At 36.8% G+C, this 72,089-nt stretch overlaps 1 protein-coding gene across 1 annotated transcript; it reads left to right on the plus strand.

The window, feature by feature from the left end:
- Positions 1 to 797: 797 nt before the first annotated feature.
- On the plus strand, positions 798 to 54,372 carry HFM1 (helicase for meiosis 1). Its single transcript, XM_087720751.1, is given in 39 exon segments — positions 798 to 859; positions 1,459 to 1,571; positions 1,809 to 1,818; positions 3,242 to 3,334; positions 5,085 to 5,332; positions 7,267 to 7,314; positions 7,814 to 7,884; positions 9,804 to 9,936; positions 10,710 to 10,861; positions 11,347 to 11,424; positions 11,502 to 11,663; positions 15,254 to 15,454; positions 15,543 to 15,631; positions 17,678 to 17,721; positions 17,809 to 17,910; positions 19,788 to 19,933; positions 20,999 to 21,093; positions 22,051 to 22,184; positions 26,209 to 26,256; positions 27,018 to 27,098; positions 28,613 to 28,704; positions 31,980 to 32,086; positions 34,289 to 34,336; positions 34,764 to 34,861; positions 35,414 to 35,545; positions 35,922 to 36,007; positions 37,949 to 38,032; positions 39,663 to 39,820; positions 39,910 to 40,013; positions 42,597 to 42,725; positions 45,087 to 45,182; positions 45,946 to 46,064; positions 47,617 to 47,699; positions 48,954 to 49,057; positions 49,542 to 49,763; positions 51,120 to 51,225; positions 51,718 to 51,829; positions 53,238 to 53,389; positions 54,027 to 54,372. Coding segments are annotated over 39 exon segments (4,206 nt in total). The 3' UTR covers positions 54,091 to 54,372.
- Positions 54,373 to 72,089: the final 17,717 nt, after the last annotated feature.

A 72,089-nucleotide genomic window follows, 5' to 3' on the forward strand; every position in this document is an offset into this window, starting at 1 on the left:
TGCTTTCCTTTGAAAAACAGAAAAATTGAGAACTACTGATTTGAGATACTATTACTTTGCCTACATGCAAATGCTTAAGTGACTGATTCATTTAGTTTTAAATGCCAGTAGAGAATCTGAAAACAACTTGAGGTGTGGCATTAAATTTATCTTTTCCCAAATGGATGAGAGGGAACTGTATTCTCCAAAATTACGTAGCTCATAAAATCAACTATCTGAGACAGCATTACTGGACAAAATTGTCTACACATTCTGATAAAGATAAATTCCCTCAAGATGGGCTCTAATGTGAATCCAAAAGCTCGGAAGACTAAATCTCTAGTCCCAGTAATCGACCCAAATTAGATCCTGCAACATTATTCTGGGACACATATATTTGCTTTCATTCCTGAAATTTGGACTGTTCTATTTGGAATTAAAGTGATCTCTTATCAAGAACAAGCATTGCCTCCTTAAATTTACTCAAAGGCCTCCCAGTTTTTCTAAAAGGAAATGAATCCTGATTTACTGTGCTTAGTTAAATCATTAGGGTAAATATTTTAAATGGTACTTTTTTAATAATAGATTATAACATGTATATTTTTGGTGAATATGTCTATATGGTACAGAGTATTTGAAGTTAAAACATACCCAGATTAAAATATTCTGAGCAATGAAGCTGTTTAGTCCAATCTTCCCCACAAAGTGGCTATGAAAATAAAATGGTGGGGGAAGTCTATGAGCATAAACTGACATGAAATACATAAATATTATTTATTGCATGTTTTTACAGCTAACAGAAAAATCAGATTTCAACAATGACAGAACCTGCCTTTTCTTTAGATAATTTATTTTTTGAAGGACCGGGCCCAAAGCAAATGTAAGTTGGCTCAGTGATTGGTGAAAAATACTGATAATTTAAATTATGGTGTCAATGAAGGCAGATAGGTAATGCAGTATTGGCTGAATACAGAGCTAATCATATATGCTTTCTGTACAATGAAATGCCAATCTCCATTACATTAATTGAATATCTCTGTTTAAAAATGGTTGTTTTAGAAATAATTTAAAGCTGTTACTTTCATCCTTTAGATTCTATAGGCTATACTGATACAGCTTTGAACATTTATTCCACAATAAATAATTTGTTTTATTATATATTTAATACTTTTTGGAGTGTCAATCATCTTACTAATTCATTCTGCATCTAAACTGTTTTCCACATGTAATATAGGTTAGTTGTACAAGCAGAAAACCTGTGGGCTTTGGAATTATGGTTGGCCACAACATAGCAAATTCATATTTAACTGAAGTGGGTTAATATTAACATAAACCTTAAATGTTAAATATAATACTTTTTACTCAAGTGTAATATTAAAAGAGCAAATTTAGAAGTCAATATGTTTGGTTGTTTCTTAGCAATTTGGATGGAACATCTTAAAGGTATTTTTTTTTTTTTGTGTATGCATATTTTGAAAGGTATCTAGAAAATGAAGAGCCAACAAACTGGGATCTTGCACCTGTTCCATCTGTTTTCGAAATTCCACCCACTCATGAGCTACAAATGGATTTTGCAAAAATTAACCAAAAAGGTAGAATCTGTGATTAGGATTAATATGACAACTCATAAAAGTTAAAATAGAAAATAAAATTTAGTATTTTTGTTTTAGACAGCTTCTCCTGATAATCATAGGAAATTAAATCAGGATGAATGTAGATAATATACAATGATGCTTCTATAACTCTATTTAATAATCCTATTTGCTACTTATTCCAGGAGAAAACTCGTTTTTGGCATCAATGGTAATACTCTTCCTTAGACAAAACAGCCTCTGAGCTGCAGCACAAAGGTGTAACTGTTCCAGGAAGCCTCAGCCTAGAGTGCCACATGAAGTCACAGCTGACGCAGCAGTAGGGTGCAAAGCTGCAGCTGCCCCAGGAAGCTCTAGTTCAGTGTTTCTCAACCTTGGTGACTTTAAGTCCTGTGGACTTCAACTTCCAGAATCCCCTAGCCAGCTGGCTGGGGAATTCTGGGAGTTGAAGTCCACAGGACTTAATGTCACCAAGATTGAGAAACACTGCTCTAGTTGCACCAACTAGGCAGTGCCGTGTGAATCCATAGCCATCCCCAAACATTGAAATTACCCTACTCTGGCCCAGCAATGCAGCACAAAGCCCTACTGCCTTAGCCCAGTCCCAGTCCCAGTCCCAGTCCCATTTGCCCTCAGTGACCTGCTCTCTCAGGCCTTTCCCAGCCACCCTCCACTCTATTGCCCCAGCCACTCTCATCATCTTCTTGCTCCTGCTGCTGACTAACCATACCCTGCCTGGTTCTTTGTTGGGTAGCTGCTGGTCACATGCAAGCCTATTTTATCATTCTTGTGGTAATTCATACATTTAAATGAATAAAATAAATATTTTTAAATCACACTATGTGATATTTGCTTTGGGGTTGAAATCAGCTCAAAATTATTTATTTTGAATAGAAGGTTCGCATGCTTCAATGTATGAATTTCTTCTGAAATGTCAGTTCTATAAAAAGAGGAGGAATCCCTTTCTTTTAGATTTTCTTCATTTTACCGTGGTGTTCTGAATGTATATTTTAAAGTGAAACCAAGTTTGAATTTATAATTTGCTATGTACATTTTGCAAGAATATTATGCATGACAGATGCATATAAGACATAAAAATGTGTTATCCATGTAAGGTAAAGATAAAGGTATCCCTCGCACATATGTGCTAGTCGTTCCTGATGAGGGGGTGATGCTCATCTCTGTTTCAAAGCCAAAGAGCCAGTGCTGTTCTAAGACATCTCCGTGGTCATGTGGCCGACATGACTAAAAAGCGCACAGAACGCTGTTACCTTCCCACCATAGATGGTTCCTATTTTTTTTAACTTGCATTTTTACATGCTTTCTAACTGCTAGGTTGGCAGAAGCTGGGACAAGTAACGACAGCTCTATTATGTGGCGCTAGGGATTCGAATTGCCAAACTGCCGTCCTTTCTGATTGACAAGCTCAGCGTCTTAGCCACTGAGCCACCATGTCCCTTATCCATGTAAATTTTTTAAAAAATGAATACCATATAATCATTATTGAACTGATAGATTAATAACAAGCATGATATTGTGTATTTTAGAAGACTTTTTACAAAGAGAATTATAGTAACTACAGGCTAAATTTGGGGCAGATATAACATTTTGGGGGCAACAGCTTGGAATGAGATCCATTGTTCTCCATGTCTTGATTAGAACATAAGCAGAACTTGTTTTATAGAGTCCTTTGGAAAATAAATATCAATTAATTTTCCAGAAGATGATGGTGATGAAAGTGCTTACTCAACATTCAGGAAAAGGTATGATTCTATGCCAATTTTAATAATTATCAGAACTATATTACTATTCTTTTAAATGTAAAATATCTGGGAACACTTTTTTTTAGTATAGTAGTTGGATTTGCCTTAGGCAAAACACCTTTTATAAGAGTTTAAACACATAATTTAGTTTATTATTTAGTTAAAAACCAGCTGATTTGCCAAAAAGTCTATGGAGATTCTTAATCATCTAGGTCATGGTTGTCCCAAAGATGCTTTTTCTAAAAGGCAATTTGACTTTCTTGTTTTTTTTCTTTGAAATCATCCCAAGAAAGTTCCACACCTGTTTACACTCTGATTCAGATACTTCTGAAAATACAAATCAATCACCAAGTAACCTCAATGACTCTCAGAGAATTAAGTACTGAATCTCAGAGTGCTAACAACCAGATGACTGCAAATAATATAAATCCTTCCATTCCCACCAGTCAATTAGAACTGAAGAAGCTTCTTGGAAGAGAAGTGAAACATTTCACTTTTGGGACAACTGATTTGCCATCACACTTCAGTTTGCTCACAAAGACATAATCCTGTGGCATTTTACAGGATATAGATTTTGTAACCCAATCTTCATAGAAGTTAGTCATAAAAATTTTACTACATGAATGGGAATGTAACATCCCATTACTGTGGTATTAGAAAGTGGTCTTTGGTGATTTAGGATACTAGATTGTCCTTTTTCAGGAATTTGTTCTGAAAGTCTAAGTAACTTTTAGCTAGGAAGAGTTCATTTTAATGTGAACTTGATGAATCCTGATTCTCAGGAATACATATTTTTAATGTTTAGCAATCATTGAGTTTTTCCTTCATTAAGTATCCAGATATAAACAATGTAATGAAATGAAAACAAAAAAAGGAGTATGTTAGAATGAAATATTTTGTTACCTTCTGTTTTCTTCTTCAGTTCTTTGAAAACTTTGGAATACTTATTCTTGCAATATCCAAATATTATTTTTCAGAAGCTCAGTAGAAATGGATGTTATGGTGGGCTGAAAAAGCAAGATATATATGAGAGATGATCTGAGTAATACCTGTCAACAAGAGAACATACAATACTTACATGTACTGCTAATGGACCAGTCAATTAAATAATCAAAGTTATATACCGTATTTTTCAGAGTATAAGACGCACCGGAGTATACGACGCACCAAGATTTTGAAGAAGCAAATTTTTTTAAAAAGGTTTTGCACTCTGCAAACCTCCCAAAAATGGCCCATTTTTCGCGAAAATGGTCCTTTTTTTTAAAAGGGCATGAATAGCCTTTAGGCAGCTTGTAGAGTGCTCCTCGGGGGTGCCCCCCCAAAAGAGCAAAAAACACCCCCATTTTTTGTCAAAAAAAATGGCTGTGCAGAACCTTTAGAAGGCTTATAGAGTGCACCTGGGTGTGGGCAAAATTGAGCAAAAAAACGGCCTGTTTTTCTCTCATTTCTGCTCTCCCCAGCCCCCAGGAGCATTCTGAAAGCCTCCTAACAGCTTTACACAGTCATTTTGGTGAAGGGGTGGGGTTTCAGGAGGCAAAAAATGCTGTATTCAGTGTATAAGATGCACCCCGATTTTCAGCCTCTTTTTTGAGGGAAAAAGTTGTGTCTTAAACTCTGAAAAATTCAGCAAGTTGTTTATAAGGTTTTAAAATTAATTATTAGAAACAATGCAACACAGCAAATATATATAATTGTCATATAAAAAGTGTGGTTATGTATATTATAAAAAAATCCTTTACATTCCTTACAGATTATTTAAACCAACTTCTTATACATATGCAAATAATGCCAGTACAAAGATAGAAATGGATACATACTGCAATATTATTAACAACAAAGAGATGAAAAAAGACTTATGGAAAAATGATATGCAGATAGCCCAAAATTCAGATTTTAATTATCTTTCTATAAATAATACTTTTTCTGCTTCTGCAAATACAAAAGAAATTAAAAAAGCACCATCATTTCCACGTATTTCAGACATCTCTAGTACAGAAGGTAAATTATATTTTTTTCTACACTTTTTCCGGCAAAAGGTACTTAAATTACAGTTCTCCTGAAACAACTATGAATAATGTATGTTCATGAACAGAATCAGATTCAGAAACAGGTTAATATATTAGAATTATGTAAAACAAAAGTTAGGATTAGGGCTACACTACTTATGTAAAAGATAAATTGGATAAATTAAGTAAATTAGATAAACACAAATCAGAAAAAAAATGAATCGCAAAAAAATATACATAAGCTAGATAGTTGTTGTAATAGGGTACAAGAAAATGCCAGTCATGCAGACTTGAATATTCCTCTATTTTAAGACAAATTGATTATGATTATTTATACCTTCACATATTCTTTTCTCTTTTGCTTCCATTCTTATAGTTTGATCTAGTTATATAGCCATGAAGAAATATTAAAGTATAAGTGGTCCTTGTTTAACAGCCACTCATACAGCGACCATTCAAACTTACAACAATGTTGAATGAGTGATACTTACAGTAGGACCAATGCACAGTTATGATACTGCAGTATCCTGTGGTCATGTGATCACCATTTGTGACCTTATTGACAAGCAAAGTCAATGGGGAAACTGACAGGAGGTTACAAATGGCAGTCACCTAACATGCTTAGCAATAGCATGGGATTCACTTAATGATAGCAACCTGAAGTGCCAGAACTTGTGATCTCATGTGATTTCAGTACCAGTTACCATCATTTACTCAAGACTACTTGAATGACATTTTAAAAAACCTAACTGTGCAGGGATTTGGGGTACAGTGTAGGGGTGGGTTCTGGCTGCTGCTACTGCCGGTTTGCTCAGGGAAGTGCTTCATGCATGCTACGCGCGCATGTGCAGTACTAAAAAAAATGCTTCTGCACATGGGCAGAAGCAAAAAATAAGATGGTGGTGCCTATGGTGCCGCCGAGAGAACCTGTTTGGAGGCATGGCAGGCCAAGCTACTACTACAAACAGTCCTAACTGGTAGGAACCCACCTCTGGTATAGTACTATCAATTCAAAGATATATGTCTTTTCTGTCTTAGAGGTTTACTTGATAACAAGAAAGTATGGAAGGAATAGTGTGAAAGCACAGATGATTACTTACAAAATCCTGTAAATCAAGAAGGTTTGATTATATCAGAAAAGCAACAATTATAAAGATTAAGTTAGGGTTAGAAATTATTTACATTGGAATAGGAATATATTTTATTTATGCCTTCAAATAAGCTTTTTACAAACATTATCTTCTTGTAAATTACATTTTGTGAATATGTTTGTTGTACTGTATAAACCATGGAATCATAATTTGCAGATTTCAAATTAATACAAAATACTTGTCTCACCAGATAACCCTTTGGAAAATTTTAGATTCAAGAAAAATTGGTCCAAAGTATTTTGTTTTAATTTGATAGTCCTTTCCAGTTCCTGTACAAAAGCTGACTGGACTAGATGTTAAAAGTTTCTCTGACATCAGAAATGGCATATTTGTTTATCATACCAGGAAACAGCTGACAAGTAACTTTCTCCTTCACCACTTCATTGCTATTCCCAGTATTGGTTTCCTCTGTCACTTACTTTATTGATGGGGCTGACTTCAACAATCACACCAACCAACAGCAATGTTACATCATTACCAATGGGATTACAGCTTGTCCTCAGCATGTCTATTAACCTAGCAAGCTGTAATATTGGCAATTTTTATTGGAAATTTTTCATGTTGTAAACATATCAAGATTTGTACAGGTTATCAATATTTAATCTACCCTCTCCCAGTGATTAATTTGCACAACCAAGTACAACTAGGTCAGAATCTAACCTATTATGTTTTATTTGTGCTGTTTAAATAAATATTGGCTAAGATCAAGTATAATATGTATGTGAATAAGAAAGAAAGAAAATTAAATCTAGTATTTGTTTTGTTTTGTTACTAGTAATATCTAAAAATGACTCCGTGGTTTTGAGGCCTGTGACTGAAATCCGTATCCTTTTATAAGTTATTGCTATAACTATATAACATTTCTTGGATGTAAATAATAGCACTTTTAAAATCCAAAAATTCATCATGTGGGAAAGGGATTCCTATATATGGCTGCATAATATCAGGAAAGCTAATTGAGCAAACTCATCATTATGGCAAGGGTCATTATCCACAGTAAACATCTCTATGTTATTCATAGATTGTGTACTATTATATGGCTTTAGCGGTCCACTAGCATGGCAGGGTCATTGGATTAGTTTACCCATATAAATGAATAATGTTTATGTTTGGTAACTTAATCAGTAATTTTATAAATATTTACTATAGAGTTTCGTCAAGACATCTGTTTTCTTCTTTCAGTTTTTTCTTGCATTTTCTCCTTTGTTTTAAGACCTACTTTTTGAAATGAAATGATTGTGGAAAATTAGAAGGTTTTATTCTTATGTTTAGATAAAATTGTACCATGCTTCACTAAATGTCTCCTTAATACAAGTTTTAAGCCACTCAATTTAGAAATATTTTCAAAGAGTTCCCTTATTTTAATTTTATTCAGTCTAAGGCTTTGGATGATGTAAGTATGACCTAATTATTATAATACTGATATTAAATTATTCTTACATTCTCAGGAAGTAATTATAACAGAAACTAAAACAAAAAAATAATCAGACGTAGCCATCCATCCTTAACACCCAAATGCTCTGCAAAATAGTAGGATCTTAAGCACCTTCTTCAAGACCAGGAAGTTAGGGTGGAAATGCAGCATCGCACTATATTATGTTCCAGAAATTTGCACATTGTTGTCTTCTATCAAAATATATCTCCGCTAGTACTTATAGCAGCATGCTAAAATCTCAATAAACCTCCTTTTCTTGCTGTAGCCCTTGCTAAAGCAGCAAAGAAATAAATATTTTTAGAATATAATGAGTAAATTTATAAGATATCTTTTCCAAAATCTCTTTAGATGTCATAATTGCCCAAAACTACAATCGAATGAAGTTTTTAATTTAACGGGATTTACCTTTTAATAAACATTATAAGATCATACCATAAGCAATTTATAAAGGACAATAACGTATTTCAAACTCCTATATTGATAGGAATGTATATGATTAACAAGTTTTATTGTATATTTGTAAAGACAGATTAAAAATTAAAGATATTTATCTGTTGAAAGACTCAAATCCAGGAAGCCCCCACTGCGCAAAATCTGCACAACAATTTTAACATTGATTCCCAATGGAAAGTAAAGTGGGCCGCTGAATGCTCAGACATAGGTAGACATATAAAGGTGCCATACTTTGACCTAACATGCCAACAATGGACAATCCTGAGTAGGATTTGTACCTCACACTGCATCTGCCAGCATTCTTTATATAGAAGGGCATAGTATATTCCCCTCAGTGTGATTACAGGGTCCCACATCAACTGTAGATCACATTGTGACCTGTTATAAGCTGAGGACATATACCTGTCCAGTATCTGATTTTTTAAATATAAGTGATGCTGTGCTTCAATGGTTAGATAGCCTAGACCAGTGATGGCAAACCTTTTTGTAAAGGTATGCCAAAATTGTGTGTCTGTGTGCTATCGTGCACGCGTGCCCAGACCCACAATGGAATGCACCCCACCCACTTGCGCATGCGTGTGCAACCCCCCTGGAGCCTCTGAAGCCTGTGGAAAGTGAAAAATGGACCCAACAGCCAACTAGAAGTTTCGAAACAATCCATTTCTGCCTTCTGGAGAGCGCTTCAGGGGGGCTGGAGGGGGGCGTTTTCACCCTCCCCAGGCTTCAGGAAAGCCTCCGGAGCCCAGGAGGGTGAAAAACAGGACCAACAAGTCAACCAGAAGTTCGGAAACAAACTTCCGGTTGGCCCGTTGGGCTTGTTTTTCTACCTCCCCAGGCTCCAGAGGCTTTCCTGAAACTCGGGGAGGGCAAAAATGGCCTCCCCTGCCCCCCCCCCCGAAGGCTAAAAATCAGCTGGACAGCACACACATGCACATCGAGGTGACGACTGGCGTGCCAGCAAATATGGCTCTGTTTACCACCTGTGGCACGCGTGCCATAGGTTCACCATCACAGACCTAGACATTTATACTTAAACATAGTTCTTTTTAATATTTGCGTTTTATTGTGCTTTACTAATATAGGTGAAATGTTAATATATATTGCTAGTCCATGTGTGATATGTCATGTGCTAAATAAATAAATAAATAAATTGCATATAATTTTTTCTCCTATGTGCACTATTTCCTCCTTGGACTTGAGAAGTGGTTTTATGTTAGCAATGCTGTTTCAGACCATGCCACATAATCATTTTAAATAGCTTATATTCTTCACAATTGTTCAGTGCCAAATGCAAAGAAAGAAAGAAAATATTCTGGTTTAGGCTCCTTTGCTTCTCATGTTTCTTAAAAAGTGAGTTTTTAAAAAGTCAAAATGGATGTTGTTGGCTGTTGTGCTATATTTTACTATTTGTTACTATTTTGTAGATTCTTTACACAGACAGAAATTTTGTAATCTGTGCACCAACTGGTTCTGGGAAAACTGTGATGTTTGAGCTTGCAGTTACCAGATTATTAATCAAAGTGCCAATACCTTGGTTAAATATTAAAATTGTATATAGTAAGTATACTACTTGTTAAAATTATTATTACTGGTCATAAAACTATTTTGTTTTTGCTTGTTTTGATTATTCCATGTAACCTTATGGCAGCAAAAAAAACCTATGTTTATGTATTTTAATGATGATTTATTTATTTGTTTGTTTTAGAGTTGTACATAATGTGGTTTTGATTTATCTTTTCATAGGTCTTGCTTTGGAAGGCCCCTTTGGCCAGTAGTTAGAAACTTATGCCCCTTTGTCATATGATTAAGTTAGTAAGGTTGCAGATATAGGAAGATCTTCCTCCAAAGCTTAGTCTTCTGGTCTAAATTTTGCTTCTCTCACTTTATACTGGAAATTCTTCCTACACAGAGAAAAGTGGCCCTTGTTTTAAGCAGGCAGTGATATGTAACGATTGGACTGCACTCTTTCTGCACTGCACAGAGAGGCAGAAATAGTTCTGCTCAGAAAGTGGGATTTTCTTTGCTTTCATTGCCCTTTTCTATTAAAACACTTATTTTGTAAATGTATAGAAACTACTAAACCAAAAAAGTATGCTCTTTAAAAAACTTTAGAGAAAAGTTTTAAAGAGTATACAGTTAAGGCTCGGTGAAAAAAGTAGAAGACATAGTATATGAAAAATCATTGTAGTATATCCCTAAAAGGAATTGGGACATTCAAAGAAATTTGAAGTTGTGAGGGGGGTGGGGGGAGTAGAAAAGTATTGGAGATATTGTACTGGATTTATTTTGTGAGTGTCTTGTTCTCTCACAAAACTTGGTATTGTTTTTAGTGGCTCCAATAAAAGCTCTCTGCAGTCAGCGCTTTGATGATTGGAAAGAAAAATTTGGACCCATTGGACTCATCTGTAAGGAGCTAACAGGAGATACAGCAGTGGATGATTTATTTGAGATACAGCATGCTCACATTATTTTGACTACACCAGTAAGTTTCAAAAATTAGTTAATGTTGCTTTGTTGACTAGAAATATTCAGTACCATTCAAGTTATATTTTTGTTTAGAAATAAGTCAGATCAATCTCCAGTTGATTTATCTATAGTTTCACTATGATTTGGTCACAAGGCATGCATGAAAGGCTTCTTTGCTGCTGCATATAGTAGCATCAGCTACACAATGATTATATCTGAAAAGTGAAAATGCAGCATTACTTCATACAATGCATTAGATTACTCTGAAATGCTGTTTGAATTTCATCTGCGGTACTTTAAAAAAAATAAAAATGCTGCTAGCTTTTAGAAAACAAAACAAAACAAAAACATATTGAAAGAATTGTTAATATTTATAATGCTAAAGCTGATTGCTAGGCGTAGTAATAATAGTGATTGACAGTTCCAACAGTATTTTAATCCTATAAAACAGATGAATTTAGATTGTACTACAATATTATTATTTTTTCTATTATCCTTTAGGAAAAGTGGGATAGCATGACTAGAAAGTGGAGAGATAACTCTTTAGTTCAGCTAGTGAGACTTATCCTCATTGATGAGGTAAAGTAGTAACTGATGAGTTAAAATATAATGATGGAAAGCAGTAGATGTTTTAGATGTTGTATTTAATTCCGTAGGTACATGTTGTAAAAGATGAGAGCCGTGGTGCTACTCTTGAAGTTGTGGTCAGCCGGATGAAAACTATTCAGTCTTCTTTTCTACAAAGTTCTGACAATCCTAGCACAGTATTTCCCATGAGATTTGTGGCAGTTTCTGCAACGATTCCAAATGCAGAAGACGTAAGAAACATGAATTAACTTTTTTTAATATGTTATACTTTATACTTAAGATTTCAAAAAGATTTTTCTCTCTCTTTTCAGCTGCTTGCTATCCAAAATCAAATATCCCAAAAAGAAAGGAAAGGAAAGGACAATTATAGTACTTTGAATTTAAAAAGCTATGCTGATTGGGCAAACTCTGTAGTTCTCTCATATTTGTTGAATATAGATACAGGTTACAGTACTGGCAATCTAATTATGACAATCTAATTGTGTTCCAAAATGCATTGATGTGTCATAAGTTTGTAATGTACAGTATGTGCTTAGCACAGTGAATGTTTCTGTTTCACACTGTCATCTCTATTCAATTGCACAAGTCAGTGTCTACTCTTAGCATAAGCTAGCATAAGCATAGCTAGACTAGTGCCTTCAACTCTTCCAGTAGTAGATTTTTGCATAATATGTTCAATATATTACAATTTCAATGTCATTTTTACCTGAATTGAGAATTCTGGATGACTATTCTATGAACCATTTGTTTGTTTTATGGGCTATTCATGATATGATCAAGAGTTTTCTCCAACACCAAAGCTCAAAAATGGCCAAAACGTTTTCTGTCCAGCATATTCAAAGTCCAACCTTTGCTTCCATAGCCTGTCCTGGGGGGAACTATTGCTAACATGGTTCTGGTCTTCGTAGGTAGGACTCTTCACAGCACCTTGCCAAATAGTTGATTCATTTCATCTTTCACTGTGTTGAGCTTTCCTATGTTTATGCTTCTGACAGTCCATATTCCCACAGTAGCTCTCTTTTTGCAACTTTGGTTTTTTTTGTCCCTGTGTAGCAACATTAGCATAATGTACCATTTGTACTGCAAAAAATCTCAAGCTTTTGCTCAATAGAATATTTAAGTGCTATCCAATCTGAAAGAGCCAGCACTGTATCATCAATTACTTCATTTTGTCTATCCACATGATTTTCTTAGTAAAATGTGTGTTTATCTTTACTTTCTTTCACATTGTATAAAATTATCCATTTGCTATTGTCACTAAAATGATCTTCCACCACCAGCATGTTCCTACACTGTTGCTGCTTGTTTAACCTTGGATGACCCTTTTGGGACTTAGTACAATCCCTACATTGTTCACTCCTCCCTTTTTTTTATTTACTTACTTACCTCCCTTGCAGGAACACTCCCCATCATAATGAGGCAGAACAGGAAGACTTGAAGGGAGAATTATATATTCACAGCTTCGTTTTCTTCCTAAAACCTCAGTCAGCAAGGTTTTTGCATCAATTTTAGTCCAATAGTATACTGCTTGGTAATTCACATCCTGATCCTTTCTCCTGCTTTGAGGGAATACATTTGAGTGTTTCTGCTGCCAGCATCTATTTTCCAGGGGACACTTCATCTGATGTTCATACCATGAATTATTGTATTTGCAACTTGTTCCACTGGTAAAGGGCTCATTCAATCAATTTTGTCCCTCATGATGTCTAGCCTGAATCTGTTTCACTGTAGTTATACCAATACAATACAATAGCAGAGCTGGAAGGGACCTTGGAGGTCTTCTAGTACAATCCCCTGCCTAGGCAGGAAACCTTATACCGTTTCAGGCAAATGGCTATCCAACATCTTCTTAAAGACTTCCAGTGTTGGGGCATTCACAACTTCGGGAGGCAAGTTGTTCCACTGATTAATAGTTCTAACTGTCAGGAAATTTCTCCTCAGCTCTAAGTTGCTTCTCTCCTTGATTAGTTTTCACCCATTGCTTCTTGTTCTACACTTAGGTTCCTTGGAGAATAGTTTGACTTCCTCTTCTTTGTGGCAACCCCTGAGATATTGGAACACTGCTCCCCTAGTCCTTCTTTTCATTAAACCAGACATACTCAGTTCCTGCAACCGTTCTTCATATGTTTTAGTCTCCAGTTCCCTAATCATCTTTGTTACTCTTCTCTGCACTCTTTCTAGAGTCTCCACATCTTTTCTACATCGTGGCGACCAAAACTGAATGCAGTATTCCAAGTGTGGCCTTACCAAGGCATTATAAAGTTGTATTAACACTTCACGTGATCTTGATTCTATCTCTCTGTTTATGTAGCCTAGAACCGTGTTGGCTTTTTTGGCAGCTGCTGCACACTGCTGGCTCATATTTAAATGGTTGTCCACTAGGACGCCAAGATCCTTCTCACAGTTATAGTTTTAACCATTAATAAAGAGTAAGTTCATCTCTCTTCTGTGACAGCTCTTCAGATATGACTTGCAGTCATTGTTATATCTCTCCTGATCCTATAATGCATCAGACTACTATATTTTAAAATGAAAGAATCTAAAAGTGAAATTTAACCTTAATCTTACTTAAGATAGAAGTGATTTCTCTCACTATTATCCAGCTAGCTTGTCCTAAGTAATCTCGACTCCCATACCTTGCAACCTTCAATCAGAGTTGTAGAAGCACTTCCTCTTAGCTCCTCTTGGCTCCCTACAGATTTTTGGTTTATGCCTCAATTCATTATCTTACCTCAAATGCCAAAATACTTTGGCCTGCTTTTACCATGGGTTCCACCCTGATCATGTAGAAACTTTTATTGTTCCTGCAAATAGTGCTTTTATGTTCTCAAAAGATTTTCGTGGCTCAGATGTGCTGCCCTTCCATAGTTGCAGTTCAGAAATGATTATCTTTGCTATTACTACAATCCCTCCTGCTCAAGCATCTCTTGGTTGTGTGTTTTCCCTAGAAACTAGTCTATTGAACCCGTGTTGTTATTTTTCCAGTCTTCATTTTGCTTACATTTTTCTGCAATAGAAAGAAAATCTTCTATGTTTTCTTTCCATTGGTCTTTTCTGAGTAATCTGCTTCTTTTCACGACTAGCTACCTCCCTGCTATTTGTCTCAAAATAACTTTTTTTAAACAAAACAGGGAATTTCCTCCTGGTTTTCCTCAGGAAAATTCTGTCAGCATTATTGCTACCTGCCAGTGGCCAGAATACCAGAAACAACATAATATTTGGCCTTTATAGCTAAAAAGAAGAAGACGAAGAAGTTATCCCAATTTGCATGTATATGGCTTGCATTTATAGTCATGGATTCTCCTGCCTATTTGCTCAGGCACCTAGGATATCTGTACTGCCTATTTGGATGAATGTGGAGGAAGGAACGGTTTGCTATGTCCTACTTGAGTAAATAAGGGATCACTCATTTACTACGTAATGCTTATTTCTGATTCCCGTTTTGCCTGGAATAGCAGTAAATCAGTGCAAGTGACTTGAATATTATACAGAACATCTAATGTCTTGAATATAGAAAACATTCTCCACTCACCCATCTTCATATAAAGTAGAAAGCACTCTATGATACCAGAAAGATAGGCATGTAAGCAGTATTTAGCTGTATTAGCTGGTAAATCTTGGTAAAAATTCTGGAACAGTACTTTGTATTCATGACACAGACAAGCACACTGAATACCCAGTACAGTAAATCTAAAAATATTTGTGCCAGTGGAGCTTTCATGATTAAAGTACAGTTACTCTTGAGCAAGTCCTTTCAGACTGCAGCCCAAGGCATTTTTTTTCCAATTTCAATCCTAACATGTTTTCTTTTCCTTTAAAGATTGCAGAATGGCTTTCAGATGGCAAGAGGCCTGCTGTATGCCTGAAAATAGATGAAAGACACCGTCCAGTGAAGCTGCACAAAGTTGTGCTTGGATTTCCCTGCAGTAGCAATCAAACTGAATTCAAATTTGACTTAACACTTAACTATAAAGTAGCTAGTGTTATTCAAACATATTCTGAACAAAAGCCAACACTTGTGGTATGCATGACAATTTCCCCCTTAACAATTGTCATGTTCTAGTGTATATTTCAGAATTATTATAAACAATCGGTTTTCTTATTTACAGTTCTGTGCCACAAGGAAAGGAGTTCAGCAAGCTGCTTCTGTACTAGCAAAAGATGCTAAATTTATTATGACTATAGAACAAAAACAAAGGTACCTTGTAGTGCAGGCTTTCTCCTGATTACAACATATGCATAGTCTATATGTAGCAAAATCTGTGCTTCTCATCAATTTATAACAGATTGTTATAGAATCAGCACCACCAAGTTGTTAGCATGTAGTGATTAGATAATGAAATGATTTTGCTAAGAATATTTTTCATAGGACTATTTCAGGGAATGCAAATTAATAGCATCAGACCACTTACTTATGATGTAATTAGATTCATCCTTTTGTAAAGTAATTGCTTTTGGAATATCTAAAATAAATCATCTCTCTGTGCTCTGCAGTTGTCATGTAGCAGATACCAGCAATTAGAGCATTAGTCCTGAATAGCTTCGTTGTTTTTCCAGTCACCCCGTAACAGTCTTAAAAATTCTTTAAAAGTACACTTCATTGATTTGCAGTCAATTTTTTTAAGCAATAATTTTACTGCTTTAATTGCATACTCCATATAAATATTTCTCTGTATGAGTACAGTAAAAAGTAATTTATTTGTTATTTCAATTTTATAGTTGCCCATCTCAAATAGATGATTTTGGGTGACTTACAATTAAAACAAAAAAAGAACAGTATAAAATATAAAATAATATAAAACCATATAATATTTATATAACACAATTCACAATCAAGGTATAAAACAAGCCAACAACACTCAACAAAACCATTGTATAGTTCTATTGCACAGCCAGGTCTCCAAGCCTTGTGAGAAAATATGTATTCATTGAAGAATAAAAAAGAATGCTGGTGTGAGAACAATTTTTAATGGGAACAGCTTTTTAAAAATGGAAAAATTATTTGTAGCCTTTTCGGAACTAAAAAAAATGTTTATTTATTGCTGTCATGAAATGAGTAAAAATATTTTAGTCTTATCACGTGATAAATGGAGTTGTCCTATTTTTCATCCTGGTCCAATTTGAAGTTTACCATGATGAAATCAAAGAGGGTGGATCAGATACCATCAATATGCGGACGATACTCAACTGTATCTGTCCGCCCCGTGCCAAATCAATGAAGCGGTTGACGTGATGGGCCGGGGTCTTGAGGCCGTTATGGACTGGATGAGGGTTAACAAGCTTGTGCTCAACCCAGAAAAGACCGAGTGGCTGTTGTGTTTCCCTCCCAAAGATTTGGCCAATATTCCAACACTTAGGCTGGGGGGTCAAATTCTACACCCCTCAGAGAGGGTCCGCAACTTGGGAGTCCTCCTGGATCCACAGCTGTCATTCGACCATCATTTAACGGCTGTGACCAGGGGGGCATTCGCCCAGGTACGCCTGGTGCGCCAGTTGCGACCCTACCTGAACCGGGAGGCCCTCACAACAGTCACTCGGGCCCTTGTGATCTCTAGGCTGGAATACTGCAATGTGCCCTTGAGGAGCATCCGGCGACTTCAGCTAGTGCAGAACGCAGCCGCGCGAGTGATTGCGGGTGCACCCCGATTCACCCGCATAACACCTATCCTCCGCGAGCTGCGCTGGCTACCTGTCGATCTCCGGATGCGCTTCAAGGTGCTATTAATCACCCATAAAGCCCTACATGGCAGTGGATCTGGATACTTGAGAGACCGCCTTCTGCCAATTACCTCCCTACGACCTATAAGATCCCATAGATTAGGCCTCCTCCGCATTCCATCGGCCAGCCAGTGTCGGCTGGCAACCACAAGGAGGAGGGCCTTCTCAGCAGTAGCCCCGACCCTTTGGAACGAGCTCCCCGTGGAGATTCGTACCCTCCCCACCGTCCAGGCCTTCCGCACTGCCTTGAAGAACTGGCTCGCCCGTCAGGCCTGGGGATAAGAATCGCTACCCCGCCCGAATGATGAATGGATGTTGCTTACTATTTTATTATATGTTGTTGTCTTAATGTTGTATTCCCCTCTCCTTGGTTTTCTGTGAGCCGCCCTGAGTCCCCTCAGGGAAAAGGGCGGCCTACAAATGCTAATAAAACCTATAATAAAACCTATAAAAATACTATTACTTTTTTGTACTTATTTAATGACTTATTGCAATTGCCATATTTTCTCATTTTCTCTTTACAAAGATTACAAAGATCTGCAAATTTAATAAAAGAAGCCAAGCTTAGGGGTATGTATGTTATACTAATTGGAGAAACTATAATTATTTCTGTATAAGGGGAAAAACCAATGTTTTAAGTTTGAATTTCATTTGTAGATCTTCTCATTTATGGAGTTGCTTATCATCATGCTGGAGTAGAAGTGTCTGATAGAAAAATAATTGAAGCAGCTTTTAATATGGGAGACATACCAGTTCTTTGTGAGTACAAGGCATTTCAAAATAAAAATATATTTTAATAACTTTATAGTTTTTTCTTTGACATACATAAGTACTTAGTGAACAGTGTATTGTCTGGGTCAATTTACTTTATACACAATACAACATAATGCTATTTAGGTATACATGGTAATAATCTTTCAACTTCTAACATTTACGGATGTATAGTAATTATAATATATTATGTAGCAGTATACATAATAATATTTTCCCAATTTCTAATCTATACCTCTATTTTCTAACCCTTAATAAAGCAAATATCATATTAAGAAGTATATTGTATCCATTAATATCTCTTGCCCTTTTTAATATTTCAATTCTTATTGACTTATTTTCTTTTGACCCCCGAAATATGGCTTTGGCCTTATTATCGGGGGGGGGGTTATTGTTTTGGGGGTGCAGGAGGCAGTGAGCATGGTCACCTTATGGCAGCTGTGTTGCTCTGCTTCGACAGCACAACACAGTCATTTGCCTGAGGCTGTGCCCACGTCCTCCTGTCCCCACACCAGGCTCTTCAGGAGCCATGACTGCCACCATCCCAGCACTGAGGATGGCTTCTTCTGCAGTTTCCAAACCCAGAATTCTGATGCTGAGTCTTCCAGGAGCAGGGGCAGAGAGTCCTCTGGCAGTGGCTGCTCTTGGAGTGCACCTCCTACTCTATAGTTGTGGCCTGGCTGCTGGAAGACTCTCTGCCCCAGCTGCCGGAAGACTCGGTAGCAGACGTCTGGGGTTTGGAAGCTGCAGAAGAAGCTATCCACAGTGCTGGATGAGAGGTGGCCCAAGTCGTGGTGCATCTGGTGGAGGGCAGAACAGGTACTTGCACACCCCCCTCTCCAGATGGGCAGAGCGCCACTCACTGACCCAGTGGTATCCCAGAGAAGCCAAGTCATAGGAACCGGGGGGAACAGATGCTCGCGTGGCTTGGTGCCTTCAGGAGACCGCTGGGTCAGTGAGTGGCGCTCTGCCTGACCAGAGGGGGGTGGGTTGGCATATATTTATGCCCACCCAAAAAAAATCTGGCATGGCCTTATTTTCAGGACATGTCATATTTTCGGGGAAAACACGGTATGAGGACAGAATATTTATCCCTTTTTCACTTAATAATATTGAAATTAAGACTCATGATGAGGTATTCTGTTTTTTACACTTTTATTTTATTTTTAATGTACTGTCATTTTTCATTTTTATTATAACTATAAAAGTCCAAAATTGGAAAAATCTGGGACTCTGGATTTCTGAGAGGGCCTGTTGGTAAATTAGTAATTTTTTTAAAATTGCTATTTCTATTTTGTTGCAGATTTTCTGAATTTTAGTTTGGCTGACTAACATCTTATAGATATTTCATTACGAAACTAGCAACATTATTAGTTTTTTGACCCAAACAAGTGATGTTTGTGAAATTTTATATGTGTGAACTCTACTACCTTGTTCAGAGCCCTGATGATGTTAGCTAATTCGGTAATGAAGCATTGAAAGAAGAAACCAAGATCAGCAAACAGCAATTTCTCAAAATTTTAATCCTGAGCTACACATATCTCCACTTTCTAGCCTTTTAGATGTATATGTCACTAGTGGACTAGATACTTAAACAGTTGCTGCATATGATATATGCAAAATGAAATGTCTCGCTACAACTTGAGATAATATTTCAGTATGCTTGTTTGAAATAATAGGGGTTGTGTCAGCAAAATATAATATATAATGTTATAAGATGGAGAATTGAATGAGTAAGCTTAAAACTTTTTTCTCACTTCATTGTATTGAAAGGGAGAAAGCCTAGTATGTTACAAAAATATACTTATATCCATACTTTTGTAAAACTCATCTCTTGTAACAAGTTCAGTATCTGATTTTTGCAGTTACTACTAGTACACTTGCCATGGGAGTAAATTTACCAGCACACCTGGTAGTTATAAAATCAACAATGCATTATGCTGGAGGAATGTTTCAAGAGTACAGTGAAACTGATATTTTGCAAATGATTGGGAGAGCAGGAAGACCTCAAGTAAGATGAATGTATCTTAAAGCAAGTTTTATATGGAATTAGTAAAAGTTGGCACTAATATGTTTGATTTTATGTGTATGTGCCTTGGAATCATTGCTCACTCTTAGTTACTGCCTGGATCAATCCCTGAAGATTTTTTGGCAAGCTTTCAGAATTGGTTTGCAACTGCCTGCTTCATAGGGCAGAGGGTATTACTGGACCAACGTCAAGCAGCAGGCTTTGTATCCAAGGGAGAATTAGAAGTCACAATCTTATTTTTCTAATCTAGTGCCTTAACTACTACACGTAACTGTTTTTCACATTTGATATATTGATTCTGTTGTAAATGAATGTCTGCCCATCTTATTGTCAAAGTTTTTATTAGCATATTAGAGCTAGTGTTGAATAATTAATATAACTATGTTTAAGAGAAAACATATAGTTACTAGGGTTTAAAATGGAAGGTTAAATGTTTCTGAATTAACAATAACATGTAAAAACATCAATAGGAAAAAAGAACTTTCATAAAAGTATTAGCAGTTCTTATTGCTTTTGTTAACACTAGCTAGAATATTCTAATTTTATATTTTAACTTTTTCAACTGATAAGCAAGGCTGCAAGAACAAATGTATGTGAAGTATAATGCTGGCAATTTTACTATTTTGTGCAACTTTCATATAAATTCTCTTCCTAGATAGAACTAAAACTTGATATTTTTAATGTTCATTCTATGAGTTTATGAAGAAATTGTTAGAGCCCATATTCCTTAGTAATCATCTCTTAAATGAGACCCCTGTTTTTATACTTATTTGTAATATTTTAATAGAGGGTGAAACATAATCCTTGCTCATTATCTTTGTAAAGTGTTTAATTGAATTAAAGTAAAAGTATTTCTACAACCTCTTTACATTTCAGAAATTCCCTTTTGGGATTTTGAATAGCAAATAAAAGACATGGGGGAATGTCTTGAATTAACATAATAATAATATGCTTTCCTAAAGCCTTCAGAATTATAAATCCCAAAGACCTTGGCTTGCTTACTTTCTATATGCTTGAAGGTGTATTGTATATATATTTTTTCCACAGTTTGATACAACAGCAACAGCAGTTATCATGACAAGGCTAAGTACAAGAGACAAGTATGTTCATATGTTAAATGGTGCAGATACAATAGAAAGCAGGTAATTTAAATTGTTTTTAGTATGTAGCTAGAAATGCTGCCCATATTTGTTTGATTATTGGAAAGAAATGTTTATTTAGGATCATGAAGATATGTCTATGAGGGGAAAGATTTAGAAAATCTTTGTCTTTTAGGCATGAACCAGAATAATAAGCAATAAGGCAAACAGACCACACAGTATTTTAACTGAATATTTACTGTAATAACATGAATGTAAGAGGAACAAGTTTATGTTGAAATCCTTTGTATGCAACCATTTGTAGTACAATAGTAATAATATGAGAGAATAAGAAAATACAAATGTTTATTTATTTTCTTTTTTTCCCTTAAGCATCTTAAAAGAAGCTTTGGGACTGAGAAAACACTGGATTTATCCAGGGAAAGGACTCCTTCCCTTAGTCCTGTTATTCAGATTAAATTTAGAATACAATTAATTTCAATTCAAAATTTAAACACTTTGAGATTACACAATTTCCCCATTTTATATAATCTGGACTTGTTCATTATTATTATTACATTTTTATTGCATCTTTTATATGCATATATGTACATGAACATGTATCTGTATATTTACGTGTATATGCATACATTTATGTATCAAAGTGGTAAACATAGTTAATGCTCCTGCCTTCTATTTTCCCCACAAAAACTCTGTGAAGTGGGTTGGATTGAAAGCAAAAGTGACTGATCCAAACCAGCTTCCATGCCTAATATATGCTTAGATTGTCATCTTATTTTGAGTGATTTCTGGAGCTCTGCCCAGAAAAATAATAGCTAGCCACGTTTTAGAATGTACTATAAAACTGACATAGTTTAACATAGTTAGTTATAGTTATAGTTTATTAATCTTGTATGCCGCCCAGTTCTCTATTTAAGAATGAAATGTGCTGGTAATAATATATATTTTATGCATTTAATTTGTATCTTATTTTTTCTTTTCTCTCTCTCTTTATATTAGTTTGCACAAACATCTAATTGAGCACTTAAATGCTGAAATAGTGCTTCACACCATTACTGATGTGAACATAGCTTTAGAATGGGTGAGATCAACTTTCCTCTATATCAGAGCTTTGAAGAATCCAGCTTATTATGGTAGGTGGCACTTAAAATTTGTGAATTGAAATAGACAATTAAAAGGTGATGTGGTAATTTGTTTCTTATGATAAAACAGTTTTCTGTTGGCAAATAATTTATTCAAACCATTAATGGTCTTTCTTATGCATTTCCTTTTTCAGTAGAAATCTAGGCAATCAGAATATGTAGTCTCCCATTGCTTGTGTTCATCTGTCTTTTCCTGCTTGTGTATTCAGAACAATATTTTTTGTGGCATCATTAAGCAAATGCCATGATCGTTAAGTGAACAGCACTTAGATGAATCCATTATACCCAATGGACGTTTTTTTAGCTGGAAACCAGAAATGAACATTGAAAACTAGCAAACACTGTAAAAAATCATGGTCATATGATCATGAGTTGCTGCAAAATAGCCACAAAGGTGAGCCAGTTGCCAAGCACCCAAAATGCAATCAAGTTAACAAAAGCAAGTTTGAAAATGAACTGGAGCAAGTTCGGAACTAAGAAAAACTTTCCAGAAAAAAGTCCCCCAGAGTTCTGAAGGAGCTGGCAGATGTTATCTCAGAACCATTGTATCATATTTTTAAAATATCTTGGGTCACCGGGAAATTACCAGAGGATTGGAAAAGAGCTGATGTGGTTCCCATTTTCAAAAAAAAAAAGGGGGGGGGGAACCAGACTCAGGAAACTACAGAACAATCAGTCTAACATCAATACCTGGGAAGATACTGGAAAATATAATTAAAAAAAACAGATCTGTGAACATCTAGAAACAAATAAAGTTATAACTAATAGCCAGCATTGGTTTGTTAAAAAGAGATCATGCCAAACCAATCTTATTTCATTCTTTAACAAAGTGACTAAATTAATAGACCAGCAAAATGCTGTGGATATAGTATATTTAGACTTCAGTATTTGACAAAGTAAACAACAACCCACTTCTTGATAAACTAGAAAAATGTGGGACAGACAGAATTACCCCCAGATGGATTTGTAACTGTCTGACAAACCATACACAATGAGTATTCCTTAATGGTACTACTTCTACACGGAGGGAAGTAAACAGTGGGGTACCACAAGATTCCGTCTTAGGCCCAGTACTCTTCAATATTTTCATAAATGACTTAGATGAGGGAATAGAAGGGGAACTTATCAAATTTGCAGATGACACCAACCTGGCAGGAATAGCCAACAACTCAGAAGACAAGCTGCGGTTCCAAAAATATATTGACAGACTTGTGCAATTGGCTCTATCCAACAAAATTAATGTGGAGAAAAGCAAGGTTTTACACCTGGGCAGGAAAAACCAAAGGTACAAATATAGATTAGGCGAGATCTGGCTCAAAAATAGTAACTATGAGAGGGACCTTGAAGTCCTAGTGGACAATTACTTAAACATGAGCCAGCAGTGTGCAGCAGCAGCCAAAAAAGCTAATACTATCCTTGGTTGTATAAACATAGGCATAGAATCAAAATTACATGAAGTATTAGTATCCCTTTATAAAGCCTTAGTAAGGCCACACCTGGAATACTGCATCCAGTTTTGGTCACCTCATTACATAAAAGATGTTGAGACTTTGGAAAAGATTAGCAAAGAAGAGCAACTAAAATGATTAAAGGCCTGGAGACTAAACCATATGAAGAATGGTTGCAGGATTTGGGTTTGACTAGTCTAGAAAAAGAAGGATTGGAAAGACATGATAGCAATATTCCAGTATTTGAGAGGCTGCCACAAAGAGGAGGAGGTCAATTTATTTTCCAAAGAATCACAACCTAGAAGCAACCTAAAACTAAGGAGAAATTTTCTAACAGTGAGGACAATTAAGCAGTGAAACAGCTTGCCTTCAGAAGTTGTGGATGCTTCATCACTGGAAGTTTTTAAGAAGAAACCAGACAGTCACTCGTCTGAAATGGTATATGGTCTCCATCTTGAGCAGGGCACTGGGCTAGAAGACCTCCAAGTTCCCTTCCAGCTCTATTGAGATTAAGCTTACTTAGTAAAAGTGTTAGGAAAAATTACTGAAGCCCAGTCAAGCTATGTAGTTTCCTTAACTTCAAAACAGATTTGGCAAGACCGGTTATGAATACTGAACTTCTTTTCTATCTTTACATGAATGCTTTGCTTACCAACCAACTCATAGTCTGTAAGATGCTTGATAAATTACCAACCTGGATTACAAATTAGAATTTTTACCAAACTCATGAATGGCATGCTTGGATTTGAGCAGTCAAATGGAAAGTTAAATTATACCAGAAAACTTGGAAACAGAAAATCAGTCTGTCTTTGGAATAGTGCATGAAGCTCCTATTTCTTCTTGTTCCATAGATGGCCTTGAGGATACTGCTACTTAGACTTTTAACAGGCTTATTACAAATTCATACTACAATTTATTTTGTAGAAATCTGATAATTCTTTCTCTGCAACATTTCAAAATATAAAAATGTCAGTTGCATATTGGAATGTGATACAGATAGTATTTTGTTCCCTACAGTAAATATAGGTTGCCTGTTTTTGAAGAAGATGAATTCACTTTCTTGAATAGTGTATAATTTTTTTAAGTTTTCAGCTAAATAGGCTTGTTTTTATAGAGGATCAAATGAGAATATTAAAATTCATAAACTATTTTATATCAAGTGAATGCAGATCTATTTTCCCCAAAGGCAGAGTTACAGTTTCTTCACTGATCCTTCTTGCTGTCATCACCACAGCATAAGGCATACTGCAGTGTTCAGCACAGTAGGATCTCTCTATATGTGGAACAGCTGCTTTTTAGAACTGTGAAAGAAAAGGGGGAGAGAAAAAGTGGTAAATGAAATACTTACTTTCTTGAAATGCCCTTAAATGATAACAGTTAGGACATTTAGCACCTTTCACTACATCTGTTTTCACATCGATTTTGTATATGTGTGTATGTGTGAGAAAAAGAGTAAGAGAGAAAGTGAGAGAAAGATGAAAGCAGATATAAAATCTTTGTAGTAGTGGAAAAATATTCACAAAATAAGTATTTTTTTTAAACGGTCTATATTTGTTAGCAGAAATATAATGGAACAAATGTTAATGTTTGAATGCTGTCCTGCTTTTTCTGTAATAAACTGAGATTTTAAAAAATAGAAATAGAAAGTAGGGAAAATGCCAGATGCTGAAAACATTTTGAACTATGAAAACTGAATTTTATTTTTCAAGCCATTTTAGTGCTAGAACAGATTCTTTTGTTGTTTCATGAATAATGGACAAATATTTATATGTGCAATTAGGATGCTTGTATTATAGAGGAAAGAATCAATTCAGAGCTCTGAGGGGAGAGTGTTCAATTCCTAAGATAAAACACTATGACAGATTGCTACGTATGAGAACAGCAAGCAACAGTTACTTTAGTTCTACAAGCCAATTTCAAAGGAAATTTGAAATTTCTGATATATCTAGGTCATTAGCTGATCACCTATGGACTATAGTAGTGATGGCTAACCTTTTTGTCGTCATGTGCAGAAAATGCATGCGTGCATACCCATAATACAATGCCCATGTGACCCCCGCTGCCATGCATGTGTGTGACCCCTCCGCATGTGCCCCAATCCCCCCCGCATTCACCCAGGACCCCCATGCTCCCCCGCCCCAGTGCATACACATACGACCCCCATGCATACGTGGCAGTGAGCCAAAAACCAGTTGGCCAGTGGGAGGTGCACGCACATGCATGGTAGAGCTGAGCTGTGGCAATGGCTTGTGTGCCCGCACATGGGACTATAGCATGAATTTGTGGGTTGATACATTCTAAAATATAGTGTATGGTGTCTAGGTCTTCTTATCCCCTGTTCCTTCTATATTGGAAAGACAACAATATGTGTAGCAAGGTACAAGCTGGGACAATTTTAAAGTTAAAATTAATAAATAATTTATGAATCTCTTTAGGCATCCTTTTGTGTCCCATAATAAATTGTGTGCTTAATATACAAATCTGTTGATTGTAAAACTGCATAGGTTTCTATAACAAAAGAACTGCACATTATTCAATTAATAATCAATTGTATTATTTTAACCAAGGGTTTTCAGCTGAGCTGGACAGAAATGGAATTGAAGCAAAATTACAAGGTCAGATTTTTTGAAATTACTAGTTCTGCTAATTCTTTTGTTTTTCCTCTTACTTCCTGTGGATTCCTTAGAGATTATTGGACCACAATAAAGTGCCTTTTTTCCCTCGAGCCCAGAGATAGATAGCCCTGCTCTTACCACCAAAGCTAGAATTCTTTTCCCTTCACCTAGAATCTCTGCCTTTCTGAATAAAGCAAGCCTATTTCTCTGCCCCCAAAGAAGTTCCAACTCATATCTACTTTCATTTCCAATCCCAAAGTTCAGCTCTGCTCCTATTGTTGTTCCTCCCAGTTCGACATTGCTTAAATTCCTTTTTTTCTTGGGATCTAGCTCATTAGGACTATTTGGTCATTTTCAGTCTTCATCTTGCTTACATTTTCTCTCTCTTGCATCTTCCTTTTTGGCCTTTTCCCAAAAGAGCTTTCTTTCATCTCTTTCAGCCATGCTGTTTCCCTTTGTCCCAAAACAAAGCATGTGAGGCTAAGATTCTGATGTCACCAAGAATCCCTTTTATTTTATCTGGGCAAGGGTAAATTTGTTTTTCTTGTTTGGTCGCATGTTCATAGCTATTGCATAGACATTTAAGAAGTTGATTTTATATCTTGAAAATAGGGTGAGTGAATGTGAGGAATGGAAGTGCTTGCCTTGCCTGAGTTGAATCAAGGTTTGCCTGTTCACAGAAGATAGATAAACTTTCTGCTTTTTCTAACTGCAAAATTATTTTTCCTGCTTATCAAAAATTGTCACTTCAACTTGGACAGAACTATGTTTGAAGAATTTGAATGATTTGTCATCACTTGATCTGATCAAGATGGACGATAACCTCTACTTCAAGACCACAGGTAATATTACATAATCTATATAATCTGAATGTTCAGAATTTATTTTTTTAATATTTTAATATTTAAAATGTTTTCTGGGGCATGCATTGTTCTCATAAAAACTGTGCCCCAGGGCAATGTGCAATTGCAAGACTTCACACAGCTCTCAAGTCTCTGTTATGTGTCCAGTTCTTTCTTTCCATAATGACTAAAATTGATGGTGTACTTTTTGTCATTTTCAGTAAACACTTGAAAATTGTAATATCAGGCATAAAATAGACATAACTATTTTTTTTAAAAAAATCCAGTAGAAAATATAAATCAGAAAAAATATAAGCATAGCTACATTTATAGTGTCATGGTTCTGCCTATCATGGTACTCTCAGAACAGTGTTAACTGGGACCAATTCCAGTTACAAAACTTTGTTCCTCTTTGTCTTAGAGCATTCCATAAATTAAGGGCAGCTTCTTGATAAGATATTGGTATTAAAAGCATAGGCTAGGAAAATTGGATAACAGGGGCAGAAACCTGAGACTTTAAGTCACTATCATATAGCAATAGCACTTATACTTACAGTATTTACCACTTCACACTGCTTTACAGCCCTTTCTAAGTGATTTTCAGAGTCAGTATATTGCCCCTAACAATCTGGGTCCTCATTTTACGGACCTTGGAAGGATGAAAGGCTGTGACAACCTTGAGCTGATGAGACTCAAACTGCCAAACTGCCAAATTATGTATGCACTAGTAGAATCTAGACTCATCTTCCTATGGAAAACTACTACTGATATTCACATATCTTCAGAGGATCATGAAAATCAACCAGAAAATTAACTAATAGACAACCATAAAAAAAAACCAAATATTTTTTTCCAGATTTGTAGAAAGGCATGATTATAAGGCCAATGCAAATACTTGTTCTTTCTCTTTTTATTTCTCTTTCTTGCTCTTAGAGGGGGCAGTATTTCTCAGAGTTGTTTTTTTTTGCCATAGAAGAGTTCTTTCATACGTACTTGGGAATGAAGAAAACTCATGAATATTTTTGAATGTTGTATAGTTTTAAATAGTAGTAACATTTTTTCCTTGAAATATGTACTAAACATGTGGCAATTAGAAGACTAGTTAATAGATTAAACCAGATTTTATAGTTAAATCTAGTTTATTATATGTTCCAATTCTATAAAAATGAGTAGCTAAAAATAATTTGAAGTCCTTTGAGTTAAAATCAATGTCACAGAGTAACAGAGCTGGAAGATCCATTTAAACCATTGAGCCAAATCTTGTGCTCGATGTGAGAATCCAAACAGAAGCATCTCAAAACTGAAGGCTGTCTAGCCAATCCAATAAAGAAGAACCTCCCACCTCTTTAGATAATTGGTTCCAAAGGACAACTGGACTTACTATTAAAAAGGGGTTTTCATATCATATTCGTTCTTCAAACTTAAAGCTATTATTCAACTAGTAAAAAAAAATGTCTTCTATATTTCACTTATTAAGAATACTTAATTATTTTATATATTTATTTTTTCTACAGAAACTGGACGACAGATGGCTTGGTATTATATTGCATTTGACACTGTAAAAAAGTGTTTCATGATTAATGGAACAGCAACTTTATCTGAACTGGTAATTTTATTATTCATATGAAGAATTAATACTCTTACAAATTAGCTGAAAACTCATTTATGGTTTCAGATTTTTGAAAGTTGCTTTTTATTGAAACTTTACATAATTCATACCATTTGGCTTAGATCTGTGATCAGAGTTGTGAGCTGGAGGAGAAATGACTTGTAGTTCATTAATTATTGTGCAAGCTACTAGAAGAATTTATATCATACAGTTATATACAATTATCAAGAATGGCATTAAACTCTAATGCAAAGTTATTGGGAAATAATCTGTTCAACTTGCAAATAACTTTTGTGGAACTGGATCACCAATTCTCTGTGGCTCACAAAACAATGGTCTTTTTAAAGAAGACCGCATTACATGCACTGCAATACCAAATCATTACTTCTCATTGATGAGAATTCAGAAGTTTGTTATTGCTTGCTTCCTAGGGCTGAGAGAGAGTGATTGGCCCAAAGTCACCCAGGTGGCTTTGTGGTCAAGGTGGGACTAGACCTCATGGTCTCTTGGATTCTATCCCGATGCCTTAACTAATAACCAATCTGGCTTTCATATTAAAGTATTGTAATGTTTTTTCTAAAATTCTTGCTGCAGATGTCAACTCTTATTACATTTTAGACTTTAACAGTAAATATGTAACTAATACTGAGTGGACACAACTTTTCATCTTCCTTTTTTTGCCTTTATTATTTATATTATTTGTATACACTTATTGTGGTTCAGCTTAAGTATTTAGTACGGACTAGATAAAGTGGATGTTATGGATCTAAGGTCAATGTATTGTTGCCTGTTTATTTTTTTTTATGGTTTCATATGCTATTAGCTACTCAGAGTCACTGTGGGGAGTTGGGGAATCATATATACTGAATCAATGAATACACAAATAAATAATATCCTTTTAAAAGTCAATCTGAACAAAATGTACCCAATCTGTCCCCAATTTCTAAATGAAAAATCAATTTCCTAAAATTTTCTTAAAAATTGGGGGAAGTTATCTGTTTTGCTTAAGCAATTTGCTCTTTAAATATTTATCATGTGGAGCAATTAAATCTCACTTTGCCTTGAAATATCACACATAATTTTCCTTGTATTTGGGCAATAGTTGGACTAAATATTAAAACTCAATGACAGAAATAGGAAAAAGCCTTCAAACTGTTTTAGAGTTTTTTTGCTGAAGCCTATTGTTTGAGAACCACAGCAATATATGAAACAATAACTGTAACTGGGATATGTAGAGTGTTTTATTTTTTTAATGATATATAACATAAAGAAGCATTTTTTGGCAAAACAGACAAACATTTTTCATTGCTTTCCTTGTTTGTCTATGGTGGGTGTTTTTTTTTTTAATTCATTAGACTATGGAGATACTATTTTGCCACAATACACTGAACCATGAATTTTAATATTTGTATGGTAGCAATGGGATTATGTATCAATGATGTTAATTCCCATTTAATTTTGAACGTATTTGATGTTACATAATAAATATATGTTTATCATGATGCTCTGCTAACTGTCGCTGTATGGTATTATCCTGATTTTCAAAATGAAGTGTCAGGCATAGTTTGCCGGTCTGTTTATAGCAAAAATGTAAAGTATTCAATGAATTAAGTAATGAGATAAATTAATATGTAAAGTTTTATCCTTATAGTACAACTGTGATGAATATGAACTAATCAAATGTATTTATTTATACACTTTATATGTCCTCCCATCTCACTGCAGTGACTATAAGTTAGGGGTGTCAACCTTGATTTCATTGAGGGCTGCATTAGAGTTATGTTTGATCTCAAGGGGTCAGGGTGAACGTGGTCAGAGTAGGCATGGCCAGCTCGACATCACTCATGTGGGTGCCTGTGGTGGTCCAAGCGCTCTGGCAGTGAAAATGGGCTCCCGAGCTCTGTTTTCATCGGTGATGGCCTCCTGCAACCCTCTGCCAGCAAAAACAGAGCTCAGGACAGCTGCCCGCAACTCTCGTGAGCTCTATTTGGGCTGCAGCGGCCTCCTGCAACCCGCTGCCAGAGAAAACACAGCTCTGTTTTCCTTGGTAGAGGCACCATGGGCCAGTCCTTCACTGTTTCCAGGGTGGCCCCATGGGCCAAATCTAAGCACTTCACAGGCTGGATCCAGCCTGTGGGCCTTGAGTTTGATACTCCTGCTCTAGATGGTATACAAAGTTAAAAACAACAATTTATACAACTTAAATCATATATGCCAGGTCAGAAACAGCTACACCAACTCATAATAAAACAACAGTAGCTGTCAGAGCTTGTTTAACCTCTTGGCTCAAATGCATGGGATGCTTTTAAAAACAGATTCTCTGCTTTTTAGGGTGTTACATACTAGTATGTGTAAGGGACACAGTGGCGCAGTGGCTAAGATGCTGAGCTTGTCGATCAGAAAGATTGGCACTTCGGCAGTTCAAATCCCTAGCGCTGCGTAACAGAGTGAGCTCCCGTTACTTCTCCCAGCTTCTGACAACCTAGCAGTTCAAAAGCACGTAAAAAAAAGTAGAAAAGTAGGAACCACCTTTGGTGGGAAGGTAACAGCGTTCTGTGCGCCTTTGGCATTTAGTCATGCCGGCCACATGACCACGGAGATGGCTTCGGACAGTGCTGGCTGTTCAGCTTTGAAACAGAGATGAGCACCGCCCCCTAAAGTTGTGAACAACTAGCACAAATGTGCAAGGGGAACCTTTACCTTATATTTGTGTTGGGACTCTGTTAAATGTACCCAATATGTGGTATCTTGATACTTTAAATTTATATAAAATTAAGAAATAAATAATATTAATTGCAGCAGCAATGTAAGCAATATATTTTATTCTTGAATTTTGGTTTGTAAATTTCTCACTACTTAACACTAACCCATATTACAAGAATGTATTATGTTTCTTCCTGCTGCTGCATATTAAAGTGTCCAACTGTATTCCAGAAAAACTATAGACTATTCTTCCAGGCTTAGTAATAAAAACAACATTATCCAATGCATGTCTGTTCAAAAGTAAATTCTAGTGAGATCAATGCATTCTCTTTTCACATAAATATGGATAAGCTAAACAATCATATAAAAATAACAACAAATTAAAAATACTAAATTATACCTCCATCAAGTCTTATGAACCATTAAAACTGAATTGCCAGAGATAATTCTGAACCTATTTCTCTGCAATTACATCCAAGAAATTAGACAAATTTTAAAATAAGTGCTTAAAATATATTTAAATAAATAGAACAAAAATAGAACAAAATTAATGAAAGAAATTATTACAGGTTGAATTGATATCTGGTTGCAGTGAATTTTCAGACATCAAGTTAAGAACAAATGAGAAAAAAGTACTTAATTCCTTGAACAAAGACAAGAAGTGGATGAACATAAGGTACAAGATTAAAATTATTTTTGACTAAGAAGTAATTTTAATTACAGCAATACTTTTGTCTTCTGCATAGTGTATGTACTTAAAACCTATACATTAAGTTACTATAAATTCTATCCTACTTACAATTAATTCTATTTCACATTGGAGATGTCAGTGCCTGGACAAAGACTTTCCTTGTCATGTCCTTTACCTGCTATTCCGGCAAGAGCCCCAAATTCAGAAGGACTTCCAGTTTGTAAACCTACTGTTGTTGGAGAAATACAATCCCATCAAGAATCTGATAATATTTTTTAGTAGGCTTTAACCCAAAATTGCTTGGATTGAGTCTGAATCGGTTTTTCCCCTTCTAAGTCTCCCAATACCAGGTCATTACATCTATCACCGTCATGGTGAACCTTTTTTGGCTCATGTGCCAAAAGTGGTGGGAGTGCTGGGGCGTTGTGCACAGGTGTGCCACACCCATAATGCTTTGCATGCCCCAGTGCACATGCGCGCATGACCAGCCCCCCCATTTTTGCCGTCCTTTTTTCTCCCTCCCCAGGCTCCAGAGGCTTTATGGGAGATTGGGGAGGGCGAAAACTGCCTCCCCCCCGGAGGCCCTCCAGAGGCTTCAGGAGCTTCCCTGAAGCCTCTGGAGTGCAAAAAACCAGCCCTATGGGCAAACCGGAAGTTTGGGAATGGACTTCTGGTTTGCTCATAGGGCTGGTTTTAGCCCCCTGGAGCCTTCAGGGGCCTCCAGGAGGCTTTCCTGAAGGCTCCGGAGGGCAAAAAACAACCCTATGAGCAAACCGGAAGTCACTTCTGGGTTGCTCATAGGGCTGGTTTTAGCCCTCCAGAGCCTTCAGGAGCCCTCAGGAGGCTTCCCTGAAGGCTCTGGAGGGCTAAAACCAGCCCTAAGAGGAAACTGGAAGTCTGTTCCTGAACTTCCGGTTTGCCCATAGGGCTGGTGTTTTGCGCTCCGGAGGCTTCAGAGAAGCTCCTGAAGCCTCCGGAGGGCAAAAAATGGCCTCAAAAGAAGGCCGAAGTCCAGCTGACAGGGCAAGCCTCGTGTGCCCTGACAAATGGCCCCGCATGCCACCTGTGGCACGGGTGCCATAGGTTCGCCATCACGGTTCTATCAGATATCCTATTTGGTAGGTGATACAAATTTGTATCATTCACAGGTTGATATTTTCTCACTCTGAACTGAAAGATAATCTCCCCCAGCAGCATTGCATGGATATTAAATAACATTAAGGAAAGGACTGAGCTCTGGAATTCTTTATACTTGAGGGACCAACCTGTTGCTGTCAAGTGCCAACACAGAATAGTACCTTCCTATGCAGACAGCTGTTCATTGTCAAAATTGAACACCCCGCTCTCCACAGAGGAGGAAGGGATATGACATCATTTATCTCCAGTCTACAACACAGTCCTTTCAACAATTCCAAGAAGGCTCCATTTGCACTACTCAGGTGACCCTGAGGACACAGATAAACCTCCAGGTGGCCTCAACGACTCTCTAAAAGAATGCAAATGACCAATTGTCTGCATGGAGTATAAATCCTTCCATTCCCCACTATCCATCCAGAGCTGAACAAGCTTCAGCTGAAGATGAGAAGTGATGAGAAACAAAACGTCTTCAAAGAAAAAGTAGAAAGTCCAGTTGCCTCTTGAAAAAGCACCTTTGGGACAAATGACTTGGATGACTTGGATGACTGAGAATCTCCATAAACAAAGTAGATAAGCAAGCCTGCTCTGCTGATTGTATCACAAAAGAGTAAGCTCAGATGTTCAGTTGTACTCACCCCAGGAAATGTCCAAACATCTCATCTGTTTTTGAGAGCTCTCACAAATGAGGAGTTCACTGGGGTGGGGAGCCATACCCACTAGAGCTTTCAATGTTAAAATGCGCACATATGAAGCTGTAAAGTATGGAGAAAATTTATTTTCCCAGAGATTGGCAAATCCCATCTCAAGTCCACATAGCTAAAACTGAACAGCACAATTCAGGAGCACCTGGAGGGTCACAGGTCTTATAAACCGGCTCTGAAACTATAATTCTACAGTAATATAGTTATAAATAAATCTTACTGAACTCTTATTTATGTGTATGATACTGCCATATCTTCTTGATAATGAGAAATACATCTCATTTTATGTTCTAAATTAATGTCATATATTTAGTACAAGTAAATAAAAATTTATATATTTTATGTACAGATATCCAATGGAAGGAAAAATAAAAACAAGAGAAATGAAAGTAAACTGGTAATTATTTTATACAATATATTATTATTTTAAAATAGTAACAAGAGTTTTTGGTGACTTATTGTACGGTATTTCCTTATACTCCATCCTCTCTAGATTTTATCTAGAGCTGTGATGGTGCAGTGATTAGAATGTAGTACTGCAGGCTAATTGGCTGACTGACAGCTGCCAGCAGTTTGGCAGATCGAATCTCACCAAGCTCAAGGTTGACTCAGCCTTCCATCCTTCTGAGGTCAGTAAAATGAGGACCCAGATTGTTGGGAGCAAAATGCTGACTCTGTAAGCTGCTTAGAGAGGACTGTAAAGCACTGTGAAGCAATATATAAGTTTAACTCACTGATTTTTTTAAAAATCAGTGGATTTACTGTTTATAATATTTACACATTGGTGTTTTCAATATTTTGAAATTTTATAACTTCTTTTTCAGTCTTATTCAGGCACAGCTAGGATGCATTCCCATACAAGATTTCACCTTGACGCAAGATATAGGAAAGATTTTTAGAAATGGCATAAGACTTACAAAATGTATGGTAAAATTTAAAATTACTCTTTTCATTATATATTTGCTGACAGCTAATCCTTATTTAGTGACCACAAATGGAATTGGCACCTCAGTTATTAAGTATAGTGGCTGCTAAATAAAACAATGCAATTTTACAATGTTCAGTTTTCCTTTGCTTGATAGACCTACAAAGATTGGACACAAAGGTATTTTTTGTAATCACCATCGTAACTGGAGGTGGCCACTAAATGAGGCAGTCGCTAATTTAAATTTCTAGGGCCACTCATTTTCTAATAAGTTTGAGTGCTATATATAAGAGTAAAAAAGAGAAGCAATGTGTTTTTAACAACAACAATAATAATAACAATAAGCTTATATCCTGTGATGATAGTTGTGATACCATCAAACATCTACATCTTCCTATTCCAGGTCCTTGAAAAGAATTCAAAAAATAATAATGCCAAATCCATCTGAACATCTGGCTGACTGAAATGAACTGTATAATGATAATATACATGAGCATGTATTTTTTTCTACCTCTTCCTCTTTTTACACTTATTTCTTTTCTTATGTAGGGTTATCTGAATTTCTGGCTACCCATCAAAACAACTTTATTGTATTACTTAACGCTTTGATTTTAGCGAAGTGCTTCAGATGTAGACTTTGGGAAAATTCACTCTATGTATCCAAACAGTTAGAAAAAATTGGTAAGTACCATAAAAATTATTCAACTCAGGATACAATACAAAAATTGAACTTTTTTTGTATTTAGGGTAAAGTCCAATAATTTGTTATTATAATAGGATAGAATTATTTTCTTACTCCATCCTCAGATTGGACAAGGCTCGCGATATTGAGGAAAATTTAAATGCAGAAGATGTGTGTTTCATGTTACATTAAATATCACTTGTGAAAATGTTCAGAATCTATGCATGTTTTTTAGATCTTTCTTATATTAATATAATGCTTTATAAAAGGAAGTGACAACTATGATGAGAATATTGTATAGCAGTATGTTATACATTAGAAGTACAAACTGCATAATAAGCATGTTAATCTTTAGCATATTTCTATTTTCAATAGGCATGAGTTTATCAAATGCAATGATGAATGCAGGACTGACGTCCTTTAAAAAAATAGAAGATACAAATGCAAGAGAGCTTGAATTGGTATTTATTTTATAATTTTTATGTTGTGTGTTACATATATGTTACATATATTGTTTTATATTTGCTCACATATCTGATTTGTATTCTGATATTTTCTAAATAAATCATATATATATATATATATATATATATATATATATATATATATATATATATATATATATATATATATATATATATATATATATGTTTTTTTTTATTTTATTTTTTTCTATATATATATATATATATTTAAAGTCACAACCCCTGGTATGCCCAAATATGGGAGGAAGGTCACACTTCCATTCTCTGTCCTTCGGCTCGTCACAAGAGACCATCCAGACAGAAACCCAATATTTTTTACTGTTGCCTTTTTGTTACATTTGTTATATTTGTGCTGATAAATAAATAAAGGGAGACTAGTATAGATCTATTTCAAGCTATTTAGCTCTCATCAGCTAGCCATACCCTTGCTGGGAATCAAACCTGTGCTCTATTGCCTCTTAGGCAGATATGTTAACCATTGAGCTACAGAGCTCGACTCCTTATCAGCCAGGCCAGGGTGAAAGGTATATATTTAAAGTCACAACCCCTGGTATGCCCAAATATGGGAGGAAGGTCACATTTCCATTCTCTGTCCTTCGGCTCGTCACAAGAGACCATCCAGACAGAAACCCAATATTTTTTACTGTTGCCTTTTTGTTACATTTGTTATATTTGTGCTGATAAATAAAATATTTAGACTAAAAATAGACTTTAAATATATACCTTTCATATATATATTGAAGGAATGCGCAGCTGTTTTTCCAGTGAAACGTGTATTTCCATCTGCAGAAGTGGTAATAAGGGAGTTCTCTTTCCTCTATAGATTTCCCTATACTTTCAAAAACTACTCCAGATTTTTTGATAAGCTTGTAGGGAGTAGAGGTAGAAAAATGAACACAAGACTTTCTATACATACTACACTAGATTTATTCTGCCTGAGAGTGTATATAATATTCTAGAAAAATGTATTGAATTATGATATAAGCAGTATTTATAACATTCTATTCCTGTGAATTCATAGTTTTTCACATCTAGTTACTAGAATAGTAAGGTATCTAAGGTGAGGAAAACAGAAAAGGAATTTATGCTGCCAGAATTGCAGAATCATCTGTAACTGATAGAAGAGTTGAACAAATATGTAATTACTTGTTAAAGCTGTAGTACACAAACATAGCGTTTTTACCATTCTTATTTCATTCATAAATGCAAACAATGGATAACTGCAGTTGGTGGAGAAAAGGCAGCCGAAAGTAAGAAAAAAAAAGTTAATAGAAGGTTGAATACGGGAAGTTTATTTAGATTATCCTGAAGGCATTTCCAGATAGCCAGTTTTGTGTCCTGTCCTCCAACCTGTAAGATGGGGGTATAAAAGGTCAGAAAGTGTTTGCTCTGTTTACATAGCTAGTCCTTACTCTGCCTCATTAATGAGGTTGGAGAATTGTGCTTAGAGTTTCCTGCTGGGCAAGTTATATTGCAGGGACTATTGGATTTTATTCCCTGACCAGATTGCTGCCTCTAACTATGTCATCAATATGGATGGTGCCAAAATACCATATATCATGCAAGGCTTGTATTAAGAGAAGATTGAAAACAGCATTTCGACATCTGTTTGTAAGAATCTGAAGTTAATTGTTTCAGTAATAGGCTGGGGATGAGGGGAAATCTGCATCAAGATTCATTTTTATTAAACATTTGACAAGGCATTTTCAAGTCAATGATAGGCTTGTGCGGATGTGCCCTAAGCAAGACAGACAAACTGACCTAAATTATCCCGAAATGCACTGTTGCATGTTGATCTATTTAACAATGCTAACAATGTAGTGCTAGGAAGACTATGTTTTGTAAATGGCTTTTATGTTATGTTTAGCAAATATTGTTCTATGTTAATCTGAATGCTATCTGAATTTAAATTTCTAGATTTTGAACAGACATCCTCCTTTTGGAAATCAGATTAAAGAATCAGTAGCACACCTTCCAAAATATAAACTTAACATAGAGCAGGTATATGTTTGTTTTGTGTTCCCGCTACAAAACAACTGAATTGAAAAGAACATTTAGAAGAAACTCTCCTTCCTAAGGTTTTGTAAATATTCATTAAGTACATTTGTGATTTAGGTGCTGTAACTAAATAAAGTCGTTCAAACTATGGAGCCAATTGTTCATTATGATGTACTAGAATCAAATGTATTAGCTACTACAGTATGGAGAGTGATAGACTAGAAAAACTAAGATTTCTAATCATAGATTGGAAAAATTGAGTTCTGTGGCAAGAACAGCAGATACTTTATTACAATGTAGCAAGATAATATCATTTGGTCATACTGACTGCCACATCACTAATGAGTGACATTCGCTCTTAAATGGTCTAACTCTGCATGGAATTATTTAATAATCTATACCATAGAATTAGCAAGAATGATGTAGAAACTAGATATAGCAACTACTTAAGAGGCATTTCCTCACAACCCATGTTTTCTCCTGAGTTTGAATATGCCTTGCTTTTCTAAATGCTGGTTAATACCATGGGCATATATAATAAGGCAGTGATGGCTAACCTTTTTCTAAAGGTGTGTCAAAACTGTGTGCGCATGCGCTATCGCATAGGCATGTGTACCCACCCACCTGCACATATGTGAGCGACCCCCCTTCTTAGGCATGAGCAACCACCCCCACCGTGCATACACGAGCGACCCCACCACCACGCATGAATGAGCGACCCCCACCCAGGGGGGAGGAATTTTCACCCTCCCCAGCTCTGAAGGCTTTCCTGAAGCTTGGGCAGGGCAAAAACAGCCTCCCCAGCCCTCCCCTTTATGCTCTCCCTAGGCTTCAGAAAAGCCTCCGGAGCCTGGGGAGGGTGAAAAACAGGCCCAATGGGCCAACCAGAAGATTGTTGCTTCGAGTTGGTGCGTTGGGCCTGTTTTCCCCCCTCTCTAGGCTCCGGACGCTTTCCTGAACCCTGGGGAGGGCAAAAACGGCCTCCCCCAGCCTTCCGGAAGGTCGAAAATCAGCTGGGCGGCGCTTGCATGCGTGCTGGAGCTGACGGCTGCCAAGGGCTGCTGTGCCAGCAAATATGCCTCTGTGTGCCACTTGTGGCACGAGCCCCATAGGTTTGCCATCACGTCAGTAAGGCAAGTGCAAGGGAAATTATACATGAGAGACAACATCATCATACAAATGCATCATCATACAACTAGAGGTGATACGATAGCAGTCTTCCAGTATTTGACAGAACCTCACAAAGAAGAAGGGGACAACCTATTTTCCAAAGCACTTGAAGGCAATGCAAGTTGGAAACTTACAAAAGAGACATCCAACCTAGAACTAAGGAGAAATTCTTGCCTTCAGCTTGCCTTCAGAAGTTGTGGTTGCTCCATCACTGGAGATTTTTAAGAAATGATTGGACAACCATTTGTCCAGAATAGTATAGGATCTCCTATGCATCAGACTTTGGAGTCCAATTATATAATGGTAGCATTTGGTAGAATGGCATCATTACGTATGTGTCATAACATTGAAATAGCTTAGCATGGTATCTGACTCCAGCCAATATTAATCTATTCATATTTATTTACCATATCATATGTGAAAGCTAGTTTTATTTTGTAATTGTATTTCATTTATTTTCAAGCTGACAAAGTACAATGAAGGAGTAGCTGAAATCATAGTGACAATCATATTAACCAACTTTGAACAGATGCAGATAAAAAGAACTGCTCCAGATTCTCATTATGCAACCCTCGTAATAGGAGATAATGATAATAATGTGGTTTTTAGACAAAGAATTATGTGAGTAAATTTAAATTATTTTGAAACTTTAACAACTGTGCATTTTTGTATATTTAATTTTAAGCTATTGATTCATTATATACTTGCAGGGATTCTGCTTTGCTGAAAACTGGAAATTGGACTAAAAAGATTGAAGTGAGAAGAGCTGTTAATTCTGATGAGCTTAATATAAATCTAATCAGTTCTGAATATGGTAAATTAATTTATGGATTTGGGTTTTAAAAATAAGTCTACTAAGTTTTAAACTGAGAACGTCTTGGGTTTCATGTTTCTTAAATTACTATATGCTGATTTTACAGTGAAACTGCATTTCTGCTTTACATTATATTGTATCATGGAAAAAAGTCATCCAGTGAATTTGAACAAAAAGTAATGGAGATCTGAAACAAAAGTTATTTATTGAAATATTTTAAACAATGATCACTAAACTGTCTGAGAAGCCCAACAATAGATTGACAATGGTTGTCATAGGAAATAACGACACATTTATATAACTGCGTTTTAAGAATGGATCTTGGAATGAGGTTGAAGTTTATAAACTAGTTTAGTCTAGTGGTTAAGCCTCTAGGCTAGAAACTCTGGAATTGTGAGTTCTAATGACACCTTAGCCATGAAAGCCAACTGGATGACTTTGAACCAGCCACTCAGCCCAACCTACCTCACATAGTGGTTTTTGTGGGGAAAGTAGGAGAAAGGATATTCTTCACCTTGAGATATATAAAAATAATAATAAATGTAATAAACAATACAATAATTAACCTTTTACAATATTTTATTATAAAAAGTAATAAAAACAAAACTAGGATTATTTTTACAATGACAAGTAAACATTATGTGTGTGTAAAATTTACATTTTATCTAGCATATAGCTTCTAGATCAGTGATGGGCAACCTTTTTGGCGTGGTGTGTCAAAAATCGGCAAAAAATCGAGCATAATTCGCGTTGTGTGTCACTTCGACAAAAACATAATTTTGCGCAATTTATAGTTTAAACTACAAAAATGTATAATTGCAATATATAATTGTATTTAATAAACCAAAAACAAATTATTTAACATACCTGCTTAGTAACTTCTTTGTTCATCAGTCGATTTCGTATGTTGCCCTTGATATTATTGAACTTGTTTGGGGTGCCGTGAACCAGGGCTGTGGAGTCAGCTGCTTCCAGCTCCACGTCCTCATCAACATGCCGCTCCAGCCCGCCCCTGCTATGAATATTCCTAGTGACGCGAGGGCGAAGAATATGAATATTCATAGCGGGGGCGGGCTGGAGCGGCATGTTGATGAGGACGTGGAGCTGGAAGCAGCAGACTCCACAGCCCTGCCGTGAACTGAGATAAGTGAGGGGGAGGGCGAATTCTTTAACTAACCAGGAGTAGACTCTCTGTGCCGGCCTGACTGGAGAGAGGCGCGCACTGTTCCCGCGCTCCTCTCCTGCGGGTCCCTCGCCACGCTGATGACGTGTGTGCGCACGGCACGCACGCCTTACCAGCAGCCCCTGCGCTCAGAAAGGGGCGGCGGCGATACAGTAAGTGAGTGTGGGCGGGGGAGATCACACGTCCCACCCCCCCGTTCCTCCAGCACAGATTCTTTCATCCTCGGCGGCCGTGCAGGAGCCGAGGATGAATCGCATGAAATCCTGTGCGTGTCACCCCAAATGGCTACGCGTGTCAGCACTGACACGCGTGTCATAGGTTCGCCATCACTGTTCTAGATCATGTAGATCTATAAAAAGTGCTATTGTTACCTAATAGAAGGCATACCTATATTTTCTTCCACTCTCTGCTGCCTTGTTGGAACATACAATCAATAGAAAAGAAAACATTGGAAAGAGAAAAAGGGAGAGGATCAGTGAAAGATATGTTTCAATATTTAAATTAGCTTTTAATCCAGTACTACATTCTTATATAGTATTAACATACAAAATGCATCAATTGTAACATTCTGTTGACAAGAAAGTGGGATATGCATTAAAATTATTTTTTCTTCTGTTACACATATACACACACACATACATACATACACACAAACACAATTTAATTATATATGTATACAGTGGTGGTTTTCAAATTCTTTTAAAACCTCTTCTGTAGGTGTGGCCTGCTTTGTGGGAGTGGCTTGCCAGTCATGTGACCGGGTAGGAGTGACTTGCCAGCCATATGACTGAGTGGGAGTGACTTGGTAGTCATGTGACTGGGTGGGCGTGGCTAACTTGTAAAATGTGGTGAAACTCACTAAAAAATGCTCTTGCTTAGCAACCAAAATGTTGGCTCAGAAACTCTGGCATTTGAAGCATGCAAGTCCTAAAGCTGTCAAGTTACAAGACCCTTGCACCCCTAACCTTTTAGGAAAAAAATCCCAGGGGTGTTCAAACTTGACAGCTTTAAGACTTGTGGACTTCAACTCCCAGAATTCCTCCTCCAGTCATGTTGGCTCACGAACTCTGGCACTGAAGTGTGCAAGTCTTAAAGCTGTCAAGTTACAAGACCCTTGCACCCCTAACCCTTTAGAAAAAAAACCCCCAGGGATGTTCAAACTTGACATTTTTAAGACTTTAAGTTTTAGATAGGACTCTTAGAGGTGGGCAGGGTGATTGGTGAGCCAGCCAATCAGTGAGCAGCAGGTGGGACAAACATGGTGTGGACGGGCAGGGGGAGGGAGCTGGAACCAGTTCTAAACGACATGGTAGATTTGTGGAACGTCTTCTATAGAAGAGTTTAGAACTGGCAGGAATCCACCCCTGCATGTATATAAATATAATTTTCTTCCCTAATAGTTGGACTGGATATTCAGCAGAAATATAAACCATTTTACTTGGGACCAAAGAAGTTTGGAATCATGATCACTCATGGAAAATCTGATAGCTCTCAGATATCTTCAATAGGGTCATCAAAATTAAGAACAGGTAAAGGTAAGCAAAAATTCTATACTAAATATTTATTGTTAGCAACAGAATAGATTTTAGGTACATAAGTGTTTGATGTCAGAACCTGGTCTGATGGTGAATAATGTATGACATAAAGGGTACAGGCCTACTTCAGAAATTTTTGATTGCAGAATATTAAAATAATTATGAGAAGAGTCGGCAAACAAAAATCAATGTGCTTTTGGGTTTAATATTAAAAATGCAAATCCTACTTATTTAGTAGGCATTTGAAATTTGCCAAAGATATTCTCTGTGATGATACAAACTCTGGCTTAGATATGTTGATGACACTTTTGTGATTTGGCCACACGGGAAAGAAAAACTGGACAACTTCCTCACACATCTCAACAGTCTACACCCCAAAATACAATTCACTATGGAAATAGAAGCAAACAACCAACTTCCCTTTCTGGACGTCCTAATCTATAAAAAACCCAATGGCTCCCTAGGACACACCATCTACCAGAAAAAATACACACCAACCACTACTTAAACGCACAATCCCATCACCACCCTGCACAGATCAACTCTGTAGCCAAGACCCTCATCTCCAGAACCAAACACCTAGCTGACAAAGACCACCTGAAAACTGAATTACACACTCTCACAAACGTATTAATCGCCAACAGATTCCAAAGAAAAACAACTACCAACCTAATCCAAAGGGAGACTCCCCCCAAGAACCGAGACGCAGAACAGGACAACGGCATTGCCCTCCTCCCTTACATCAAAGGCACCACAGATACAATCACCAAAATTCTCCACAAACACAATATCAAGACATCAGTAGGCAAGACATCAACACTGACCAAAAAATAGCCAACATCTTAAGAAACCCCAAAGAAAAAATCCAGCTAAAAAACCAAGGGGTCTATGAAATACCATGCAAAATCTGCCCTACAACATACATAGGACAAACGAACAGGAGAATAAATGCATGCATCGCAGACTACAAGAATGCAGTAAAAAAAAAAGAAAAAACTTCCTCCCTTTTCTAGCACCTTAAAGCTACAGGATATGAAATTAATTTTGAAGGAACCAAATTAATCTCCAAAACTGAACACTTCAACAAGAGAATAATTATGGAAGCTATCAAAATAGAGAAACACCCCCACAACATAAATAAACGTGACGATACCTCCTGCCTACCAGACATCTAGAAACCAGCCCTAGTCAACAACGAGCCCCACCCACCACCCAGGTCGTTACAACACAAAACAACAACAGACACACAGCCAGCACGAATCAGCACCAATCTACCAATCATGATACAACCACACAGCCAATCAATCCACTTACTGAAACAAAGCCAGCACTCTACACACCCCCACCAAGATTTATAGAAAGACGGCAGCTCCGACCACACTTTAAGCCGAAAACACCAGCCTGAAGATGGTGAGTGAGACCTCGCCAAAATGTTGCCAAGACAATCTCAATCTTACATGGGAAAAGACCCAAATACAACAAGACCAGCACATATATCTATATCTATGTGTGTGTGTGTGTGTATCTATCTATCCATATCTATCTATCTATCTATCTATCTATCTATCTATCTATCTATCTATCATCTATCATCTATCTCTGTAATCTATTCTAATTATAGCTATATCATCTATCTATCTATCTATCTATCTATCTATCTATCTATCTATCTCTATATCTATCTATCTATCTATCTATCTATCTATCTATCTATCATCTATCTATCTATCTATCTATCTATCTATCTATCTATCTATCTATCTATCTATCTATCATCTATCTCTATCTGTAATCTAATCTAATTATAACTATATCATCTATCTATCTATCTATCTATCTATCTATCTATCTATCTATCTATCTATCTATCTATCTATCTATCTGCTATTATAATATATATAATGATTCCTAATGTATATGTTTTTGTTTTTTGAATCTGAATATTTTAGTTGGTTTTTATTTAAATGGTAATATCCTCAGATATATTTTCCAGAGATAGCCTTACTGAACACAGTGGGATTTAATTTGGTACAAATTTTTTAGAAACAGAATGTCTTATTCTTTTGTTCTGACATTGAAGTGTCAGTATATATACATGTAAATTATGGATAAATTCACTTAAATTATAGTAAACATTTAGTAGGCTTATCACCTACTAAATACTATTTCCTACACGATCATTTTCAAATGTTTTCTTCATGATTCTTCTTCATTTACATATTACCTTATAGAATTTGTGGAAAAAACAGTAAAATAATCTGCTGCAATTTTTCACTGATTACCATGTATTTGATTCTGATATAATGTTTAAAGTTTTTTTTTCTTTTATGTCATCAAATTAACATAAAACAAAAGAAGCAACTTGTAGCCAAGAATCGCTAAGCATAAAGAATGGGAATAGAAAATGCAATCACCACTGCAAAAATAAAGAAACTTGTGGACATGACTGTTGTGAGTTTTTTCTTATAGTAACTTATGAATGATACAATCTACATGTAAAGCATTATGACAAGGATTTACTCAGCCTCTTGAGTTTAGAAATGTGCATATGCTCATAAATGTAAACACTTTTAAAAATGGGTATATTGTAGGAAGTTTTACATTTGGAACAAGACAGATTCTTAATGGAGTACAACAGTCGTCCCCAACCTTTCTGGCAACAGGGTGTAGTTTCATGGAAGACATATTTTCTCTGAATGAGGAGTGATGGATGGTTTCATATGCAACCTAGATCCAGCACATGCACAGGAGAAGTTTTGCTTGCTCACCTGCTGCTCACCTTCAGCTACACAGCCCGATTCCAAACAGGCCTGGTACCACTCAATGGGCCAGGGGTTGGGTAACCCTAGTGTACAATACATACCCAAAACCCACAAACTTTTACAATGTGCATCTGGAAAAGTAACATTAAAAAATAGACCACAAATCAATAAAAATGAACAGGGTATCATTATAATTTACTCATAACTATGATATATGCCTCATAGCTTCCGTTTTTTTTTTTTTTTTGGCATTAAAAATGGATTTAGGAATTATTTAGAAATAATTGGTACATGCATTGTTGCCAATAAAATGGAAACAGTTGGCTGTTGTCACACAAGAGTTTATTTGAAACATCTATGAATTATTTTTCTTTTGTTTCTAGTTTTCTGTAACAAAAATAAAATATAAATATAAAATGAATATATTTATATATATACATTACATTTTTAAGGTAAAATTGGAGTTTCAGAGAAATCTAACATGAAGAATGAGTCAGCTTTTTCTTCATATCTTACTGACTTAAGAAACAGGAATGCTGAATCTGCCATTCCCCCAGTCAAGCGACTAAAGGTATATGAATTTGAAAGAATATGTGTGCCCTTTTAAAATAAAATAACTATTTGAAATTAAGAGCATTTTTGTTAGTGAAATATAATATCTAATGTTGAATATTTCCTGTGAAGAAAAAAGGCAGAATATTATAGTAACATTAAAAATGTCTACAAAAAAGATTAAGGTGACAGTACAAATTACTCCAGAAAACCTATTGGAAAATAAAAGTTTTATAATCTTCTTTACCATTTATTTGAAATAAGTATAGAAACTGATACCAGTATTCCACAGGAGGTAGCTTTGGAAAAAATGTATATTTTGGCAATATATGATTTTTTTAAAACATTAGTAGCTAATTTGAATATGATTGTTGGATTGAATAATAAACTAAGATTGGATATTGTATCTTATGCTACTATTTGCAGGCAAAAGTTTGATAATGCTTCTTGCCTGCCATCTAAGCAGGGTTTGGAGGATCAAGTTTATACTCTTTTCTTAAGATTTTACATTGCAATCATTTTTATTTCTAAGGAGTCGCCATCTAGTCTTCCCCTTTGTTTAAGTTAAATAAATTTACAGATTTCAAACTATTCTTTCCTTTTGTAGGAGTTTTTTTTCTACCATAAAATGATTACAAGTATAATAGTGAGTGAAATATAATAAATTATATTTCTATAATACATTGTAATAATAAACTATAAATAGAATTATAGCCACCCTTCGTTTGTTCTTTGCATAATTCAAAGCTGCCATTCACTAAAATCATTATCAACATTGAACATTCCAAATCAATCTATTCCCATATAAAGGCCTTTTCACTGAAGGTTATATCCTGCTATCTATTATGTTAGTTTAGTACATGTTGGTATCAAGTCCCAAAGGTGCTTTTTTTCAAGAGGAAACTGGACTGTCTGGTTTTTCTTTAAAGAAGTTTCACTTCTCATCCAAGAAGCTTCTTCAGCTCTATATATTGGACTTGTGGAGGAAGATTCAAAGGACCCACCTGCAATAGGTAATTCAGTATGTTGTACTCTCAGAAATGAACTTAACCATCCAATTAGAGCTAAAGAAGCTTCTTGGAAGGGAACCAAAACATCTTCAAAGAAAAACCAGAAAGTCTAGTTGCCTTTTGAAAAAGTACCTTTGGAACAACCATGACCTGTATGACCGACAATTTCCATAGACATGTTTGTAGCAAGATAGTTTTCAGCTTCTGGATCGAAGTCTGAAAGAGAAAAATAGGTCCGAAACATCACCCAGCTGGCTTCCAAGGGAGGATTAGAACTCCTTGCTCTTAATCTTAACCCCAATCTTAACCATATAAAACTTTCAATCCAAAGATAAGTAGATCTTGCTCTTGCTCTACACCCATACACAAAGAGCTATTTTCTACCATATAAAAACATCAAGTAGAAAAAAAATGTTCGTAATGTTCATAATAGAATTAGTTTTTTAAATTGTGGTTTGTTTATTTTTTTTCTAGTTGTATATAAGAAACAAATATAAGTGCCCCTGTATAATATAATAATAATAATAATAATAATAATAATAATAATTTTCTACATTTTAGATGCAGATGTCAAATAAATCTCAAAAAGTCAATCTTAAACAATTTAGTTATATCCCAAAAGCTTCTCTTCCAGGATTGCCAAGGTATTGTAGTAACAGTAAGAGTCATCTATCATCATGGTCTCTTTATTTCAGCTAAAGATTGATAAGACATAAATTAGAACAAGTCTGGTACAATCTAAAGATATAATTGTCAACTTCTAAAGCGTTGTCATGAAAATTATCAGGTTGGCACTGGAGGGAGGATTCCATGCATCCCTTTGGCCAGAGTCGGGTCTCATATATCTACAATCTAGATGGCGAATATGAGTTATGATGCATGACAGAAGGGAGGAGATAGAGGGGTAAAGTTCAAATGCAATTAAGCGAAAGCCAGTTTAGGCTCCACAGAAGATCAAGCCAAGATGTTGATCCTAATAAATGAATGTTTTTTTGTTTGAACTTTGTCTCAAGGCTCGTAAATTAATTAGGTCATCTCTTGGTAACTTGGGAATAATAACATTAACAGTTTAATATATGACATGTCTTTAATAAGAAATCTGGATTTGACGTAGCTTGATCACTATAGCACAACATTTGAATGTTAAACAATGATTTCAGGATGTCTGTGATTTAAGAAATCACAGATAATTGATCTGGGGGGGCAACGCAGTGTTTCCAAAAAATAATTAATTGACAACACAGTTCTGCATAGAATTTACATCTTAGAGAAACATATTCTAGTGTTTCAGTTTTATTTGAACATAAGGGATTCCTTTATAACTGCCATCTATAACTGCAGAAGGAAGGGCATTAAAACATGCTTGGAAAATGAATATAGAATAACTTGAATAAATAGTATGTGGGTTATGGTCCCGTTGATATACTGAGGAGACAATATAATCTGGGGTTGTTGCTAAATTACTGTGTACTGAAGTTCAATATCTGGAAGAAATTAAGAGGCATGTCAAGCTGAAGCGCTGTGTTAGTTATGACTATACTGTATATTATCTAAATTTAAAGTGAACACTCCTAAAGTAGGAAAGGCAGAAGCGCCATGAGGGGGGGGGGGAAGAGAGATAGAATTTAAGCCAATAACATACACATAACAGGAGGTGTTTCTCAGAGGAAGGGCTAAAAACACAAGGCATAAAGGTCCTTCCAGTTGCCCAGCTAAAGCACGCAGGCAGTAGCAATTACAGGAAGATGCTGGAAATGCATAATCACTTTAGTGATAATGGCAATTGCATCAAGTTGTACTGTGTAGGAAAAAGCAATTGTTTGTTTTCTTTAATAATAATCTCAAATTTACTGGTTATTCACTATAACATTGATTCTAATTATTACATTTTTCTAAAGATTAGAACATGGACAACATCCAAGATCTCCTTTACCAGAAGACATCTATAGTTCTAATGTCTGTCAAACATTTCAACTGGAACCTGAAGTTCGCAAAATGAATGGTACATTTCTAATGATTTTTAACATTTATTTTACATGGCCACAATTTAGTCACAGTTCAATTCTTTTAATTCCTTTAGTTTCAATGATATAAATTAATTGCATTAAATACTTGGAAACATCATGCTTCTTCACTTCTTTATATGGTAACATAAAGGAATAACTGGATTAACTTTATTATCCCAAAATATTCTCATTTTGTAGGGTTTTTTACACAAAACAATACATTTACTGTCCAAGCCAGTTTCATAAATATCTGAATATAAATATTTCAGGTCAGTATATAGTAATTAGAAAAGCTTGTAAAAATAAATGCAATCAAAAGCTCATTTTATAAATAAATGTCTGCTCCCTATTAGAAACATGATGCCTGCTTCCAAAAATGGTGTTGTACATTCATCTCTCTTTTTGTTTAAATTGGATACATTTATTATTTTAAAAATGTAAGAAATTACATTGGAATAGTATTGTTATTTCAAATTTTAGGTTTCTTTCCTATCAAGCAATCTGATGAAAAGAATAACCTGACAATGAGCTCACACGAAAGTCTTGAAGAATCTTCAATGAGCAACTTGACTGATGCAGATAAAAGCATCTCTTTGTTTTCTGAAACTTTGAATGTAAATTTTGAATTAGGAAATGAAATTTGGAGTGATTACAATGATGGGAATCACAGCAACACTAATATGCAGAAGTTAAAAGATCCAGGTAAAAATTAAATGTAGTAGCTAATTTTAGTTTAAACTATTGAAGGAATATATGAATCAATATTAGCTTCTGCTTATATTATTGTATACTATCAGAAATTAGTTGTTTTCTAGCATAGCAAATTGTAACCTTAATACTGGACTGCAAATGTTATCTCATTGCTGTATCTCGCTTCTATTCTTGGTTTCAAAGCTAGGGACATTCTTGAAAGCTAGTAGAAGAAATTGTTACATGGGAATATCAAGCTGCATATATAAAGGAAGCAAACTAGGGAGTTTTCCTGGCTCATAAATCCTTAAAGCATTCTGCCAAAAAACAACTTGGCAAAGGGGGACTGTCACCCCCTACACAAGGCCAAAGGAATACTTCACAGATAAGGTAGACAGAGAGGAGCTTGAACAAAAGAACGCTTTAAAAATCACATTGGTAACAAATCTTTGTCCCTGATTGGATAAACTTTGTTTCTATCTGCCTAAAATGTATATAATACTCTGAGCCACTCTTGCAGGGGGTGGCTATTCCTTACATGCATTTGTTTGTATGTTTTGGATATAGTTTTGTCATCCAGCTTTTGCTATGGCCATAAATAAAAACTGATACTTTTTGCAAGCGTCATCTTGAGTCTCACACTTTGGCATTTCAGTGGCTCGGGGAAAACTGCTGGAACCTTACATTATGTACTAGTATTTTGAATATAAAATCTGCATTATTAGTTTCATCCAAAAAAGAAAACCTCCCCAGTCACAAAAAAAATGTTTTTCACAAGTGACTAAAATATTATTTTTGTTTTATTTTGTTATAAATATATAACAGGGGTAAATAAAATAATAGAGTACAATTTCTAAAACATAACATACCATACCCATAGTGGCATATCCGGATAATTTCTTAATAATTTGGAACACTGGAACCAGATATACTTAATTGTCATAGCTGATTTTTTAAATATTGATTTTAGGAATATAGACAAGATGCTAAGAAGAAAGGTATACTTTGCAGTATAACTCTAACTCACAAATAAGCATCTGTATGATTGATTAGCTTTTGTTTTGATAAAGATCCTGTTTTGATTAATTTGTGGTAACTAAATTGAAATATTAGTGCAAATATTTGGCAGAAATGCAGAAATGATCTTCCATTACTTTTTTTACAGGATTACTTTTTACTTCCCAATTTAGGCTACAAGTGTTTGATATTTTTATCAAACAAAAACCAACCCTATTTATCTTTTTTTTTTCAAAATCAGCCAAGATTTTATTATTACGAGACTAAAATGATAGATACGGTATATCAGATCGATTTCATTTATATTTAGATACTATTTGCAAGATATTTGGCATTATTTTTTTGTTTTAGAATCTTCTCCCCTGGAGTCCGGAAATATGTACATCCAGAATTTGAGAAAAAATACATCGTTTTGTCAAAACACTCAGAAAAAACCTCCTGGGGTACTTTTTAAAAGGTATCTATAATGTAATAAAATAACTACTTATGTATCTTCAGTTATGCTTGCATATACAAAGATTTTCAAATGTAAATCCCCCAGAGATACACTATCCCACTTGTCTTCTGGCCGTCTCTAACAGACTGCTTTTGCATAGAAATATATGTTTATGATTTTTTTTAAAAGCCATCCTTGTTCACAAGTGTAAGAGTTATATATGCACAAAAAAAATTTGTATGTAAATCCTTTCTCTTTAATGCCCTGAATCTCAGATCAATCTTGTAAATAAAATGTCTGCAGAAACATTCTAAATGTACATATATTAAGAATGGAATGTAGATATATATATATATTTCCTACTGTTACTATGCACCTTCTTATATGTTTAGAATGAAAATACTCCAAAATGTTACATAATTTATTGTGGTAGCATCTTGCTGTTTTTTAAAACGTTATAATCTTTTATTTTGCAGTATTTAATTTTGTTTAGATCCTATTTCATTTTTTTAGTTATTCTACAGAAAAAACAAAACCTGATATCTGTTTACAAAATTCTTACTCTCCTTCACTGACTCCTCCATCCAGTAGCAAATTACTTTTAGAATGTGGAAATCAAGATATTGTAAGTCATAATTTACAAATTTGATAATTTACTTGTCTAACATTGTACTAAATACATATTGAAAGCATGCCTGGTGTTTATTAGGTTTATTACCAATTTTGCCTGATAAACTTTTCTGACATTTATATGTTTGCATATGCATGACTGAGGCAGGACAGAAGTTGTAAGTACATTTTCTGAAAGATAGTTGCTGTCATGAAAAATTCAGAAGAAAGAAAGGGGTACAACACAGAGCAGAAATAGCCGAACATTTATTTAGTGATTGTTGGGTCCCAGTTTTACAAGAAAAAGGAATTGCAAACAATGGGAAAGCAAAGATTTTTACAGGGCTACAGGCAGCAATCCTAGGAATCTAGTTTATTGGTAAATATTGGGGAAAGTCAGCAGATTCTTGACTATGGGCCTGGGGTATTTCTGTTGTTAGGCAAAAGCCCCACTTTCAGAAGTGGCAGCGGCACTGGGGAAGTTCATTATTAAGGAGATGCTAATCAACTGCCTGACTATGATTAAAGATGATACCTTAATCACTTAGTTATAATTTCTATTGCAATTCTTTATTAAGGCTGCACTCAGGTTATAGCATAAGCAGTGAAGAGTATAAGAGTGAAGTTTCTAGTCTTTGGTTAGATGGAATGAGGGGAGTCTCTCTGAAGACAGGGATGTTTGTTTATGACTCTGATGGAGTTAAGCACTGCCCAGGTCATATCCATTCTCTCTCTCTCTCTCTCTGGATGCCATTGGGACCAATGTGACCTCCAAGGCCTTAGGTTCAGGGCATACCTCCTCACATTTTTGCTAAAGAAGTATCCATTTTAAGTTAGCTAGGGCATTTTATAGGGAAGATATCTAGGGAAAAAGATTATTTGTGACTTCATTGTTTACTTGATATTTGAATTGTGGTAGAGAGAAAAAGATTGGGAGATTTTTTTTTTAATTTAGTGTCACTTTTAATACTTGGATCCTTGAGAAATGTTCTTAGTGTAATATGGCATAGAATCACCCTAATATAATATTAGGCCTAGTGGTGGGATTCATTTTTTTTTACTACCGGTTCTGTGGGCATGGCTTGATGGGTGTAGCAGGGAAGGATACTGTAAAATCTCCATTCCCTCCCCACTCCAGGTTACTGCAAAATCTCCATTTTCTCCCGATCAGCTGGGATTTGGAAGGCAGAGAATTGATGGGGGTGGGGCCAGTCAGAGGTGGATATTTACCGGTTCTTTGAACTACTCAAAATTTCCACTACTGGTTCTCCAGAACTGTCAGAACCTGCTGAGTACCACTTCTGATTAAGCCTTAAGTTTATATTTCCAAGATTCAATTGTGTAAACTTATGTAATATAGAAGTAAACCGTTGATCATATGATGCTAACTGCATCTACTTGTTTTGGGGGGTTTTGTGTTACAGTTTCGACTTCAAGAAGAATATAATCCACCAGAAAAGCTGAAAATGGCACAATTAACTACAACTTCAGAAACAACCTTGACATCTTACCAAGTTGCTGAAAAGGGAGACTTTTTTATTACTAACAGAACTATGACAAAGGGGGCTGATCTTAGGTATTAAAAACATTTTAGTAGAATCTTCAAACTGAAATTTTCATAATGGTTTCTGAACATGTATTTCAAAAGGCATAAACGCACAACTAACCAACTCTTTTTACTCTCCTACTATATATTTCCGACTTCTCCCAAGCATGGCTGCAAATCTGAACTCTCTGTAACTGCATATAGACACAGCCTAACTAATTTCTTTATTTCAGGCAACAGCAAAACAAAAGTACACAGTGCTATGTTTCTGTATGCTCCAAAGTCTAGATTCTAAACTTCTTCTTCCTGACTGAGTTAATGGATATTTGACTGTTATCTTTACAGCCTTGAGAATGCTCATTGTTGACATAAGACAAAACATGCAAATTAAGGCTGTATAAAATTCATTTTTTCATGAATGAAATATTCTAGAAAATCCTGGAACACTTTTTTCTTGCTCCAAACCAATATCAGGATCATTTTTATTCTGAAATGATACAGTAGTTTCCAGGAGTAAATTCTCTGTTCAATTTGCACATCCTACTAATATTTATACTTTAGCACAATATTTTGGTTTATTAGCTCTTCCATATTATGTTAAAATAGTAATTTTATAAGGTTTAATATAGTAAAAATAACATTTTCTTTGTGCTTTCTTTTGTCCTAGGCATCAACTTGATGACAATGGGGATATTAAGCCTTTTCTTGGCATATTTGATGGCCTTTTCTAACACTCATAAACAAAATGTTTTATCGATGGGGAAGAATAAATCTTAATTTTGAGGGATTTTCAAATGCTATTTGAGCATTTTCTACTTTTTCGGTTTATAATAATTCATTGGTAGTCAATTTTGCTATATGGACAATAAAGTAATTACCAAAATACTATATATTTACTTACATGCATACTTAATTTGTAATATTATTTAAATGTCAAAACGCTTCATTAGATAAGATTGTACTCCAAATATACTATTTTTGAATTTTACAGTTTTATTCTGGAAAATAATGTTATCTTTGCCAAATATATCTCTTAAATTAATATCTTTGTGAACTATTTCTTTTTATTGTTTTCTTTCTTTTGGTCAGTGTTGACAACTGGTGGCTACTTAGACAAATCCCTGCAGTTTTCTTGGTGAGATTTCAGAAGTGACTTGCCCTTCCATTCTTGTTAGGACTGAGAGAGAATGGGACTAGTCCAAGGCTGTCCAGTTGGTTTTATGCATAAGGCAGGACTAAAACTCATGACCTCAAGATCTCTAACTCAGCATCTTTAACCACTAATAATAACTATAATAGCTTTATTCTTAAATTATTACTGAAAAAAATACTTCCCCCCCATATTTTTCTAATCTATCAATTACTTATATTGACTTTGCATTTTACAATTAAGTTTGTGTTTGTGAGTGTATTGTCATCTCTTTGTAGTTTTAAATACTATTATTTCAAATTGGTTTTTATTCAGCAATGTTAATTAAGAATGGGTTGGATCCAAATGTTTTCATGAATGATTTTTTTTCTATAGTAGAAAAAGTTTTCTAAGAAAAAAAGGAATCTCCTCATAAACAGAACGCTTCTTTTATGAGCAGAATAAAATCTTTGGATTCAATCATATTTGCATCTTAATTGAAGAAGTAGACCCAGAATAATATAAAATATGTATTTTAATTGGGCATTAGGATATTACCACATAGAATAGAATGGTATTTACAAAAAGCCATGAGCATACTGTAAATGTATGTATGTATGTTTCTCAGCTGCTCCTTCTGCATGATATTCTGGTGAGCTCTAAAAAGTCCTTCCCCAATATTAGAGCTACTTTGTAGTAGCTCATCAGTTCTACTTACCATATTTTTGGAGTATAAGACGCACCTTTTTCCCCTCAAAAAAGAGGCTGAAAATCTGGGTGCGTCTTATACACTGAATACAACATTTTTTGCCTCCTGAAACCCTGACACCTTCACCAAAATGGCTGTGCAGAGCCTTTAGAAGGCTTATAGAGTGCTCCTGGGGGCTGGAGAGGGTAGAAATGAGCGGAAAATGAGCCATTTTCTGCTCTTTTGGGGAGGTCCCCAGCCCCCATGAGCATTCTACAAGTCCCCTAAAGGCTATTCATGCCCTTTTTTTGAAAAAGAAAATGGGCTTGTTTTCGCAAAAAACGAGCCGTTTTTGGGAGGTCTGCAGAGTGCAAAACTTTTTTTTAATTTGCCTCTTCAAAATCTTGATGAATCTTATACCCTGGTGCGTCTTATACTCCGAAAAATATGGTAAATTTTTAAAAATGTACTAAAGAACAAAAGGCAGCACATACAATGATCTTTGGACATTTATGTATATGTGTCAATCATAAAAACAGAAAGGTGTAGTTCTAAGAAGAACTGCTCAAATGTTTGTAAATATTCCATTGTCATTAACTGACTCTTACTATGTCTCCAGTTTGTATGCAGAAACTTAAGTGCAATCAATAGCTTCTTTGAAAATGAAATTAAATTTCTCGAGTGTTAATGGAGCCAAGTTCTAAAAAACTAATTCAGTGATCCAAATAGCCAAAGAAACAAGTCTTTTTAATTTTGGTGTGGCACCTGGTATACATTAGATTCAAATCTCTGTTCTTTCTTCTTTCTTTAGTCAAACCTATTACTTGTTCTTCTCTTCAGTCATCTGTGGCCATCATTTCAAAATTAGATGTTAAAATAATTTGCAGCCTACTAGAGTTTTCCACCCTCATAGTGGAAACAATTGATCAATATAAACAGATTTAGTTCTACTGTTTACTTATCTACCCAGGAGAAAATCCAATGGCATAAGTGGGGCTTAATTCTTAGTAGATATATAAGGATTATCAGTCCGACTCTTAGATGAAATGAATGGAATATTATCTTCCCACCTAACATTTTGGGTAGATTTTATATCAGATAGCACCTTGGAAAAAAAAATAACTCTCCAAGTTACTTTTTTCTTCTTCTTAAATTAAATCTTGCCCAAGGGTGGGATTAGTAGTTATTACTGTTTTTATTTCAGTCTTAAAAGTGATTAATGTTCAAAAGATAAATTTGAAGTTTCTTCTTACAACTTTTTTTCTTTATGTAATATTGCTTTCATTTTTCATATGCTGCTCATCAATAATCTGTCTCTCATACCTTAGGGAACAACTTCAGTTCTTTTTGCAATATACTTTACACTACTCTTTTTATTTTAAGAGGCTTTAATTTCCATGTTCTACCACAGGATAAGAGTAAAATCCATCAGCAAGTTCTTGAAGTTATGAATGATAGAATATATTTCTGGCCATATACTGTATGTCCAATAAAGCTTTTAATAAACAATTTCTACTACATCCCCTGGTATCTCCAGTATATTTTTGTTAAGAATTTCTTATAATAAATATGAAATCTACTGGACTATTAAATGTGTTGTGCCAAACAAAAAGGTTTTGTTGGTTTCCTCCACTAATTAATTTTAGTTGGTTTCATGTTTCTTTTAGAGTCCAACCACCCTCCATAAATCAATTTATGAGGAATCTTTTAGATACACTATTTAAATACTTTCTCAATTGTTTGTTTTTCTGGTTTTACTTATTAATTAAATTTTGCATTGCCCATTTCTAACAATGGGTACACTTCCACAATCTCCATTTGCCTATCTCCCTCCATCTCTGTCCTTTTAGTCCCCTGCACTCTGCCAGTTTTCATAGGATTAAGTTGGAGACAGTTCTCCCCCATTCACACTTGCATAGCCTCCAGGCATATTCAACAACACTGAGTATAATAATAAAATGTAAACAATTACTATTATATTTATCTTTGAAAATAATAATCATCATCCTCGAATTCAGTTGTCCTAAATTTATTTTTTCAGTTGAAAGTTAATGTCAAACCCTATATGTTGAATAGGGACAGAAACCTGGCAGCTTCACTTAGCAGGCCCAAGGTTGAAAGATACTGTATAACTGGGTATCAGTTATGATACTGATGATACTGAATTGTAAGATACTGGATGGCCTTGCCCAACATGTAGATGTTGAAGAGGAGGGGAGAGAGAGTAAAATCCTGTGGCACCCCACAAAAAAGCCTGTTGAGCAACCTCTCTCTCTCTGACCAATCTGACTGAAATCACTCTGGAGAAAGAAAGGAAAAACATTGTAAATTGGTGCCTCTTCTCTCCAGCCCTTGGAGCAGGCTGAGGATTCCATGATCAACAGTATTGGCAGCCACTGAGTGATCAAGGTACACAAAGATCTCCATCCTGGTTTTGCCATGGGTTATCTACAATACTTTAGATCCTGATCTAAAACCTGACAGAAATAGGTTTAGATAATTCACTTCCTCCAGGGTTCTCCTCAACTGCAGACTAACCATCTTCTGAACAACTTTCTCTGGAAAGATGAGTTGGAGACTGGACATTATGTATTGAAAATAGTTAGGTCCAAGAATAGACTCATGAGAAGGGGTACACTATCCCCACTTTCAAGGCAAGAAATATCACTTACTTTTGCAAAGAGATTTGACACCACAGCATAGACCAAACCACAGTTGACTTTCCTGGCAGCTTTCCTAACCCAGAAAAGGTTTAATCCAATAAACGGGTAGCGGGCTGTGCTGACATTACAGAGAATCCAGTCTACTTCCTCAGGAGTTAACCCGCTCAATCTTATCCCACCCCAACCCCAAATTGTGCCTCATGCACCTCAGCCTGACCATGCCTGTCCAGAGTCCAACTTGAAATAGATTTGAATAATTTCATCCACTAGATAGGCTAAATAGTTTTTATGATAGCTCAGTAGATGTTCCAGGGAACCCTCCTTAACCAACAGGGAACAGGACTTCTAGATGGCTATTAATGGACACAATAATAGCAGAAACACACTGATGTTCCTTAGTCCTCAGCACTACAAGGTAATCCCTAATGTGGGCTCTTATCTGTCTGGTCAGACTTACTTCAAATTTCCTCCAATGGTACTCAGTAATTCTTCTGGTGCTTCATTTTCAGGAGCTTCTCAACAAACCAAGAAGCACCTTCAATCGGCACATAGGGAATGGCCACATAGACTAAATGTATCCCAAAGCCTCGGTTAAACTACCCACCAAATCCTCAGGGAAAACCTCAAGATCTCTCTGAAACCACCCCAGCATTCCTTAGGACAATGGCGAAAATCAGGCAGCATCCAGAAAAATTTTCCATATTAGCTTCCTAAATTCCAGGAACACCCTTTGGCCCAACTTCAGCTTGTTCCTGCAATTACACTTGAGCTGGTTTTATGAAACCTATTGTGGTGGTTCATCCTCCCCGCACCAAGGATTCATCAAAAATACCCAACATTAGGAATAATATACTGTGGGAAACTGCAAGATACCATTGCCTTAGGCCTTCCCTAGCTTAGAAGATAAAAAAGAAATGCCCAGTTTGCATATGGTTTTAATTGCTCTGTTTACACCTTTTGCCAGGTAAGTCTGCTTTGGCCAGGAAAGCAGAAGAAACAGATCTTTTAAGTCATACCTACATGTAATTTTGCAGTAGTGGAGGTTTCTATGACTCTTTAACAAGTGGAATAGGGAAGGATGCAACAGTCAAGGATTGTGACTTTATAATCAACATAGTAAAAATAATAATTTCCTTAGACAATCCCATTGAAGCTTGAAGGTTGATATTGATCACTTTGGGGTGCACTGTTTTAAAATTTTGGAAGTTTGAGTGCATACAGGGAGTCCTCGAATTACAATCACAATTGAGCCCAGCATTTCCATTACTAAGCAAAGACAGTTGCTAAATGATTTTCCTCCATTTTACAACCTTTCTTGCCACAGTTGTTAAATGAATCACCGCAGTTGTTAATTTAGTAAAATGGTTGTAAAGTGAATCTGACTTCCCCATTGGTTTTACTTGTCAGAAGGTCACAAAAGGTGATTACATGACCCCAGGATACTGCAGCCATCATAAATATGAACCAGTGGCCAAGCCTCCGAATCATATGACCATGGGGATGTAATAAGGATCGAAAGTGTGAAAAACAGTCGCACGTAACTATTTTCAGTGCCACTTTGAACAGACAGTAAACAAAGGTTATAACTCAAGGACTCCTGTACCTTTATAGTCTCTCTAAAAGATGATTTAGATGAAACAAAATTTTACTAGAGTTACATGGAACTCGTACAGGATCTAGCTGCAGCAGAAATTACTCCAAGTGAAGATGCTTACTGAAATCATTAGAATAACATATTTCTTGAACTAAAATGTAACACTATAGGGCGTTCTTTACTCAGAAAAGGAAAAAAATGTGATATCTAACTCTCAAATGATATAGTAGAATGCTAAAGCTGTTATTCAACAGAGGAGTCTATATAATTTGCATCATAACTATATTTTTCTTAGAACAATGTAAACAAAGGAAAATTCAATATAACAAGAGTCACATTTACAGTCATACTGGTTTGAGTTTGGTAATAAACTACTGTACATGTTGATACCTGCTTTTAATTTTATTTCAGCACCATTATATGTTTTCTTGTCTTACCAGGTATATTGATTTGAATTATAAAATGGGTTTGACAGAATCTGCACCTGAACATGAAAGAGAAACATTTTTTAAAATTTTCCTTGTCTGAAAAAAATCAGGAACTCAAAGGAACTGCCGGAAAAGTACTTTTTTTACTGCTTAGACAGACACCTTCCAATAACACATCAGACCATACAATATCACACATTGGATAAGCTCAGTAATATAGAGGCACATTGTTTTAAGAACAAGACGCAGTTTTATATTTTGTAGTTTATTTTGAAATGAAATAGTTCAAAATAAAAATATAAAATAGCCAACAAAGTGTTTTCCATTATATTTGTTTTGGCCCCAAGTAAATATTGAATAATAAAAATTAATTATATTTGTTGCCTGATATTCATTACTATTTTACAATTAGTTGTAAAAACCTGCCTGATACATCATATTTTCTTAATTCTTTTAGCATCATACACGTCTTGATGGCAAATTCTGTTCAGTGTTGTTGCTCTTTTTGTTAATCTTCTGACCCTACAGTTTAAAATTCCTCTAATCCAATTTGCAACCACACTGGTTGGGAAATTGATACCTCTTAAAGTTGCCAAGGTTGAGAAACACTGACCTAGATAATTCTAGATATGGTTCCAGAAACCAAAACTCTCCCCTCATTGTACTCACATAAAGTCAATTTCTTGCTTCCCTTTCTCAACTCTTCCCATATACTTCAAGAATGGATGAAAACGCCATCTGAACCTCCAGAATCTTATACTGCCTTCCTAGATCTTTAAAGTTTATATGATATACCTATAACTTCTTTACCTCTGTGTGAATTAACCGGAAACGATGGCTTTCAATGGACTTGATAAATTTTACCTTAGGAACGTTGCTTCTACTTTTTGTAAGTCACCCAATGTGGCTTGGAGTCAGACAGCCTCCAAAATGTATTAAATAAATAAACATTGACAGTTGTTCTGTCACAATTTTGCTTTTGGCAGACAATACATTTCACAAACCTGCTGGCACCCATTTGTTTCAAGGCCTTGGAATAGTGAGGTATCAACTACTCCAATATTTCTGAGAAAAGTGAGAAAAGGACCAATTTGGATCTAATTATAGCTTTTTGCCGAAGTGAAGATAAGACAGTACTTCGGTCTTATTGCAGGACATAGTTGCTCCCTTAAATCTACAATGTCTTACTTGCTTCCCCTGAAAGCTCAGATCCATTTCTTTTGTAAGACCCGGGACGCTTTCTGAATTGCAGGGAGACAAAGACCTCTTCTGTGTCTCTTATTTCTAGTTGTTATTCTCAGCCAATGTGTAGACAATGTGTTCTTTGCCTACTTCTGCTATAAACTCTTACCTGATGTGACAAATTTTTTGTCACCTGAAATGGGGCCATTCACTTCAAGAATTGCTGCAAGACTGTACTTTCTGCAAATACGTCCCCCAAATACTGTCAGGCAGTGATATAAACATACCACAAGATCTGCAGGCTTCTTTCTCTCTGTTCCTTTTCATTTGTCTCTAGAGGTGTTGTGGCCCAGCAGGAGCCGTTGGAGCTGCCATCAGACTCTGACAGCAAGGGGCCCGATGAGTCAGCTGTGGAGGATCCTGGACAGGGTTCCGACTCCGAGCAGGGCGCAGAGAGGTTGGTTGACCACCAGGAGGCACCTGAGCCTTGGACCAGTAGGGAGGAGACAAGGGAGAGTGAGCCGGAGGCCAGTAGTGAGTTGTTCCTGGATGCACGCCATCGAAGAGCTAATAGGCATCAGAAACAGTTGCACAGTTACAGGAGGTAATTGCATTCAGCTGGTGGTCATTAGGCTCCTCTCCAGACTATAAAAAGACTCCTCTTTGCAGAAGTCAACACAGGATTGAATGTCGGAGGATAATTCATTACTATGAGCTTGGCAGGCTGGATTGCTGCCAAGCCTTATCTGTGTTTATTGCTTCCCAAGCTTGTCTATGCCGGTTTGCTGCCAAGGACCTGTCTGTCTGTTAATTAAATGCCGTAACTCATCTTTGGCTCGGAGTGTACTTTGGTGTGGGACGAGGGGGGTCAGAACAAGAGGCATTGCTGGTGGTAGCCTTATATGAACACTTCCTGATCATCTTCCCTGTAGACTTTGGGATTTTCTACACTGTCTGCTGGGCTCATTGGGAAGCAATCAGAGGTGGTATTCAGCCAGTTTGGACCAGTTTGGCCAAACTGATAGCAGAAATTGCGGGTGAGCCCATCCGCCCCGGCTTAGCAATAGCAATAGCAGTAGACTTATATACCGCTTCATAGGGCTTTCAGCCCTCTCTAAGCGGTTTACAGAGAGTCAGCATATTGCCCCCAACAATCTGGGTCCTCATTTTACCCACCTCGGAAGGATGGAAGGCTGAGTCAACCCTGAGCCGGTGAGATTTGAACCGCTGAACTGCTGATCTAGCAGTAGCCTGCAGTGCTGCATTTAACCACTGCGCCACCTTGGCTCTATGCCGTTCTACTGTTGGAAGAAATGTCTTTCTGGGTTCAGCTCCAAGTGAGGGAAAAGACACTGGAGATATGGAGGCTGCTTGGAAAGATGGTTTAATTGTGGACAGGACCACATGGCTTGAATCCTGAACAGAAAAGGTGATTGCATGCTTCAATGTTGGGTGAAGAAGAAGAGAAGGGCTGAGGAAGGGGCTTGCTGGGCTTTTTATAATTTGTTCAGCCCCACTTCTCTGTTTCCTGTTCCTGTGTAAGAAATGTATTCTGATTAGTTGTTGGACTAATTGGGTTTGGGATATTCCATTTAATTTTTTTTTTAACTTTTATATCATGTGTTTCTTTTAATTGTTGTACGCCGCCCTGAGTCCTTGGGAGAAGGGCGGCATATAAATCTAATCAATCTCAAATCTCAATCTCTCCCATGGGGCCACGCAGAGGCAACTCTCTAGGCTGTGTTTTGAATCCCAAGTTTGACTGAGTTTCCAGATGCCATCTGGTAAGTTTCTGTGAAAGGCTGATATTACCTTTATTATGTAGCAATAGCAATAGTTAGACTTATATACCGCTTCATAGGGCTTTCAGCCCTCTCTAAGCGGTTTACAGAGTCAGCATATTGCCCCCAACAACAATCCGGGTCCTCATTTTACCCACCTCGGAAGGATGGAAGGCTAAGTCAACCTTGAGCCGGTGAGATTTGAACAGCCAAACTGCAGAACTGCAGTCAGCTGAAGTAGCCTGCAGTGCTGCATTTAACCACTGCGCCACCTCAGCTCTTGTAAAGTAGACTAGCTCAGGCTTTAATGGCTCATTGACAAAAGCGGGGTGGGCAGGAAACTGCAGGGAGCTACTTTGTCTTTAAAACATGTTTCTCCCTTTTCACATCCAGGGAAATATAATATTCTGCCTTTTCAATATTTCCAAGGCTATTTCATTTTTCTAGGAGAGGGGTGGGTGCTAGCTTCCTACACGACTTAGGCACATTTTTGAGGCCAGACGCGTACACAGAAGGCCGGGTGCATTTGTGGACAAGGTTCGTGCACCTGCATGGTGAACCGGTGATAACAGAATGTGAAACCCTGTTGTCACATAATTCTTTGTGTAGGTGTGGCAGTCACCCATGGCCCAGTGCATAACAGGGCATGCACAGCCACGCTGAACCACACAGGAAAAAAACAAACTCCATAACATCCTAGTATCCTGATAGTGCATAACATAACATCCTGATAGTTCGCTCTAGATGTGCCTTACCCAACGACTCCAGGATTTGACCATATATAGACAGAACTTCCCTGAGCAGTAGATTAGCAATTGTAGTTTTACAGGTTGTCTTTAATCACATGCTATTGCTCCTCCTGCCTTTGTTCTATCTCAATAAAAGGGGCTTCCAGACCCCCAATCTTGGTCGCTCCACCCCGAGAAAGATCGCGTCCGTGTCTTTTCTCAACATTGGCCTCATGGACGAACCACGGGTACTTCACAAAACCCTCCGCTTGAAGCAATCACTCTGAATGGACAATCAGCCACTCTTCAGGAGATGAACTTTCTTTGTTTGCATTTGTTCTAAAATAAGTGTAACTAGCCATGATAGGTGTAAGTTGCACAATCCCAGCGCACTCTCCCTTGGTGAAGACATCTTCTGTAGTTAAGGTTAGTAATTGAATTGTAGGAAGTTATCACCCAGCCCTCTCCCAGAAAAAATGAAATATCCTAGGAAATATTGAAAAGGCAGAATATTTCTCTGGATGTGAAAAGGAAGAAACATGTTTTAAAAGACGGAATAGCTGCCTGCAGCTTCCTGCCCATCCCCCTTTGTCAATGAGCCATTAAAGCCTGAGCTAGTCCACTTTACATAATAAAGAGTTTTCCCCTTCAGCTCCAGAGTGATGGGATTAAGGCATGATAATATTGGCCCTTTTACCCAACTCGCCCCATGGCATCTGAGAGCTCAACCAAACCTGGATTCAAAACGCAGCCTAGAGAGTTGCCCCTGCATGGGCCCAAGGGAGTCTGACAACCAATCAGAATACAAGATCAAGATCAAAGGCCAGAGAGGGCATAAAACCAGAGACTTAGCATCTCAGTCCTCCCTTCTCTTTTCTCCACCAACATTGAAGCACGTGATCACCTTTTCTGTTCAGGACTCAAGCCCTGTGGTCCTGTCCACCATTAAAACCATCTTTCCAAGCAGCCTTCGTGTCTCCAGTGTCTTTTTCCCCACTTGGAGCTGAACCCAGAAGGACATTTCTTCCAACAGAATAATTACGCATCTTTGGTTTGGCATTTGATTAATGGTTAAGATGCTAGTCTAGAAACCAGGGGACGATGGGTTCTAGTCTGGCCTCAGGCATGAAATCTGGCTTGTTGACTTTGGGCAAATCGCACTCTCTCAGTTCCTACAGAGTTATTTTTGTGGGGAAAATAGGAGGAGAAAAGAGGATTAGGTAGGCTCACTGCCTGGAATCACTTATAAAAGTAATAAAGTCAGGATTAAAAAGTCTAATAAATTAAATAAATTTGAAATCAGAGATCTCCTCTCCCCAGAGCGTAGCCACCTGTTCTGAATGCCTGCAGAAGTGGAGGCTCCAAATTCTAACACAGACAAGGAATCAATAGCATAGCATTTTTGTAACTTTAGGTGGTTAGACAAACAATGAAAAGAAAAGAAAAAGGGGAAAGGGCCGGAAGAGAAAAGAACAGGGATCACAAATTAAGAGAAATGATCTTATTTCAATTTCATATTAGCATTTGACATACATAAGAGCACACAAGTTGATATTCTGATAATTCAGATAAAAATAAGCAAAAACCTAGCAACCACAAGAAACGTGGCACAGATCTAGAAAAAAATTGTCCTGCTTTCATAATATTGGCCCACCTTAAACACAGAAAAACACTGCCTACCTAGTTAGGGGCAAGGAGGCAGGGAGAGAAAGAAACCTTCTTCTTCAGATATTACCAAATACATTCAGGCAGTGCTGGGATTCAAAATGTTTTATTACTTGTTTCACTACCTGCGGGCATGGCTTGGTGGGTGCGGCAAGGGAAGAATACTGTAAAATCTCTATTGCCTCCCCACTTCAGGGGAAGGTGATGGAAGAAATGTCCTTCTGGGTTCAGCTCCAAGTGGGGGAAAAGACACTGGAGACATGGAGGCTGCTTGGAAAGATGGTTTATTGTTGGACAAGACCACATGGCTTGAGCCCGGAACAGAAAAGGTCATCACATGCTTCAATGTTGGTGGAGAAGAAGAGAAGGGCTGAGGGAAGGGCTTGCTAGGCTTTTTATAACCTGTTCAGTCCCACCTCTCTGTTTCCTGTTCCTGTGTAAGAAATGTATTCTGATTGGTTGTCAGACTCCCATGGGCCCATGCAGGGGCAACTCTCTAGGCTGCGTTTTGAATCCAGGTTTGGTTGAGTTCTCAGATGCCAGGTGGTCAGTTCGGGCCAATACTATCATGCTTTAATCCCATCTCCCTGCAGCTGAAGTGGAGAAGTCTTTATTATGTAAAATGGACTAGCTTGGCCTTCTTAATGGCCCATTGACAAAGTGGGGATGGGCAGGAAGCTACAGGCAGCTATTCTGTCTTTTAAAGCATGTTTCTTTCTTTTCACATCCAGAGAAATATTCTGCCTTTTCAATATTTCCTAGGATATTTCATTTTTCTGGGAGAGGGCTGGGTGATAACTTCCTACAAAGGTTACTGCAAAATCCCCATTTCCTCCCAATCAGCTGGGACTCGGGAGGCAGAGAATAGATGGGGGCGGGGCCAGTCAGAGGTGGTATTGACCGGTTCTCTGAACTACTCAAAATTTCCACTACGGGTTCTCCGGAACTGGTCAGAACTTGCTGAATATTACCTCTGCATTCAGGGTCTGTGAAAGAAAAAGGCTGAAATTTTTGTAGGTATTATTTGCATACAAAGAAGACAAAGCTAACCACCATAGCAGGTAAATAAAGGCAGAAATGAAAGAACACGAAAAGGACAGACGCTCAGCCTAGAGTGAGATGGGGTGGTACCTAAATTTAATATTTGTTTGTTTGTTTGTTTGTTTATGATCATGTTCAGAGACTCAATCTCCCTCATACAGCGACTCTGGGTACTGTACAAAAAGATTAATAAATAAGTTGATAAATAAGTAAATAAAATATATCTGGACAATAAAAAAAAACCATCTGCAAAACTGACCCATTTTATTGTGTCCCCTGAAAATGTCATTTTCTGGAGAAAGATTTCCTTAATGTATCTATTTACCATTCCCTGTTCCTAGTAGTCTCTACTTGAACAACTCAAAAGAGTTTAGTACAAATAATATATTCTTTAAGTAAGTAAGCTATGCAATAAAAAAAATTCAAAAACTCTTAAAGGTTACTATCCAGGCTACTTAGAAGATGGTGGTCTTTTATGCCTTCCTGGGAGGATGGCTCTTCTTATAAAATGTCAAACATTGCAACATTTAGAATTGTGTTTTGTTTTGTGTTATTTTTTAAAGCCTCCTTATTCTGGATGGTAAACTAATATATACATGGGGAGAAAGCTTTTGTTTGTGTAAATGAAATTGTGATTTACTTGTAACTGTGAAACTTTATATTAAAAGATGCCCAGCTTCAAAATATGAAAAGAAACTTGCAACTGCAAATTGATATGATCAATTTGCTACTCCCCCACCTGTTTAAAGCCAAAATCTATTTATGAGATATTATTAAGTGCAAATAATTCCCAGAGCTTCAGGAGAGAAGATACAGCTGCAGAATGTGGTCTCATTTGCATATAAATGACATGATTTCAGCTCAGAGAGGAATATTGAAAAATATATGTTTCTACAGTGCAAGTTTGGAGAACTCCACATATTAAGGTCAGATTGTGTCATTCCCACTCTCCCCTCCCAAGTTTATTCTTGGCAATGGCAGCAACTGATTGCATTTCCAAAAGTGTGTAGGTAGTGTTAATTTTACCCACTGTATATTTTTAAATCTGCACTAATTAAACTACCTTTTTGGAAGCTTGCATATGCACACACATTAAAAACAAAACTAAAATGAAACACCATTCTCAATCTGGTGATTGCTAATGAATTAATTCAAGTCCATTAGTTCCCCAGCAAGCATGGGGGCGATGGAAATTCTAGTCCCATAAAACTGAAGAGGGCCTTGTTAGGAAAAGATGGTTTAAAAAAAACACAATAATTTGAAAAATACTAAAAAGAATTCTAGGGATGTTAAATGTTGATCTGCTTCCTTCTAGTTCTAAAAAGAAATGATGATTTAGGACTGAGCAAAACTTCAGATTCAATTCCCAAAAGGAAGAGAGAACGTACAGAAGCATGAATGTACCGCATACTTGTGACTCCTTAATTGTGCAGTGACATTTAGCAGCATTTTATATCAGCTATGAGGGGGATGTCAAACTAGCGATGACACGTTCTCGTCATGTGACATATTGCAACTTTTCCCCCTTCGCTAAACCAGATGTTAGCACGCCCAGCGTGTGATTCATCCGGCCTATGGACCACGAGTTTGACACCCCTGAGCTATGAAGAGGGTTCTGCTCTAGCTGTATGGTTTTGGAGCTTCTTTAATGGATCATTGACAGGTGTCGTCTTTGTCCTTCCCAGGCAATCAAAAGCAGCTTTTCAGAATTAAAAATAAAGTTTTAAACAAAACTACACAAACAGTGATACTAACTAAATATGTATTTAGAAAGCCCGCCCCCTTTCCAAATTAAGAATACAATTTTATAGAAGTTTATGCAGATAATCCAAGGAATGCAAGAACCGTGAAGTTAGTGACAATCTTGGAAAAGGAGAAGAGGTGAGAAAGAAACTCAAGATTTGAGTTTGATTTCCTTTAGAATGAAACAGATGCCCCGACAGAATTTCAATTCTTCAACTTTTTGTTATTATATCTACAACAATACAGTAAACCAATAATCTGTGAAGTGTTTGTTCCTTAATTTGAGGAACAAATTAAGAGACGACAAATTTTAGGTGCATATATCTAAAGTGAGATACATATTTTCCCCAAAGTGCTTACAGGTGTGCAATGCAATTTCACCATTTTATTCACTGGAAGGTAGGTCTCTAGACAAGTGTACAAAAGATAAAGGAGCCATCAGAAGTACTTTATTTTTCCAGGGGGAAAATTCTTACATTGCTAATTCTAGTAATGTAAGAAACAGTGATGTGCGGTGAGGTTTATGGCTGGTGAGGCGGTCCTCTCCCACGACACCCCGCTGACTAAAGCACTTTCTTTCGCCTGCCTGTGCTCGCGGCAGAGCTCAGGCGGGCTGCCGCAAGCTCAGGCGGGCAAAAGAAAGTGCTTTAGTCAGTGGGGTGTTGTGGGAGAGGAGAGAATGCCTGAGTATTGCATTTATTAAAGAAAAAAGAAAAAAAGGAAATTTGAAGGAAAAGAGGGAGCGTGGTGTGGGGGTGGGGGTTATCAGAAACGAAGAAAGAGAGGAGGAAGAGTAAGCACGACGCTGGGATGGTATCATGGAAGAACCAATGCCATTTCAAGAGAAGCATGTAATATAGAGAGCAGGGGTGAAATTCAGTGGGTTCTGACAGGTTCTGGAGAACCGGTAGCGGAAATTTTGAGTAGTTCGGAGAACCGGCAAATACCACCTCTGGCTGGCCCCACTGTGGGGTGAGAATGGAGGTTTTGCAATATCCTTCCCCCAGGAGTGGGGAGGGAATGGGGCTTTTGCAATATCCTTTCCCTGCCATGCCCACCAAGCCACGCCCACAGAACCAGTAGTAACAACATTTGAATTTCACCACTGATAGAGAGCCTATAATGGCCACCAGGCAGAATGCTGGGCTATGCATTTAAATAGGCAGATCTGGTTTAAGGCAGCTTCTGTGATTGCCCTCTAAAAGCATTGCTATTCTTGTGCAGTCAGCTCTGTTGAGGAAGGAGGACACTGAAAATGCATGAACGGGAACCACAAGCATGTAATTTTAATGTGTTGCTCTTTTTACTTCGCCCAGTCAAAAGTAAAATCAATTCTCATTCTTCCTAGTCCCTGATTTAAAACCTGCCCCTCTTGCTGAGATAATGTTGCCAATTACCTCCACTAGACCGATTAGATCCCACAGACTAGGCCTCCTCCGAATTCCATCTACCGGCCAGTGTCAACTGGCGACTACCCGGAGGAGAGCCTTCTCTGTGGCTGCTCCGACCCTCTGGAACGAACTCCCCGTGGAGATTCGAACCCTCACCACCCTCCAGGCCTTCCGCAAAGCCCTTAAAACCTGGCTGTTCCGACAGGCCTGGGGCTAAAGAACTGTTGCCCCCGTCTCGAATTGGTATGACTGCTGTGTGTTTTTAATTATGTATTGTTTTTGTGTTGTTTTTTAATTTTTTGTTTGTATTCCCCTTTCCTGGTTGAGTTGTGAGCTGCCCTGAGTCCCCTTCGGGGAAAAAGGGCGGCATATAAATAAAATCAACATTCAACATTCAACATTTATTGTCCCAGCCCACTGTATTAGTAAGAACTTGGCTAAATTCTCCCTTTTTAAAAAGCTGAACTGCAATGCCAACATGCATTGGGGATAAAGTGTTTTGGGGTCTTGCAAGGAAATTAACTTAGCAGTTTAACTTGTTGCAATACTGTTTGTGATAAGCTTGTTACTCCACAGAAATGAATCCCAACCTCTGTAATTTATATCAACCAATCAGGATATTCTTAAAAGTTCAGGCAATTAATAATATCTCACATCTTGGTAGATTAAGGAAAACAGTTTTCAAAATTACTGTAGTGTGGGAACAATAAATTCCCAGACTGGATGGCTGTATGCCATATAATTTATTTTAGATTTTCATCTAGGGTATATTATGACACTCTGCTTGAAAGTCAAATTGTCCATGTAAAATGTTTTCCGGGTGATAAGTTTACCCTGGGGGTTCCAAAAAGATAATGGATTCAAAGTTATATCCCACTCAGATATCTATAAAAGCTGGTTGTCAGCGGTTTTTTAAACATCTTATGAGCAGGAAGACACACACAAAAACCCATAGCATTTGGACACGAACATTTTGTCCTTAATAAGGGAGCAGTTAGCTACTTCTGGATTTGGCAGTAAATATTCCGATGACACCCAGGGCTGGAATTCTGAGTGATTCTAAGTGGGTTTGTCTAATCTTATTTACCGTATATACTCGAGTATAAGCCGAGTTTTTCAGCCCACTTTTTGGGCTGAAAAAAGCCGCCTCGGCTTATACTCGAGTCAGTGAAAAATTTGCCCGAAATGGAGGAGAAAAAGGGGCGGGGCCATGCCACTGGGTGACGCTCGTGAATGGCCCGGTGCCCCTGTGAGTTTCCCCTCCCTCTGTGTCAGTTTGCCGCGCAGCGCGCACCGCACCATCCCCCCTCCTCACGTTCTAATGTAATGCAGGGCTGTCTTACGATTCCCCTTCCTCCCCCTCCTGCCGCTCTGCAACGATGTCCCACCTCCTCCTTGTTATGGCAAGCAGCCACATAGCGATGTCCCACCTCCTCTGGTACAGTGATCCAATGATAGGAATCACTGTGCCGTGTGTCATAGGAGGCGGGACATCGCTCCCGCGGCTGCACGGGACATCAGCATCATGAGGTGAGTGAAGTATTTCATTGAATACACCGCTAGTTTACTGTTTTTCTTTGAAATAAATATTCAAAAACATTATTGGTATCTATTTTTATTTTTGAAATTTACCGGTAGCTGCTGCATTTCCCACCCTAGGCTTATACTCGAGTCAATAACTTTTCCAGTTTTTTGTGGTAAAATTAGGTGCCTCGGCTTATATTCGGGTCGGCCTATACTCGAGTATATACGGTAGGTGGACAGGACAAGTAGTGATGAGTGGAAGACCATTAAAGAGAGATCCAACTTCGAACTAAAGAGAAATTTCCTGACTGTGAGAACAATTAATCAGTGGAACGGTTTATCTCCAGAGGTTCGACGGGCACCATTGCTGGAGGTTTTCAAGACAGCCATTTGTCTGGAATGGAGTCTCCTGCTTGAGCAGAGGTTGAACTAAAAGACCTTCAAGATACCTATTATTTGATGTTCTATGTTGGAGATGGTGAACCTTTGTGGCACCAAGTGCCAAAAAGGGAGTACTTTCTGTGCGCTCGTCTGAGCCATGACCAGGAAGAGGAGCTGGTCAGGGGGCACGTGCTCACTGGAAAATGAACTTCTGGTTTCCGGTGCGCGGATGTGCTGCGGCCAGCAAGTCTTCTGGTTTCTGGTGTGCATACATATGAACCGATAGCTGGCCGATGCATATGCTCACGCTGGAAAACAGAAGACCAGCTCTTCTGATTTCTGTCACTGCCGCACAGACAAAGGCCAGCTGATTGTCTTGTGCGCATTAATGCCAGAAACCTGGAAGAGAAATGGGCATTGCCGCATGTGCCAGGTGACACGGTTCCATGTGCCATTTTGGGCATGCGTGCCATAAGTTTGCCATCACGGTTCTATGTAGACTATATTAGGTGTCTGGAACTTGAAATATTTTTGCCAACTAGATTTTTAAGCAGGTTGTTTACAGTATTTTCTTTTCTACTACTACTAGTTCCAGATCATTGCCATTTAATTATTGAGTTCTATCAGTCACATCAGGATACAGAACAAACAAAATCATCCTTTTTTAATGTTGCTGTAAGGAGGGAAGGAAAGAGGCAAAAAAGCTTTTGATCAGCAATGTCACTTTCGTTGTATTGTTTTCCAAAATTGCAGTCAAAAGGATTACAATCTGTATTCTGAAATACGATCTTG

This window comes from Thamnophis sirtalis, unplaced genomic scaffold (genome assembly GCF_051295495.1).
Source record: "Thamnophis sirtalis isolate CommonGarterSnake01/CBP01778 unplaced genomic scaffold, rThaSir2_p1.2 scaffold_7, whole genome shotgun sequence".
NCBI classification, from domain to species: Eukaryota; Metazoa; Chordata; class Lepidosauria; order Squamata; family Natricidae; genus Thamnophis; species Thamnophis sirtalis.